The 72089-nt window shown below is 41.3% G+C and overlaps 1 protein-coding gene across 2 annotated transcripts; it reads left to right on the forward strand.

Annotated features, from left to right (window-relative positions):
* The first annotated feature begins 26284 nt into the window (after positions 1-26284).
* On the forward strand, positions 26285-55465 carry BTBD3 (BTB domain containing 3). Of its 2 annotated transcripts, XM_073003312.2 has the most exons (5): positions 26285-26470; positions 43564-43846; positions 44465-44555; positions 45207-45325; positions 51663-55465. In XM_073003312.2, the coding sequence occupies exons 2-5, from the start codon at positions 43704-43706 to the stop codon at positions 52693-52695; spliced, it is 1386 nt and encodes a 461-aa protein (XP_072859413.1). In that variant the 5' UTR covers positions 26285-26470; positions 43564-43703; the 3' UTR covers positions 52696-55465. The 2 variants fall into 2 exon arrangements, with proteins under 2 accessions (XP_072859413.1, XP_020669087.3); XM_020813428.3 differs by lacking the exon at positions 26285-26470 and having other exon boundaries at positions 41273-43846.
* Positions 55466-72089: the final 16624 nt, after the last annotated feature.

A 72089-nucleotide genomic window follows, 5' to 3' on the forward strand; every position in this document is an offset into this window, starting at 1 on the left:
CAACCTCACCAGACAATGACTTACTTCAGGATGTGCTACTGGTATCCTTCTTATTATGTGATCTTCCCTGACCATTTTCTCCACTGTTTCTCTGTGTTTGGCTGTCACTCAGGTGAAGCATCAGGACTCAGATTAGAGGAGGAATCAGGTGCCGTTTCATGAGGCCACTGTGGTGGCTCATGGTGCTGCTAGGGTGGATCTGCCCCTTCCGTGGTGTGTGAAGCAGGCTGTGAGGAGCCATCACCACCCCCAGATTGCTGGGCAGGTTGGGCACCCCGTCACTGAACCAAGAAAGCTAAGGTATCAGAGAGCCCCTACATGAACTGGATTTTAGATGGCAGTGGCGGTGGCCGCCAACATGTTGCAGCAGCACCCCCTGCCATCTGACCACCCATCCACTGATATGGGGTCAGCCTCCCTCCCCCTGACACCTGGGCATCTGTGGCCCATCACCAAGGGGCCAGGGATTCCAAATCCATCCTGGTCCTAGTCACAGTCCCTGCTTGCTGGGTAGGAAGGCCCACCAGCCACCCATTTGCCTAGGCAACAGGCCATGTCTACCCAGGAGTAAAGATTAGGTGAGGGTATACAAACTGCTTCCCTTTTCTGCTTGTAACAAAGGGTGTAGTCTATCTGGTGGGCTCTTGTGCTATTGATGTGCTCCTCTTCCCCCTCTTTTTTCTATCTTTCATTTTTGTTAAGTGTGTTGCTCTATGAAACCCATTGTGTTACCCAATGAGTGGGTAATCCATGAACAATACTTCCCAGGAGTGTGGGTGTTGGTTGGTGCACCCAATCTGTCTATACCTTCATACCCTAGATCAGGCTTGTCCAATCTGCGGCCCAAGGGCTGCATGCGGCCGAGGTCAGCTCGTAATGCGGCCCAGTGCAATTTTTTATTTTTAAAGAAATTCCAAAGTTTCAAGTTACACTGCCGGCGCTTGCGGCCGGAATGTGGCTGGGGCATGTCACAATAGTAGAGGGGGAGACAGGGAAGGAAGGAAGGAGTGGGAGGGGAGGGGACAGGGGGGCTGTGTGACTGCAATGTGCCATCCCCGTCAATAGGTGGACCCCTTCCTGGCCCCATAAAGCCGCCAGAGTCGAAGCTGGCAGCCTCTGTTGTCTGAGATCGCAGCTGCCAGTAAGCGCGCTTGGAGCGGGGCTGCTGAGGACGGCTAGGGCTGCCCCACCCATGCGGCCCAAACCAAATGTATGTGCGGCCCAAACCAAATTTTCTTCTAATGTGGCCCAGGGAAGGTGAAAGGTTGGACACCCTTGCCCTAGATCACTGGTTCTTAACCTTGGGTTACTCGGGAGTTTTGGACTGCAACTCCCAGAAGCCTTCACCACCAACTGTGCTGGCTGGGGTTTCTGGGAGTTGCAGTTCAAAAAATCCGAGTAACAAAGGTTAAGAACCACTGCCCTAGATGATCCCTTCCCCTTTTCTGGGTTTTTACTTAACACATACACAAATGCAGATATATATGCTGCCACTGCTGCCTGTGTCATGGTCTCACATCCACCTTTGCACTGATGACAGGAAACTGCCTGTTGCCACCAATCAGCTGATCCACTAGTCAGCTGAATGTCAGGATCATTGCCCAAGCTGCTACACTGCCATGAAGCTGTTCTACCACAGAGCTGATAATCGAGATAGTCCAGGTTTCCATGTAGCCCGGGAGGCCTCCACCACAGCCACCAAGCGGCTCACCACCAGGCCGATCAGCCCAACCTGGCTGGGCACCCCTCCCTGAAGCACTGCTGGCAGGCCATGATTAGCTTGGAAGTCCTCCGGTGCTAAGGCTCCTGTGAGGGAGAAGTTCCCCTTCTCGGGCCTACCTGCATCCCTGCTCACTGGGTTGCAAACCGAGTCCCTCAGCAGGCAGTGCAAGGAATCCTCACTTGCTTCCAAGGAAGTATCTTCAGATAAGGAATGTGTTGGCTGATTAATCCAGAACAAATGATATTTGTAGAAATTTATAGGAAGCACCTGAAGGAAGGATGGGCAAAGCATTTGGCCACTGTTCTGGGAAGGATGACAGAACTGAACTATCCATACCTCACAAATATATGAGAAAAAAAATCTGATGAGTTTTCATGTACATACCGCCCAAACTGTAGTGTCAAAAGCCAAAAAAAGAGGGGAGACATGCAAAATTTAAGAGCACAATAAATGTACATGAGCTGTTTCTGTCCTTTATTTTTAAAAAAAAAAAACATGTGGCCCAAATCAGCAACGTTTCCACTCTGACAGTCACAGACAGGGAAGTAGCTGTGTATGCTATAGAAGCCACCATTCCAGGCTGAACTCATTTCCTTTGCTGGAATCATAATTTATAAGGATGTAGAATTCTGGATCTCAGCACAGAGAGGAGGGAAAGCTGACTGGAAAGTTTATACCAACAATATTATTCAGCTCCGAGATAGCAAGGATGAAGATGAGTTTGTGAAATTACTAAGGAAACTAAAAGAGAGGTGGAGTGCAGCTTTCCTCTTCTACTTCGATGAAAGGCTGAGGAGAGTTATTGTTACTAGCTGTGAGAGATGACTCTTGGGGAAAGAGAAGCATCTATACAGAAACTAGTGGGATTATAACAAATGTGTCTGAAAGCATAAATGCCGTATTCAAGAGGCTGTGTAATGAGAAGGAACTGACCATAGATGAAATAAATGGTACTGCCATTTTATTTACTTCAGACATTTTACCTAAAAAAAAAATTCTGAGAGGCATGTGTGGAATAGGAAGCTACTATCTTCTAGAACTACATAATTGCAGAAAACGAAACTCTGATACTACAGACGTTGCTCCTTTATATGAGATTGTCCATTTCATAAAACACAGCAAGATGAGGTCAGAACTTGCAGCTGAACTTCAGAGAAGATATCATGAATCAAAGACCACAGAAAGCCAAGCAGATCTAATAGTGCAACAAAACGACATATTTTTACAAGCACAGTCAGGCTGTTTCCTAATCAGACGACTATGTGAGAAAGAATATGTTGTAAAATTATTCCCAGTAGAGACATGTTCTTGTAACACTTTGAGAACATGCTATCATATAATGGCAGCACAGATGTCTGTTGCAAAATGTGTGCTTCAGATGAAGATGATGTATTTTATTAAGAAACTAAGGATAAATGGATGAAAAGAGAGACGTGGAAGAAACTGAGATAAAAGGATGATCTAACCATCTTAGCTGTATCAGATTCCCTTCTGATTCAAGATGACTCAAATGGAAGATGCCACACAACAACAAAAACAACAGTGAAGGGAGACAAATCAAAATAAAGATGTTGGCAAAGTAGGTCATTTATATTCTCTTATCTCAGGTTTTGAATAATAATGTCCACATTGTACAAATATTCCTGAGAAACCCCATCAGAAAAAAACCTACAGGAACACATGTTCACATGCCTTAGCAACCTCTTACTGGCTAACCATGCATAAAAAAATCAACCACTGAAGGAATCCACATAAATACAGATGGCATTAAGTCTCTTTTGGACCAAAACTGGCTAGTTGACACTGTCACTGAGGGCTTCATAATCACTTGAAATAAACTGGGGGCTGTTACAAATATTAACAGTCCCTTTATCATGTAGTCCATGGAATTATATGGGCACATAACAAATATTCCCAACTTTGGAATGAATGGTGCAAACATTTGCTGAGATGCAGTCAGATTCACCAATGAACTGGTCAGAAGGGCTCGTTCATGCTCCACTTGAGCTGCCATTTCAGGAGGACTCTCACAGCTGTGAAGTTTTGTCTGTATCTTTGTACATGTGTTGTGAAGTGGCTCACTTGCCCCTTTCCTAACAAACATGGTCCCTGTACGCCAATGGATTATATCTGTACTTTTCTTGCAAAGAACGTATCTTCGATGGTCAACTTTAACTCAAAGACCACATGAGACAGCAAGGAAGCAAAGAGCTGGGGAGGAGAGATAAAAAAATTAAATACTGTACTCTTGTTTCTAGAAATTCACCACCAGGAGCACCATCTTTGATTGAGTTTCTGTCTTCACCAATCAAGAGTACACTTCATCTTCAACTTTATCCTTATAGGGTAACCTATGCAAGAAACCTACGAAGGACACACTACAACTGTGCCAGGTTAAATGTTGGGACTAGTACCATTTGTTCTTCCCTAAGATAAAGAAAACATATTCTGGTATACTGAAACACTAAATATGTTGTGGCAAATGAAGAATCCAGATCTGCCTCTGATTCTAATATTGAAGCCATATGAGATATTTACTAGGTGCCTGCATGAACTGGAGGTCATATGTCTACTATTCTTTATCACTGGAGCACTACAATGACATATCTGTTTGGTAGACCAATATGGACTGTGGGAAGATGTTGCAGTTCCAAACAGATGCAATCTAGGCCAGTGGGAGCTGCTGATTTGGCGCATACCTGAATGATCATTGGTGTGTGCAGAAGTGGCCAGAATAATGGATCAGAGGAACAATTTGCAGTGATCTCACCTTTCTGGACTTCTTTCCCATAATGGTTGATACGTGCATTTGGAGAGACATCTTAAAAGACCAAAAAGTCAATTTTCTGTATGACAACATGGCAGTTGCCTGGGTAATTAAGAGGCAAACTGCACAGTCCAAGAGGGTCATGAGGCTGGTAAGAACATTTCTACTTACTTGTCTCAAAGCTAACACCTCATTCTCAGCACAACATATACCAGGAGTCAATAATGAAATTGCTAATGTGTTGTATTGGTTCCAGGAAGACAGGTTCTACAGGTTGGTCACAGACCCATTCCCAATGGAGCTAAGGGATCTGCGTGAGGATTCATAATTCGGGGGAGGGTACTAAACTCAGTTGCACCTGCTACTCTTAGGGTATACAAGACAGCCAGGAGGAACCTCCTTGACTTTGATAGAGCCAGTGGGGCATTGGGATATTGGCCTGCATCAAAAATTGGGGTGTCAATGCTACAGAATAAGGGTAGAGCTCCAAGGACTATAGAAAAACAGATGGTGGCAATTTCATTTTGTAGCAAATAGCACAGAGGATTGGGATTGAACCAATGGGTGCAAATTAGAAAAAGGGAGATTAAGACTCAACAATAGGAAGAACTTCCAGATGGTGAGAGTAGTTAGATGATGGAATGATGGAGAGCCAGAGGGTGGTAAGCTGTCTTATATTGTAAGTTTTTAAACACATGTTGCATGGTCTTGCATCAAGAACACTCTAGCAGTGGATTTTTTTGAGTCAGCAAAAGATTGGACTAAATAACTGTTACTGTATCTTCCAACTATATAGAATCTCTGGCCTGCAATGTGTATCTGTGGAAGTTCTGTAACTTCTTATGCTGCTCCTATTCCGTCATGTTGACCGATGAGTATGTTTCCTGCAATGTCCTCAAAAGTTGCTATTTCGGGATGCTGTACAGAAGGCAGACTTCCAGCCCAGGGGAAAAAAAGCACATGTGGTTCCTGTGGGTGATTTGTCGCTCCTTACAATCTATTTAGTAGGTCTGCCCTATTTGGAAGTTATTTTCCAGAATGAGGGAGATACCGGAATGTGGCAACTTTGAATTTTGTGTGGCTTGTTGAATTACTCCCATTGAGACCTTCACAGCAGGCAGATGAAATTGGCTTCTACTCAGAAGTTACCACTCCAAGCTTTTTTTTTTTTTTTGGAATACAAATTTCTAGAACAGAATTAGTAGTGGAATATAGTCCTCCCCTTGAGAGCATGGGCAGCGTCTGTCCTCATAAGGAATCATCCTATATCTTCCTTCAAGAACCTTTGACAGGATAGCTGAGCAGTGAGCCAAAGTGAAAGTTCTCTTATAGTTGGGCTCTTCCAGCTCTGAAATATACCGAGCCATTCTCATGACATACCTGGCCTCAGTAGAGGACCTAAAAAGAGGAGGTTGTGCTATATGACATTGATGCTGTATATCCTGAACCCTTTCACCTGTGTAATATTCTGAACCAGTAGATCATCTGGTGAGAGACCCAAACTTCCTAGGTTGCTTTTAAGAGATCGTATCCATCTAGGTTGAAAAGAGTCTTGATTTATCAAAGGGAGAAGGCTGGTTTGGTTTGAGAAGCTCTGAAGCCATTGACATACAGAAGATACATTCATATTCTAGCTTTTATTAGTCTGTGGAGATGATTTGTGCCTAATTACAAGTCCACTTGAGTCATGAAATCAGTTTGTTCATCCTACTTTCCATTACAGGCTATATTACAGAACATTCTGTTCTGACTTTTACCCAGTCCCCAAAACGTGTACAGGGCAAGGAGAACAGAATCCCCTCCTTCCCCTACCCCCTGATCCCTATTCCCTAATCTCCTTCATTTCTGCGCTTTTCTCATACATGTTCCTTCCAGACTAGGCTTTTAAAGAGAGATTGTCCTCTCCTCTTCATGGATCTTTGTCGGGGACCCACACAATGTAGTCTTCCATTTATAATTTTTCTTGTATCTTTTAACCTCTCCTTTCCAGAGAAAATCCATTAAGTAGGGGAAAAACAAAATAGTTTCTCAACATTTGTAATTAGTAGCAACATAATTGCTCCATCTGGAAGTATACACCGCCTGTTTGCAATACCAGAAGTTGGTTTATTTATTTTATTTATTTGTTCCATTTTTACCCCACCCATCTAGATTCAGGAATCTACTCTGGGTGGCTTACAGAATATAAAGATAAAAACAGCATTCAAATAACTTTGTTGTTAAGAGCAATAAGGATCAATAGAGCTCTTGAAAAGGTGCCTGAAATGGAGTCTGGGAAGTAAATTCTTATGCTCATGCTTCCTTTAATACGTAAAACAAATTCCCTGATGCATAGGTAAAAAGACAGACACATAAATGAACAATGATGATTTTATGTCTAGGTTGGTCCTCAGTAAAAAAAACCTTTCACCCACTGGGTACCCATATTTAGGATTTTGAGGCTTGTTTGTAGTAAAAGATATCTGCCTGTAAAAACAAAACAACAAAACACAATGTGACTTGTGCCAGGAGACAATAGTAAGCTCTTACAGGAAAGGTGGTAGGCTCATCTTACTATACACAGGATATATTAAAAAATCCACTTGAAAATCCAACATAAAACATCATGAGCAACCATTTGGCCTGCCTATGTAGCAGTCCCATTGGCTGTCAGAACTGAGTCAAACTGATATTTGACAGTATTTCTAGTATTGCTAGGCCATATTGATTCATGAGCATGTTCACCACATGCGTATATAACTGAAATTTGGCATAGAAATTTGCTTGCTGAGACTCCAGCCAAATTCTTGTTAATGTCTTCCTTGCCCATATATGTTAAGTGTTCAGCAGTTTCCCCCCTTTTTGGCAGGCTCCTGGCATGTAACTGGTCACGCAACTGATTTTGCAGTCAGTGCAATGCCAGACGCACAAAGAGGAATTTTCTGGGTGTGTGTGTGTGGTGGGTGCGCCTACGCAATGGCTCTTACATAATTGTGTAAATGAAAAAGATTCTGGCCTTGTAGGCATATATGTATTTATTTTGGTTTTTATCACATTTATCCATTTGTACTCTCTGTCTACCAAGCAACTGGAGAAACATAAAATAAAATAATACAATTTTGTGAAACAAAACAAACAAACAGCCAGAGAACCGCTGAGCAGTCCTTACTCCCACCCATCCCCATTCAGAATGATTTAACTGTGGCATTTAAATTAAAATGCAATGCAACAGTAACATTAAAAGCTAAATGGAACTGAAAAGTCTTTCTTGTCCTCAGCATCCTTATGATCCCCCAAAATGTTTTTAAAGCATTTTTTTTGGGGGGGGGAATGGCTCAGGATGTCCTCTCCTGTCCTTCAGGAGTCATGGGGAGCAATTTATCCATGTTTTGAGGAGGCCTGGGACCCACATAGACTCTTAAAAATTATTTTTTAAAAGAAAAGTTGGCCACAAGAGGGTCCAAAGGAACTTTTTCAGTAAAAAGCAAAACAAATTTTGCAAGATTTTTTTTCAGGGGAGAGGTTTGTTGAGAGCCAAGGAAGGAGGAAACACCGTCCAAGGTTCAAGAGATGAGCATGTGCTGCCCCTGGATCTCTGGAGAGGGCCCACGCTTAATCTAAGAGAAAATAACAAAACAACCATTGTCTTCTCCACAATCAACATGCTGCTATTGAAAAGGCCCTGTCTTGAATAAATATCCATCTGGCCTTTTTTAGGTTTTCACTTCCAAAAAGGCTCTCTTGGTTGAAGAGAAAGTACAACAGGGTGGACACAGTGCCTGAATAAATCTCAGTAACTAAAGGAAGATCAGAACGGAATATATTTTCTGTGCCAGGAATCTGGGATATTAATTGCTTCAAACAACTCTCGATCTCCATTCCATGATTATTATTGTCTATTTTTGTTTCTTTTACCTCTGTAACATCACAACACGGTAACATATAATTTAATAGATTGTAGGCTTACTGGCAACTACCAGCCATGAGTGATGCAGCACATTCCATTTACCCATGCATGCCTCAGCGTAATAGCCGTGAGGACATACAGAAATAGAGGGCTGTGTCCTTTTCTTTCAGCTTCCAAGAGATATGTGGCTGACTGCAGTGAGAGGGGAAAGTAATCCAGACTTAATGGACCCATTTGTTTGATTCAGGAAGGCAACCCTTCCATTTTAAACTCTTCTTATTCCTAGAATCGGATAGCAACGTGTTTCTTGAAACAGGGGTAAAAATCCAGCTTGGACAGATAGTCCTCAATAACACATTGTGATCTGTAAAATGACTTTTGAAAATTAACATGCTGTTATTGTATTATAAGTTATGATAAATCTGCTATTATTAACACTCTGCCCTTTCTTATTGCCAGTTTAATTTCATTCAAAGTTTAATGCTCTGTTCTTCAATTGTGCCTTGGGGGTTTGAAGCATAATGGAATAATCATTTTCCTTTCTAATGTTCTATTTAAAATACCAAGCTATTTTGCCTCTAAAGTTCAAGGCTCTGGCCTAGTTCTCCTTTAGTTGGTAAACTTGTGTCTTGGCAATGTCACTAAAGAGTTCAGATGGGATCTCACCATGCTGGAATTATCACAGCCCCTAAGAGTGCTTTTGTAGGTGAGGGGTGTTGATAAATATGCAATTGTGTGAGCTATAAAACAGACAGTAGAGTGCACAAAAAATCTCAGATGCGGATGTTAATGAGAAATGGCTCTCTGTCTTTCAGATTACATCTTCCCCTTTGGATTGAGGCTATCATAATTCATGACCACAAGTATACTGGCAACCAAGAAACACATCTAAAACCATGGAATTAATGTGTACTTTTAATCATTCTATTTTTTAAAAAGCTAAGAAGCAGTGACTTTGTGTGAATAAGACCACCTACAAGGACATGTATATTCTTTTTAATTACCAGTCCTACTAGATGGGTTTTTTCCATGAGCAACTTGTTCAAGCTCTAGGAAAGATTCTTTTCTGAGACCTTGGGATGTTACAGGTATGATCCTGTAAACAAGGCCAGAAGAAAGTATACCCTCACCCTCTCTCTCTTCCTGTGGTATTTAAACACTCCTGTTAAGTATTCCCGTTAAACCATTTCATAATAATCATAATGTTTTATTCCATTTGGAATATCCTTTTCATTACACTCTCCAGGGTCTCAGAAAAGAATCTTTCCTAGAGCTTGAACAAGTTGCTCATGCCTACTAGGGCATTCTGGGACTTGCAGTTCAGATATGATTTTCCAAGCACTAGTCTTTTGCTTGCCTTTCAGCTACAGTACTTCATAAAACATACGGTCTGTATCATGCCACATGTTGATCAGCCTTACCCCATTAGCTGCATGCCAAACTTGAAACACCGCTTTCACATCTACATAGCAGACCACTGGCATTTCCTGATTCAGTGGTGCAAACAAACCTGACAGGGGTGTCTGAAAGGTGTCCACTATCAATTGCCGCATATTGCAGCATGCCTGCTGATGTATATTCTTACACTATTTTCTTAACTTCCACCTTTTCCTCATGACAATCTGTTCAGTTCTCTGCAAATTACAAATAACTTTGGGCTATAGAAAAGTATCCATACCCAGTGCGGGTTGATACGCTCCCCCCTCCTTCCGACATGCTAGTAAGTTGCATTTGTAATGCCTGCCAGCACGAAAAAGAGAACAATAGCAGCATAGAACAGATTTACAAGTCAGGTGTTTATCTCAGGCAGGCAATGTCTTGTATTCTTTAGAGTTTGACGTTATTACATTGCTCTTTTTATTTGATAATTGTTCCAGTAATGGCATTCAGTGTCAGTAATCTCTCATTCTGTCTCTCCCCACCCACATTAAAACATGGATTATGAGCTTCTCAAGATGCCAGCATGGATCTTTACTGAATCTTTAAGAAAGAAAAGAAGGAGGCAGGGCAAATGGGGAAAGAGCAAATTTGGTCAGTTCCATGAGGCGCTTAATGAAAATATGTAATTATAACACCCTAGAGCACTTCAGGAAAAGCTGCTGAGCATGTATACTTGCTCTAGAAATAAAAAGATCTTTAAAAGAAGAAGAAGAAAACACAAAGGAGATGCTTGCTCTTCTATTTGCTGGCTCAGAATTGACACATAGAAGTGCACATCTTTTATTTCTGGTTTATTACCCCTGCAAGGCTTTAAAAAAAATCTATGTGTTGCAACTGTGATGATGATGATCACACAGACCTCCTTTATTTTAGCAGACTTGCCCCTAGTATTTTCATGTGTACTGAATTAGTGTAACAGGAACTATCTTTCAAAAGATCAGGTGAGGATTAACATTGGAATGGTAATGTGTCTTTCAAGCACTTGTTTCTGGGTTAACACAAACCTTCCAACCATCTAAGGAAGAAAAAGAAGTATCAGCCCACTGCTTCCCCAGCATGTTGCATAACTCACGGGGCAGAAAGAAGAAGGAGAAGGTGCTGGCAAAACAGCTTTCTTTCTCTCAGGTGTTGCCTGCCCACCTCCACAGGGAGTGAGCAAGTGAGTAATGTTGCATCAGTCCTGATCTTTTTCAAAAAATGAGGCACCAGATTCATCATTCCCATTTTTTTTAAATTACAATAATGATAATATAAGCCCAATATTGAAACATACCAGTTCTAAAAGTTTAATGATTGAAGGAGTCATAGTCAACACAGCTATGGAGTCCTTTTAGGTGGAATCAGCTAAGAAGAGTTTTCTTCCTATTCTACTTTGCTGCAATACAGTTTTAATACTCAAGTAACAATTTGCGACCTATGAAACAAAGCTTGCCTGAGGAACCCAACTCTGAAAAAGGTATTTGACCAGCTGCTATTTGGAGTGAAATAAAAGATAGATGGAGCAGGGGTTGGACCAAACAGCAGCAGCTAAAGCAGTGTACTGCAGCCAAAACTGTGCTCACGACCTGGGGTTCAAATCCCAGGTAGCCGGCTCAAGGTTGACTCAGCCTTCTATCCTTCCGAGGTTGGTAAAATGAGTACCCAGCTTGCTGGGGGGCAATGTGTAGCCTGTATAATTAAATTGTAAACCGCCCAGAGAGTGCTTGTAGCGCTATGGGGCGGTATATAAGTCCAAAAAAACAACAGAAGAACTATATTAAACCATTTCGAATTCATGTATGAGAAGCCGATTGGGGAAGAAACACACAACAAAACAAAAGCATTTCCTTGAAACCACAATGTTCTCTTTTGCAGTCAACCATTTGCTGTCAAATTACATATTTTCACTGCACAGAAGAATGCTGTCAAGCGTTCCTTGTACTCAGAACTTAAGCAGTTGGGTCCTCATTGGCTCAGAGGAATCAGAATAGGCTGATAGTTGGGATGTGGGTAGAACTGGCCCTGGTGAGTCCTGCCAGATCTTCTTCTTGCATATTCAGTAATGAACTAGAGGAATGCATACACTGGTCACATGGGATTCTGAGCGGGCACCAAGGCACCAAAGTAATGCCAGCAGCTAGCTAGGCTGAAGGAGAAGAAAAGGATCAAGTGACCAAGCACTGTAGTGCCTCAATCTGTGCATCTGATGATTTGACTGCAGATAATGTGTAGTCAGTGGTGTGTGTATCTCTGATTGGAACTAAGGATTGGGAAGAGCTGAACTTCCCAGCCTGCATGTAACAAAAAGGCTGTCCCTAAAATAAAGTCGGATATCAGAATGAGTCTGTTACTCTACCAGCACTAACAAATTCCAGACATGATGTACTAAAGCATTCTTTATAGACATGGAGCATTCCGTAGATCTCTTCCTCTGATCATGTGTGCATTTCATCATATGGCTTTCCCTCCCTCCCAATATCCTCTAACCTAAAAGAAGACTTGCCAAAAAGTCCAGGATACCCAGGGAAGCATTTCTTTGCCGACACCTGATTATATTTGTAAATAAATGAAATATTACAGAAACACCTGAAATCTTCTGTGAACTGTAGCCTAGTACAGTAATGTCATATTCCCAGACAGAAGACAGGAGCCCTTGAGTAACATTACCCTTGTAGAGGAGACAGTCCATTTCCCAGCCCAGATAGATGTACCAACACCAGATTCTGCACCTCATCCCCAGGACTGAGAAAACCTTGCAGAGTGTATATAGACTGGGACTCTCCAGTTACAAAGACCATCATCTGGAAGGAAGCAATGACTGTACCAGTAGCCCTTACCAAGTGAAATGGTAGCTAGCACTTGCCAACTTCCTTGGAACTAGGTGGCAAACAGCAATAGAACGAAATGCTTCCAGCAAAATGAGGGCATTTCCGTCCAAAGCTAATTAGAATGTAGCCCACTTCATCTAATTACGGAGTGCAGCCTCAGCAGACAGACATTTATACACAGGCTATAGAGGAGAGGGTTATGAGATGTAACAGAAACGCAAAAGGTTCCAGCATGGTAATTATCTTAATACTGGCATTGAAATCAGAAGAGCCAGAGAGAATAGGAATCCAGAAATTACAAGCAGAGAACATTTCATGAATGGTTGTCATAAATCATACAAAATTTGGGTGATAAAACAGGCAACCCTGTATAAATTAACAGTTTATCCTATGTAATGAGTGGGATAATAAGACTTTCTGTTCAAGCCAAGGGAAATATAACTGAACCTTTTGATGTATTCTTGTTCACCTGTCTCTATGTGGAACGAAGTATTTCAAGTTTAAAGATGTGCACTCTGAGGTAAGAGACTAAGTGTCCTGGGAGACTGCAGAGTTCTCCCACAAGTTTTGGAATGTCATTACTGTATATCTATTCTCAGATTTGCTTTTGCTGCAACTAACATGGCTACTGGAAATAGCTACACCAAAATAAATATGCATGAGACTCAACACAGATGCAGTACAGCAGATTTGCAATGTGTAAAAGGGCCTTAAATCGTACTGCATTTAAGCTGAAAGTGGTAGAGGGACTATAAAACTATTCACTGTCCTCTACCCCTCCAACACATATGTACCAGCTTAGCCATGCATGGTAAGAGAAGATTCACTAAAACGCAAGTAACCAGAGAATAAATGCTCCAGGAATTTGCTCGCCTGATTTATAAAGCTGCCTTTCATTTCTTAATGTCTCTGAATTTTAAAGTTATATGTATATGGCTGGATTTCTGTTATTGTGTGTGTATGGTCTGCCTAACTTGCTAGGGCAGGCATACAACCAAGGCAGACCCTAAAGCCTCCTCAGTTAACTGCCATTAGCCATGATAGGTTACACAAATGTTAGGTGAACACCAACAGGATTCTGGCTTTTGTATATTTGTAATAACTTTTTTGAAAGAACAATGTAGTACAGAGTCAGATTTAAAACATAGTTACAGTATTAATTTCTGCAGTTATTTCAATAAAGATGTGTCTTGCATTTTTGTACATGTAGAACCTTGGGGTAATAGGGGTGGAATGTTATTGTGTCTGCTTCGAATAGCATCCACCAGCAGAATGGGTCCTTCCTCCCACCCCATACCCCTCCACCTACTTTGTAGGATTGGAGACCCATTTGAAGAAGATTGGGGGAGCGTAGGGGGAGAAAAGAAATTGTGGAAAGTCTGTCACACAAGCAAAAGTCCCTTGGGCCACGTAATATTGAGTGCATGGAAAACAGCACGGCATTCCTTATGTTATTTAAAGACATATTTTCCCCTTAAGAATGCCCTTTTCCACACACAAAATTTCTATTCATCTTTCACTTGCAAAATATATCCTAGAACATGGCGTAATGCAACAGCTGTATATGTGAATTTAAATCTTTAGCTGAACATGTATCCTACCACATAATTAGAAACTCATCTGACAAAATCATCATCTTCTATTAACAAGGAGGACTCCTACTATGATTTCCGCATTTAAAATGATGTTTTAACCTTCAATCAGAAAATAAGGCAAAATTACAGTGGTGATTTCAAGTTAAGCAAGCAGTTTAAATTCATTTCAAACAATGAATATTTTGTTAGCTCCCCAAGCCTCAATTAAACCATCATGTTCACACTCTAATTCAAAACATGTACTGCTCTGGAAACGATCCTTAATAGCTATAAATTGCGAGTGAGTGTGTGTATACTTCGGAGGGTTTTTGCTTAATGTGACTTGATTCTAAACAAAGCAGACAAGATAAAACAGAGAAAGGTACTGATTAGCCTCAGTGTCGCATGACTCCATATTGCTAAATCTACCCACTGATATACCATACGTAGTACGGGTAAGTGACTTGCCAACTGTAATCTAAATTAAGAGAGCCATTCATTCTAGAAACAAATGTTTCTCAAATGAACCCATGCACAAATCATTTTGTCATGTGTTTCAACATACATGGCCAGCAGCATGTTTTAATTTCCCTTGTGTTTAGACAGCATCAGCAGTCTTAAGCATCTGTAAACAGTCTGTGAATAAACAAAAAACCCAATCCTGGCTGTAAATGGATCTTACATAGATGGATATTCTTATGTCTCTAGTTCCCATTTGCCACTTAATATTTTTGATAATTTACTTGCAATGGAATCTTATGCATGATTACTAAGAAGTAAGTGCTTCTGTATTCAGTGGATCTGACTTTAAGTGTGCATAGGCCTGCTGCTTTAATTAGGTTTATGAACAAGTCTGATTAGTGTTCTCTACATGTACCCAGAACCTTAGGATAAAAAGAAAGCACCAGCTGTTACTCATATTATTTTTAGATATTTGTTTCATTGGGCGATAGTACGTATGTTGAAATTCAGGCCAACACAAGTTTAGGGAAAAAAATTCCACAGATGTCTGAATTAATCAGTAATTTAAAACTAAAATCTGCCAGTTCTACGAGCAAAAGGTAGCATTTTAAACCTGCATTATTTTTTCTTAAAATTTGGTGTGCTGTTATTTCCATACAAAGTAGTGGGCGACTCTATTGGTCTCAGTAATGATATTAAAAGTTGTCTATTACAGGAGATTAGCAGGATCCCTTTCCCCCATGATTTTTTAAAAGATCTTGTAAGGTTGCACTTCCTTGTATTCTTAATGTTGCTCCAACATTAGTTTAGCAGGAAAACTGCAAGAGGTAGCAAGATTCAGTTTCTGGCTGCTCAGCTGTTTGTGCAACAATTGGCATGGATAGTGCAAGCAATACAAAGCTAGTTAATTCACAATGCCTTGTGCAATGCTAGCACACCTGGAATAGAAGTGTAAGATCTGAAACATGCAGAAGTATGAAAACAGGTTTTGAATAAGTGCATGCTTTGTATGAACATAACCACCACCACTAACAATTCTGATATGAAAGGTCTAAATCAGTGGTTCTTAAACTTTTTGAAAGAAACGCCCCCTTGAGCCATTGAGGAAGTTATCATCGCCCCTCTGCCCATGGTGATGATATTTATTTATTTATTTATTTATTTATTTATTTATTTATTTATTTATTTATTTATTTATTTAAGACACTTAAATCCAATGACCCCTGAAAACAAAATTCAATTCCAAGAAAATGAAATGACCCCAAAAAGTAACATTTAATAATTTAGTTGCAAGCGAATTTTAAGACGCAAAAAGAAATACAGTATAAAAAGGGCATAAAAACAAACCGCAATGCAGGAACTAAAAATTTCAAGACAAAAACTCTGAAACTAAATTAAGATTGGAGGAAAATATATATTCATGCACACTGTAAAAAGGCTGCAGCCATCTTCACAGGTTTGGCTTGCTCCAGCGCCCCCGCACCGCCCCTTTTCGTTCTACTGCCTCCCTGAAAAATGAAATCGCCCCCTGGGGGGCATTATCGCCCACGTTAAGAACCACTGGTCTAAATCCACACATTAACTCCGCTACAGCTCAGATGTGGAGACACTTGGAATACTTTCTGTTTACACTTGACAGAAAATATACATTAGACTTACATAGGGCTAATCTGTGCATTATATTAGCTACAGAGAGGCCACTGAATGAACGCTCCAGAGACATTACTCCAATCTATCACTGTAATGTTAGAGTAGTTAACATGTGGGCCACCACTGTTCACGTAGATGTCAGATATTCTTTGGTGGCCTTTTACCTTGAGATTTCATACAGTGGTGATGATTCATATTGCAGATTCTCAAAGCTCTTTTTGAGAAACATAAGCTATAGTTTGAAACACAGACCAGAGAAAGGCGCACTATGAAGAGCACAGTGTATAAAAACCAAGAGAATGGGTAAGGCTGAAAAGAAACATCATCCAACGTAATAAGCTCTTACTAAGGCTGCAGCTGCAAATAGCTACAAATACATTTTATTTGAAGGGCAATTTTCTCATTCACTATGCATTGGAAAACCTTTAATATTTGGGGTGACTGTATGGAACCCCATTTATTTACGTTTTTGATACTGAGTATAATGAAATAATGTCATATGTATCTTCAACATACAGTGGTGCCCCGCAAGACGATGTTAATCCGTTCCATTGAAATTGCTGTCTTGTGAAAACATCATCTTGCAAAAAGTGTTTCCCCATTGGAATGCATTGAAATCCATTTCATTCCAATGGGGAAAAATCATTGGCGTTTTGCGAAAATCACCCAGAGAAGCCGATCAGCTGTTAAAATCGGTGCCTTGCGAAGCATCCGTCTCGAAAACATCCGTTTTGCGAGTCGCGGACCTAGCTGTGAAAATTGTCGTCTTACAAAGCATCAGTCCCGAAAAAAAAACATCTTGCAAAGCACGGACCGAAACATTGTCCAGCGAAAATTGCCCATAGGAAATACTATTTTGCGAAGCACTATAACAATTGCAAAAACTCATCGTCATGCGGATTCATCGTTTTGTGAGGTCATCGTCTAGCGGGGCACCACTGTACATGTACAGTATATCACAGAAGTGAGTACACCCCCCTCACATTTCATAAATATTTCAATATATCTTTTCATGTCACAACAGTGAAAAAAATGACACTTGGCTACAATGTAAAGCAGCGAGTATGCAGTTTGTATAACCGAGTAAATGTGCTGTCCCCTCAAAATAACACAACACACAGCCATTAATGCCTAAACTGCTGGCAACAAAAGTGAAGGTTTACTGAAAGATGAGGTTTACTGAAAGATCTTAACTGATAATCTGAGGGGGCAATCAGACGAGCATATAGTTCACTTCTGATGTGTTTTGTTTCACCCTATTTTCTATCAGCCACATGTTTTAAGAAAGAGCAACTGATCCCACCCTTTTTTGCAAGCTGTTCTGCTCTTTTCTGGCACAGTTCTAAGGTTGGCAGTTTATTCGGTGCAATTTTATTTGATCTGCTCCTGATTATCCAGTTCTGCTGTCTGTGTGGTTGCTTAATTTGCTCCCAAGCAAAATTGTGGCTGGTATTCTCTTGGTGACAACCCGATGATGGATGAAGTGGGTTGTGACAGTAGAAAGGACAGCAGATAAGCCCTCTCCCTTATTTTCTTCTAACATGTTTTAAAAATATTTTCTTAAGTTATGCAGCACTCTTTCAGATATAAAGGAGTATCCATGCAAATTTGATATATTGCTGTAGTGTTGTGCCACTTACCAAATTAAACAACAACAAAAAAGGAAGTTGCTGCAGTCCGTGGAATGACAATGATGACAAAAAGCAGGGACTGAGGGCATCAATAATTGAAAGGGGAAGAAACTGCAGTGGTCTGAAGTGCTTTCTGGAGGCTTCTAATCATCAACACCACCATCATCAAAATAATAAAAATAGCACATCATAAGAAGCAGGAACGCCTCAAGTGGTAGCAAAGGTCTGATTGTCATAGCACATTTTTTCATAGTCCTAGGGCTTGCAAGTCTGCTTGCTTTGTTTTGCCACTGATCACTGGAAGATAAACATGGGCTTCATTTGCAAATCTGATTGCTCAGGCACAGAACTTGAAGGGAACTGCATCACACTAATATGCTATTAGCTTCTAATGATTCAGCTGCTAATAATGCACTATGTAAGAACTTAACGTTTAAGGGAAACCCTTTGAACCAAGTTTGGAAATTTAACAAGAGCCAGAGTAGTTGTTTACTAAGTACAGGGAAGATATGATCTCGCCCTTCAATCCTCACCAGCAATTTAGGCACACCATTCTGAATTAGCTACAGTTTCTGAACTATCTCTAAAGGCAGCCCCATATAAAATAAATGGTAATAATCCAGCCTAGAATTTACAGGGCATAAACTGCAACTCGACAATCACTATCCAGATCAGGAGTTGCTATGCAGTCAGCAGATCTATCAGAAAATTGAGAGGATCCTTCATGTTACCCAAGAGATAAGAATTTACTACTTATCTTACTTTGGCCTCAATGAGATAAAGATGAATCTAGCAATAAGAGTATGCTCCCTTCCAGAGTTGGGATGACAAACTACTTGGGAACAATTCCATCTTCTTAGGACTGAGTTTTAATTTCTTGACCCTCATCTATTCCAACACTTTTTCTGACTTAATTAGAAAAAACAGCAGGTGTCATCAGCACCCAAAGTCATCAACACTTTATGATGCTCTAATTCAGAGGGTTTCTGTAAATATCAAATAAAATAGATCTCAAGGGACATCATAACATAAATGCTCCAGAACTAATGCGAAATCCTTCAATATCACATCTACAGTTGACCTTCCATACAGGAGATAACAGCGTCTCCAATCTCCAGCTTTGTTACTGCTAGTTAAACTATGCAGGATAAGGCCTCATGGATATGATGATGTGTATTTATAGTGTGAAATGAGTTGTGTCATATACTTTTTTCTATTATTTTGATGCTTGTATAACTAGATTTTAATATTTGAGATTGTAAGACATAAGACATAAGACATAAGAAATTTATTTGTCATTGCGCTCACAAGTGGGTGCAACGAAATGACGTGCTCTTCCCCAAGGTAAAACTGGACAACACTACAAAAAAAAGTTAAAATATACACAACTTTCACCATCCAAATAAAGATACCCCGTTTTCTCTCAGCAATTAAAATTCCACCAAAAACCTATGGCCCCGCATTTAAACTCAATACTGCACTTGGGTAAAAACTGTTCTTGAATCTGCTTGTCCTTGCTTTCAATACCCTGAATCTCCTTCCTGATGGTAATAGTTTAAAGAGCTGATATCCCGGATGAGAGGAGTCTTTCAGTATGTTAGATATCTTCCTCTTACATCTGTTCTTATACAATTCTTCCAAAGAGAGGAGTGAACAGCCAATGATGTTTTGGGCCGTCTTAATCACCCTTTGAATTGCCTTTTTCTCTGCCACTGTGCAGCTCGTGAACCATACACAGAGACAGTAGGATAATATGCTCTCAATCGAACTCCGATAGAAGGTGATTAACAAACTCTCAGTCAATTGTTGCTTTCTAAGAATCCTTAGAAAATACAACCGTTGTTGTGCCTTCCTGATTAACGCAGCGGTGTTTGCACTCCAAGTCAGGTCATTTGTTATGATAGTCCCAAGAAACTTACATTCAACCACCTGTTCCACACAAACTCCATCTATATACAGTGGCTGAATGTCTGCTCTTTTTTTCCTATAGTCCACTATGAATTCCTTGGTTTTTTGGATGTTAAATAAAAGATTGTTTTTTTTGCACCAGCGGGATAGCTGTAATACCTCGTCCCGATACGCAGACTCATCATCCCCAGAGATAAGTCCTACTAGTGTAGTATCGTCTGCAAATTTGATAATCCTATTACTGGGATGGTTATTGGTGCAATCCGATGAATAAATGGAGAACAGTAGTGGACTAAGGACACAGCCTTGTGGAGATTATGTGGATTTATTCAAATTTGGTCAGGATCCTATTTGTTAGTTATACTAGCAGAATGCAGTGGCATAAACTGCAGTGGCAAATTGCTACGATTCAATAAGTTACAGCTTGAACCCTTGACTGTGCACTAGTCACATGGGTTGGACTATGATAATGGATACAAGTAGTGACATTAACTTGTGGGAAGTCACTGCTGCAATTCACTCTACTGAACATAAGCTGGTACAGAATAAGTAACAAAAAAGGATTCTGGCCTATATATATATACTCTTGCATTTCAAAAACTGAACTAAATGTAGAAATTTTTAAAAAAATCACAAGTATTTGTATATTCATTTATTTACATTCCTATCCCAAAACCTTCCATGAAGCTGGGCTTGTTAGGCATCCTTCAGTCTCGAAAGACTATGGTAACTTGCTCTGTATGGAGGACTTGGAACAGTGTCTAGTGTGGCTGAGGAGGCCAATTCGAGAGTGACAATCTCTTCCACACTGAAGACAAATCCAATCTGTCCCCTGTCCAGCTCCCTGGTTTTGCTGCTTTTGTGACTTCCTCTTTGCCTCAGCCTGCTGGACAAGGGTCTCTTCAAATTGGGAGAGGCCGTGATGCAATGCCTGCCTCCAGGCTGAATGCTCAGATGTCAGTGTTTCCCATCTGTTGAGATCTATTCCTAAGGCCTTCAGATCCCGCTTGCAGAAATCCTTGTATCGCAGCTGTGGTCTCCCTCTGGGGCGATTTCCCTGCACGACATGCCCAAGCCAACGTAGATGTCGCTGTTTCAGTAATGTATACGTGCTGAAAATTCCAGCTCGTTCTAGGACTACTCTATTTGGAACTTTGTCCTGTCAGGTGATACCAAAAATCCGTCGGAGGCAACACATATGGAAGGTGTTCAGCTTCCTCTCTTGCCGTGCACAAAGGGTCCAGGACTCACTGCAGTACAGGAGTGTGTTCAGGACACAGGCTCTATAGACCTGGATCTTGGTATGTGTTGTCAGCTTCTTATTGAGCCATACTATCTTTGGGAGTCTAGAGAACAAGGTAGCTGCTTTGCCAATGCGTTTATCCAGCTCGACATCTGGAGAGAGGGTGTCAGAGATGGTTGAGCCAAGGTACACAAAGTCATGAACAACCTCCAATTCTTGTATGGAGATGGTAATAGAGGGAGGTGAGTCCACACCCTGGTCAATGACTTGTGTTTTCTTCAGGCTGATTGTTAGTCCAAAGTCTTAGCAGGCCTTGCTGAAACAATTCATGAGTTGTTGGAGGTCTTCAGCAGAGTGGGCGACAATGGCTGCATCATCTGGGAAGAAGAAGTCCCGCATGCATTTCAGCTGAACTTTGGTCTTTGTTCTCAGTCTAGAGAGATTAAACAGCTTTCCGTCTGATCTACGTAGTCCGGAGATAGACACCTTCTGTTGCAGTTCCAAAGAAATGCCTCAGCATGACAGCAAAAAAGATTCCAAACAGGGTTGGTGCGAGGACACAGCCCTGTTTCACTCCACTTCGGATGTCAAAGGGATCTGATGCTGAGCCGTCAAAAACTACAGTGCCTTTCATTCCCTCATGGAAGGATCTGATGATGTTAAGGAGACGAGGTGGACATCCAATCTTGGAAAGTATTTTAAAAAGGCCATCCCTGCTAACCAAGTCAAATGCTTTTGTAGGGTCTATGAAGGCCACTAAGAGCGGCTGTTATTGTTCCCTGCATTTCTCCTGCAACTGTCGGAGGGAGAATACCATGTCAGTGGTGGATCTATTAGCTCGAAATCCACACTGTGATTCTGGATAGACTCTGTCTGCAAGCACCTGGAGTCTCTTCAGCACAATACGGGCAAGCAGCTTTCCTAAAATGCTGAGAAGAGAGATGCCATGGTAGTTATTGAAGTTGCCCGTCTCCTTTGTTCTTGTATAATGTGACAGTGTTTGCATCCTTCATGTCCTGTGGTACTCTACCTTTCCTCCAGCAGAGACAAAAGACTTCATACAGTTCACTGGTGATGATCTCCTTACAGCATTTCAGTACTTCAACAGGGATGTTGTCCCTTCCAGGTGCCTTGCCAGAGGCGAGGGAATCCAAGACTGCTTTTATTTCTGCTAAAGTTGGTTCGCTGTCCAGCTCTTCCAAGACAGGCAGGCACTGAATGTTATTTAATGCTTCTTCAGTTACTACATTCTCTCTGGAATATACTGTAGCTCAGAGTAGTGCTGCATGCAGTGTTCCATCGGCTGTGTTTGGTCCTGGATGATCACACCCGTAGCAGACTTCAAGGGAGTAGATTTCTCATAACCACAATTTACAGAAGAGGGAAATACATGTTACAATGTACATTCATTAGACAGATACTAAAATTATCCTGTTTCAGTTTATTTTGGTTTTTTTTTTTAAAAAGCCAGGAAATTCAATTCTTCAAAAATCCCCTGGTTTATGAATGTGGGACATTGTGCTTCTGTATTCACAATTAAAAGCATAAGTAATTGACCCAACTTTGCTGCACAATATTATGCCCATGTTGCCAGCAGGAAAAAAGATGCCAAACTTTATTGAGGAATACTTAGAAAATTTGTTGAAAAACAGCCCTGGCAATTGCTTTGTGTTTGGGTGAGAAGTGGTTATTGGGTAGGAAAAGGAGTCCACTTCTGGAATTTTCACCTCCAGTGTCACTTTGTGAATGGTAGTGAGTACAAGAGGGCATCCTGTAGACCATCTTGACTGCTGCCATTGGTGTTGTCAACATTTAGGATGCCCTTTGCTATGTAAAGCTTGGCATCCTTTTCCCTGATGGCAACACAGGCACAATATTGTGCAGCAATATCAGGCCATTTCCTGGCTTTCTGAATCATGGCTACAGATGCACAATATTCCACATTCAAAAATCAGAGAGATTTTTTAAAAGAAGTGAATTAACCTGTATCACTTTGTGAAAGCTGTTAGATTGTTCCTCTTCCCACATCAGTACTTTATGCAATATACTATATGTAGTAAGATTTTATTCCAGTCCATACTAGGCCTGCACAATTGCTTATAGACAGTAAAGTACTTGCCGCCTTTGTGTGTGCTGATATCAAAACAAATTAATACAGGCCTAGATTGGCTACTGCAGAGTGCCAATGGAGCACATGCACAGCTTAGAAGGAATAATGATGCCCTTCTTCTCTTTGGATCGGTCTGTAACATTCGTCAGGATGCTGAGATGTGTTAAGGAAAAAAGAAGCAACCAGACTCAAACAGAGAGGAAAAGGGGAGATTTTGGAGCTAGGGAGTAAGTTGAGCCACATATAAAGCCAAAAACATATACTAGCGTATTCTTTGGCGGATTTCCTTTATTTCCTTTAGAAGTCCACAATGATTCTGAGAAAAGAAATGAAGGGGGGTAGATGCAAGATAGCTTACCAGAAGAATAACAGATGCCTGTCAAAAGCATGTTTGACAACAAGCTCATCTGATTACTACGCTTCTTCCAAAGGATTGTTAGCTCGAGATGAGAGTTGATCCGGAAACTTAAAACCTCTGCTCTAACATTAAGCTACCGATAATGAAGAGATGCTTGAACAGAGCTCATCCACTGATGTTATATATCTACTACACCAGAGGTTGTCAACCCCCGGTCCGTGGCCTGGTGCCACTCCGTGGCCTGAGCCGGATCAGGCTGCGAAGACAGACCTCCCACCCTCCCCTCCCAACAGCTGCTTTGTGCATGTGCGTACGTGCCAGCGCTAGCGTGAGTGCTCCCCCACCCCTTCACGCATGTGCCAGAGCGAAGGGGTGGGTGGGTGCGTGGTGGGCGTGAAAGTGCCCCAGCGCATGCATGAAGGGGTGGGGGAGTGCTCATGCTGGCTTTCTCCCACTGCTTCGCACAAGCACCCGAGTGGCTGCACGAAGGTGTGGGTGGGCGTGTGAGCGGGCATGCAGGGGCCCTGTGCATGCACAAATGGGTTGGGGAGTGTTCATGTTGGCGCTGGGTCCACGATCCCAAAAAAGTTGGGGACTGCTGCACTACACACTTTATAAAATGTTCACGAAAATGGGAGGGGGTAGAGTTCCAGTTCTCTAAATCTGGGAAGTCTATTTTGCACATTACACAAATTAGGTGGCTACAATTAGATTTATGCAAATTTGCATAATATGTCAATTAAGCAAATTGGTTGTTGCTTTTCTACCAATATATTCCAGCCTTGGCTTCATTTCCATAATCACCACTGATGTGAAAGAGCTAGCATATTGCAATGTTTGAAGTGTTGGATCCGGAAGACGCAAGTTTAAATCCTAGGTTATTCCCCAAACCTATTTGGTGTCTAGTTCCTCAGTTTCTCCCTGAAAGACTGAATCTCTGTGCAAATAATGCTAATGTTGTGCAGTCAATGGAATAAATATTTAAAAAATTGGGGAGGAACATATCCTAAAAAGAATATCTGCCTAGACACTCCCTTAGCACATTACCAGAATGTGTGCCTAAAAACTGCATAAAACCTCACCAGTTAATATAGCAATGGTGGGGTGGAGAGGGCTAAATTTGTTGTGAGAACATTGAAATCTACTTCACAAATAGGTATCTAGGGATAAAGAACCTATGTCATTTGCATGCAATGCTTGAAATCCTGCTGCTTAGTGTCACAACTAGGGCAGTCTCATTGACAGTGGGGATTTTGCTGAGTCACCTCCTCTGCAGGCTCCACTGATTCAAATTGGCCTACCCTAGTTGTGACTTACTACACTACACAGGATTTCGGCCAGTGTGTCCCAGTTTCAATCCCAACATTTTCATTTAGAGGTATCCTAGTGCTGTGAAAGACCTTGTCTAATATATTGAAGACTTTATCATATTACAAAACTAATAGTATGTTACTCAGATAACTTCTCTTGCTTCATTCCAGCTATGGTCACAGGATGGCACAGAAGTTTCTCTCTTTAAAAAAAGCCGGGGGCGGGGAGAGGAGGCCTCCTTTGAAATGTTCTCATTTTTTGAAAAAAGTATCTAGCCCTTTTAATTATAGAAAAACATAGAAGCAGTACCCTATATTCAACTGCTCATCTGACTGCTTTTTTCCCCATTGCTAGAGTAGTATCAGACATTTAAAAGGAAGTATGATCAACAATACAGTATTTCCTTTTAAATTTTATGATATTTAATATTTAAAAGGTACAGTCATCCCTTTCCTTTCAAATACGTCATTACTTAGGCAACAGAGCCACCACCAGACACAAACAAGAGAGAACAGCAGCAGGCCAGAGGACTCCTGTGGTTTGCAGACTAACAAAACGCATACATGGGCCTCTTAAATGACTCCAAGTTGTTTCATTCCTTTTGCCAGTCCAGCAGGATATCAGGGAAAGACCCTCAGTGACTCCTTACATGTATAGCCCACAGGTATAGATAGCACTTCACTGAGGGTCTGGGAGAAGGAATGAAATGACTTGGAGGAAAGAAAGCACAGCTTTCTTTCTTTGGAGAGCCACACAAGTACAGGTCAGGTATTGGCAGGAGCAATAACACAGCCTAATGGGTTTTGAAAATAATGCCTCTGCAACATTTTGTTGCAGAGACCTGCTTTTCTACATCCATTAGGCTGTGTTATTGCTCCTGCCAATACCTACCCTGTACCTACTTAACATGTCACAGCATATACCCTTTCTAACTTGTGGCCTTCTCGCCCCGACCACCGTGCTTGGATTTGAGACTCCCGGGTTGATGCCGCTGCTGGTGAGGCTGCGACTGGGCAAGAAGGAAAAAAAAGGATGCCGGTGGTCCTGAAAGACTCCACAGCGTTGTGTTCTCTCCAAGACTTTCACGGCCGGGATCCGATGGTTGTTGAGGGTTTTTTTCCTGCAGAACAGGGCCAAACAGCCCGGGAAAAAAACAATCCCAACCACCACTGCACATAATTGTTGTCATCATCGCCACCACCACCAGCATCCGCCATCGCGTCAAGCTTTCGCGGGCTAACGTCTCCTCTCGCCTCATTAGGCTCGCCTCAGGAGGGCATGTTTTTTTGGGGGGGGGTTTTCGGCTCCTCGTTCACTCAATACACCGCCAGCTCCCCCCCCAGGCCCACCCCAACCGCCATCTGAAACCCTTCTGCCCACAGTCCCCAGCTTCCCACACCTTCCTCCTCCTCCTCCCTCACTCCCTCCCGTCCTTCCCCTCCTTCTAGGCCCCGCGACGGGAGCGGGCACGTGCAGCGGGCGGGCGCGCTCCCGCGGCCGAGAGTCCCGCCATCCCTTCCCCCTCTTGCCCGGGGAGGGGACCCGCCGCCGCCGCCGCCGCCGCCCGTAGGCAAACAGCAGGACGGAGGGGGCAGCCATGGTAGGTGGCGGGGCCGAGATGGCGCGCCGCGGCTTTCCCGTCTCCCGCGTTTACTTCCGAGGAGCGCCAAGGCAAGGGCGTGCGGGGAATGAGCGCAGGAGGCGAGGCCCGGCTTGGCCTGGCCTAGCTTGGCCTCGCCTCGCCGGGGAAGGTCGGTCGGGAACCAGCCGGAGCAGGACGTGGCGGCGGCGGCAGGCAGCGGGTGCACCAGCAGCCGGGCGACCGGGGGTGGTGGTGGTGGGAAGGGAAGGGAAGGGCGTGATGGATCGGGCGAGGGCTCCTCCTGTGGAGGAGGAAGAAAGCGGCCAGGGCCCAGAGGGCCTGGCGCTGGGCTGCTGGGGGGGGGGAGCTCCTGCTTGGGATCGCCCCCATCCCCACCTCCACCATCTCCCTCCTCTTGACCCCTTTGGGGAGGCAGTGGTTTTGGCCTCGTTCTCCCAGAGGGAAATTATGGGATGCTTACGTGCCTTACCCTCTCTCTCTCCCCCCCCCTCACACACACGAAGGAGAGTGTTCACGGGGTGCTTTGAGTCCCTTTAATACACACAGAACGGAACAACTCTCCTGCACTTAGTAGGATGTTGAGGCTAGATGCCAACCCCTCTCCCTGACATGCTAACTTTTGTATAACCAAATATTTATTCGTTTGGAGAAGTGTTTTGTCATGTGAGCCCCTGGCTACTACCCCCCAGCTTAGACACAGGTCAGTTTGAGACATCATCATCATCATGGTGACATTCTCCTGCTCCCTTCACTAAATCTTACAGGGCCTTTTTACACATTGCTGTTCCCAGTCTTTGTGTTTCCACTGGTGCTTCTGCATTTAGTCTTCCAAACACAGACAAGTTGCAAAATGCCTGCTAGTGTCAGGTGGGAAGCATCTTCTGAAACCATCCTTGGAATGATCATATTAATGAAGGCAAGGTCTCTTTACACACCAAGGAAACCAGCATGTCAGGAAAAACAGCACTAGGCATGTTTGGTTCTGGTATGCTAGATACAGATACTGTATATTGGCATGAATGGAATACTCTGTCAAGTGAATTCTCTCAGAAGCTTGAACTACATTTTCTAGCACTGACATTGGGATTTGCTGTTAGGCAGCTACCGAAGCCCCAGTGCCGCTGAAGGATGTAATTGTGTGAACTTGACATTCACCAGTTGCTGAGGATGAGATGATGTTTTGGGCCCCATCTTTTTCTGTAGTGTAATTTAAAATAGTGGGAGCAGCAGCAACTCTTCTTCATTACCTTCTGCTGTCTATGGTCTGATGTGGGAGCCATATCTGCTGATTTACTCTCTCTTTCTCTCTAGGAGGATAGTAGGGACTGGGCCATAGGAGACAGACGTAGTTGGGAGCATAGTGGGCTGCTTCTCAATATGAGTTGAGTGAGTGATGGTGGCAAGAAAGAACAGCTGATGCCACTCTTGTTTGCCATCTCCCCCTGGGCAGTGCGGAGTATTGGGCTTTGGTCCTGGCTACTCTGATGGATGCCACTTTCTTGCTATGTGGCATTGCCCACGGAATTCTGTCTGGGGTTGGGGTTAGTAACGCAAGGTTTTGTTTTGAGGTTATATTGTTACCCTGTTTAAGTGAGAAAGCTACAAAGAGCAGCTACTGCCTCCCTTTGTTGCCTTTCTGCACCTGGATGGCTTCACAGACCTTGTTCCAGCTACTATAGGGACAACAGAGGCAGTAGCTGGGTCATCATAGATTGCTTCACGGCCACGGTGTCGGTCAGACGCATGAGCAGCTTAGTTACAAGAAGGAAGACCTGCATCCTCCTCTCATTTGCCCTCTTTCAGGGCAGAGTGATAAGGAGAATCGGGTTCACTGTCCCTAGATCTAATCACACAGCCACCCATAGCAGCCACCCATAGTGCAGAGATGCTCACAGCGGCTCCTTACAGTTGCCTCAGCTGCTGATTTCTGTGGAGGCACATTGAGGTGGAGTGGATGCTTCACCCCTGAATGTTCCCTCTTGCTGTGTTTGTAAGCCACCTGTGGGAGTATTGGAGATATATCTCCAAGGCTTCTCTTGCTTCATGCCCTCTCCCTCTCGACAGTGAAGAGGAGGACGAGGCAATGAGAAAGGTTGGACACATTTTGTCTTGGCTACACCTCTTGCTTGGAATAGGTCTTGCTCTACTTGTAAGGGATATTACATGTTTTACAGCAGCTGGGCTATCATTATTATTGCTTTGCCTTTAAAAGCATGCGCTGGAGTTCAGTGCCATTAACCTCTGGCAGTTGCCTTATTGGATTCCATGTAGTATTCATTCCTGGTACCGCACCTGGAAAATGAAAAAGACTCAATAAAAGTATACTTTGTCATTTAGCAGTGATATGAAGGCTTAAAATTTGAAATATCCCTGTCAAAATGCTTCTAAAATGCAAAATCCCCTTTAAAAATAACTTCTGCAAGTAAATACTGTAGAAAGTATTACTTGTAAAACCAAAAAAGTAACTATGTATGTTGGCCAAAATCCTATTGCACAGTTACACCCGTCAAATATGAAGAGTCTAACTTCATCAGCCTTTCGCTGGGAATTAATAAGTCTTCTCTTGAATTTTCAGCTTTCTGCCCCAGAATTGAAGCAGGTATTTGTTAATTAGCAGCAAGAAGCTGCTCTAAGTTATGCCATTTGCCTGCATCAGGCCAAAGTGCTCAATAGAATTTGTGGCATCATTTTACTTTTGCAATGTAATTTAGTTACAGTTTCATCACCCTCAAAGAAAACCAACTTCCAGTAACTAAGTTGCTTATAACTAATAGCTTCCAAGGCTATGCTTTTAATTACAGTATCTTGCCTCGTCTATATTTGCTGGGATATGGCATTATATTCAGGATCCTAGAACTAGTATTTTGGGGTTAAATTAATCTTAAAATAATTCTGGGGCTTCTGACAGGTAGTTGCATTCCTGTATCTGTGGATTCTGATCCACTGAAATCAGATATTAAAATGTGACAATACAGTACTTTGCTTTCCCTCCTTTCTCTTCCTTTGCCAATATACTCTTAATGGTGAAGGATAAGAGCAACACATATTTTTACTGGAAAACATAACAGAAGCAACTATTACTGTACCTTAAAAACTGACAGATTTTGCGGTTCACGGTGAAATAGATCTGTTAGTTTTTAAAGTGCCACAGTATCTTTTGTTTTTTGTTCTGTTTTTGTTCAACATGCTGAAACAGACTATCGCAGCTACCTCTTTGAACACATGTTCTTAAATACCAGAGTGGCATCGTGAGCAGCTACAAAATTTAGAGATGAAGTTTGTACAGCATTTTCTTTTATGTAATACTGTTTGCAATGAAATAACTTTGAAAAGGTGAAGTGTAACAAGAGTTCCAGAGGAATTATTATATTACAAGAGTGGTCGCATAGGTGGGATACAAATCAAATCCATCCATCCATCCATCCATCCATCCATCCATCCATCCATCCATCCATCCATCCATCCATCCATCCATCCATCCATCCATCCATCCATCCATCCATCCATCCATCCATCCATCCATCAAAAAACAGAGGGAAAGTTTTGTAGTATCTTAATGATTAACCATGATGCTTGTCAGTGTTTTTGCTATCTTTCCTGCAAGAGATTTACACAACCTAATAATAATTGTGTGCTGTCAAGTGAATTCTAACTTATGACAACCCTTTTCAGAGTTTTCTAGGTAAAGAGCACTCAAAAGGGGTATGTCATACCTTTTTTTCTGTGTACTCAAGGCCACACAAGGCTGCCTCTTCTGGGATGTACAGTGAAGAATTGAACTCCCAACTTCTGGCTCTATAGCCTGGTGCCTGACTCACACAATCTCTTCAGAAATAATTATGAACATATTTTTCTGAAATATGTTCTGAATTTAAATACTACATCAGGTGCAAAATTGCCAATCATTTTGCATAAATCTAAACATTTCCTACAAAAGGAGGGTGGGGTGATCCTTTTGACTACATACTAATGATTTAAAGTGGATCCCAAGGATTGCGTAGTGGATGGAGTGACGCAGTTTTCTAAACTTAATTTACTTTCAGTGCATCATTCAGTTCAAGGTGAGTGTACAGGAGGAGTGCAGTCTTAGTGTAATTAAGACAATTGTCACTGTCTTCACCAGAAGTGCAGTGATATAAGCTTACATAATAGGGTCAGTGGGTGTCGTCTCGGGGATTCCACAGGCCTTGTGCATTTGGGTGTGTTTGTTGTTATTTTTTTTTCTGCTTTTCAAACTGTGTCTCAGGAAAATGTTTGAAGGAGCAGAACAGCATGAACCAGTCAGCCCCCTGTGTAGAAGACATCTCCCTCCGTTTTAATGTGTAGAGGTCAGGAGTCCCTGACCTGATTGTCTGTTAGTTACTCATCCTAGGTTTGAGTCTTGACAGATGCAAAGCTCCTTGAGCAGGCATCAGACATCCCACCCCAGCCTCCCACAACATGCTTCCCCACGAGTTTGAGGAGACAGTCACATACATAGTTTTCTGTAGCTTTATCCAGGCATTCTGTATGCACATGTTTTCCATACGTGGTGAGGAGAATGCCCTAGTCCCATTCCCCTCCATCATTGCATTCAACATGTGACAGCAGCAATCTCAAGAGCAGGAGGCTATTACATACATGTAGGCTCTGCATATATGACACACGTCTATTTCTTGGTATTTATAGTCATTTGTAGATAGTGATAAAACAGTCTCGCCTTCTTTAGGCTGATGTTTTTGTCTGTAAAAACGGTGGAAGGGCAGCACACTGACATGCTTTCCTCAGAGCTTGTTTGCAGAATGCCCAAATAAGGTTTATTTCCAGTTTGGATTGTATTTGCTAATGGTTTGCTCTTATTTCAAAAGAACTGTTGATTATGGGGAGGGAGGGGGCATATATTTGAAAGCTGTGTTGAGAAAACCAAACAAATTATTCTTTACTAAGAGATAAATACACGAGTGCACACGTCTAAAGTGGAAGGGAATAGGCGAAGAATTACAAAATATTGGTTCATAAATGAATTAATAAGCGAATTGATCTTAAAATATTAAAAACATTCAACAATAGCACTATAGTTCTCAAATCTGCTATTTTAGATGATTTTTTAAATATATTTATGTCTTGGGAGCGTTCATTTGGAACAAAATAGTCACAAAATGCAGAATATGTATGCAAATTGGAATGTTACTAATTTCCTGAAATTATGAAGTTAATATGATGCAAAGACTTCCACTTGCATGTTAAAGAGGTCCAGTTGGCACACTTGCCTTGCATATGACATTTTAAAGGAATTCTGGGGTTTTAAATAAAATTTGAATGCAGCTTACAATAAACTATGCTAATACTTTAGAAAGGTAGATAGGATTTCACCCATGTCTGCTTATTCAATCAAACATTATTGTCTGTCTTACCTTACTTTTTGGGAATAATGGTGGCTTATCAGACTTAAACCATCAGCTGGCTGGATAGCTGAGTGGTTTAGGTATCTGGCTTTGGAGCCAAAGGCTGGGAGTTTGATTCCCCACTGGGCCTCCTGCAAGTACAGCCAGAAGAAGCGAATAATAGACCACTTCTGCGTATTCTCTGCCTAGAAAACCCTGGGAAGGGTCAAGTCAAAATTGACTTGGCAGCACACACATATACATCACTGGAATCTGGTTAAAATTGTAAATAAATGACTAGAGTTTTGCAGGTTGTCAGAAGACCAAGCAGTCGTAAAATCAAATCCACCAACAGGGTGAGCTCCCATCACTTGTCCCAGCTCCTGCCGGCCTAGCAGTTCGAAAGCATGTAAATGCGAATAGATAAATAGATACCACCACAGTGGGAAGGTAAAGGCGTTCCGTGTCTAGTCGTGCTGGTCACGTGACCATGGAAACTGTCTTCGGACAAAAATGCTTGTTCTATGGCTTGGAAAGGGAGATGAGCACTGTGCCCTAGAGTCGGACATGACTGGACTAAATGTCAAGGGCAACCTTTACCTTTACCTTTTAGACTGATCTGCCAGGTTACGTATCCAAGGGGACAATGCTTTTAAATGTCAGATACATTTTTATTTATTAACAAATTACTGGTAATTGCTTAAAGAAACAGCATTTTTAAGTATTTTCAAATATGGAATAATTCAAGATAAATTGGTGACACATTAAAAAGACTTAAATATGTTCAATATTTAATTACTGGAAGAAAATCCTTATTGGACTGTAGTGATATTGTTGGTGTAAAGTTATGCTGTGGAGCTAGATGATGTCATCATCCAGCACTGTTAATGTTTAGTTTAATTGTCACTTATAATGTTTAGTTTAATTGTCACTGGGATCAGGATTGCAGTGATTTTTACCTATTAAAGCCCCCTGAGGCCCCCAAAGGTATCTCTGGGGCGGGGTGGGGGGGAAGCCCTAGGGATCCTTGGAACCTGAAAGTTTCAATTCATTTCAATTCATTTAACTTAAATGTTATTGGTGCTGGATAATGACATCATCTGACTCCACTGTGCAACTTTACACCAACAGTAATTATTGCTCTTTGAAGGAAACTTTCATCATACAGTGGACCCTCGACTTACAGACGGCTCGACTTACAGACTTTTCGAGTTACAGACTTCCCTGGCTGCAAAATTTAGATTCGACTAGCAGCCAGAGAATCGACCTACAGACCAGAAAAAAACCAAAATGGAACAAAAATAGAATAAAAACCACTGGTTATGGGATTAATCGGTTTTCAATGCATTGTATGTCAATGGAGATTCGACCTACAGACTTTTTGACTTGCAGCCAACGTTCCAATACGGATTAATTCCTTAAGTAGAGGGTCCACTGTAGTGGGATGGGGTTTTTACCCTGGAAGATAAATTACATTATGGCTTTGTATCCAAATGAAGACAAAGTCATCCTTAAATTTGGTGAAGAAGCTAGTAAGACTGTGATAACTGTTTCCAGGCTATTGTTTCATAACACTTCACTTGTTTGTTTGCCTGTTATTCCATTAAAATGAACTTATATTAATCAGTGACTTTTAAAAAAACTCCCAAAGTGTATTAGACAAGATCAGCTAAAACAAAAAAAATTTACCTTTAAGCTGACAATCTAAAAGATGCAATACAAAAGGAAAAGAGGACAGGAAGAGAAGGGGTATACAAACAAAATTAGAGACTTACTCTTAAAAGCACTGCTGGTGGAGCAGATTTACTTTGCATTTTTCTCTCTGCTACAGTGTTGGAATGGTAGCTAGCTACTAAATGCTTTGTCAGCCTCACTAGTTACTTGGGGCAAATTTTAGTTTGCCTTCAGAGTGCAAGTCAGTCATGCCAATTAGTTGCTAAAGTTTCCCATTTTGGTGTAATTAAGGTCACACACCGCGTACCCACCCCTTGTTACCGGAACTACAGTGTTTCCCGAAAAAAACCAGGGTCTTATATTAATTTTTGCTCCAAATACAGTGGTACCTCGACTTACAAACTTAATCTGTATTGGAATGGTGTTTGTAAGTCAAACTGTTCGTAAGTCGAAGCACCATTTCCCATTGAAATGCATGGGAACGGAATTAATCCGTTCCAGCATTTCAAAAAAATACCAAAATTAAAAATAAACAGAGCAAGTCCCACATTGGGACTGCAAAAAAATCCAAAAAACAAAACAACACAGCACAGAAACATAAACCCCCCAGTCCAAATCCACCCTACAAAAACCACCCAGAACAGTTTTTTAAAAAGGAAAAAGCAGCACCTTATCCTCCCGCTCCTTCATGCATGGACATGAGCACACGGCTACGTAAGAGCGCGCACGCCCCTTCATGCATGCGCACGAGCGCGGGGCTGCCCCGCCTTTCCAAACGGTCCGCAGGGTTAAAAAGGTTGGAGACCACAGCACTATAGCACTCTGATTTGTGACATTTTATGGTTCTTTGTAGTCATAGCATAAATGGCTTTTGATAAAGTAGTTTCTTCCCAGAATTTTAGTGTTGACTCCTATTTGATGCATGAGCTGCACCCAATCATTAGAAGTGATTGGGTGCAGCCATCATAGGTTTGTTGATACTTTGCTATGTTTGAGAATTATTTCTAATGCTAATAACATTAGCTACTCAATATTTCTTAGATTTGCTTAGATTTCTAATATATTAGGTACAGTAGGACCCATATCTGCGGGATCAGTTTCCATGGTTTTACTTATTCACAGCTTGAAAATATTAAAAATATTAAAAGAAAAAATTTAGAAATTTTTTGTTTAAGAACATACACCGGCAGCTTGGTCTCTGGCGCCCTCTAGTGGCCAGTTCTGTATTGACACAGTGAGAATACTTTTTTCTGGATTTTTTTATTTTATCATGTTATGTACATAGCATTTACTATTATCCATGGTTTTCAGCACCTGTAGGAAGTCTTGGGACCAATCCCCCACGGATATGGGAATCCTACTGTAATTATATATGTTAGGTAGTTACTCTTTGTTTAGCGTTCTTCCACTTGGGTTGCCTGCAGTTTAGAGTTAAAATGATGGTTGTTAGTTATTCTTGCCTAATAGTGTAAGCAGTGTTGAAGTCAGGGAAATAGAGGAGTGCTGTGCTCCTGTAGAAGGAGCAGGGATTTACTTTGGGGGTGCCCCTTGATACTGCTTTGTCGCTAGGCATCAGTGCTTCAGAGTGCTTTTTCACAGTTACTGGTGCATCAGCGGTGGTCATGCCTGAGAACTATCCTGGCTGGCTTCTTTTTCACATAACTTAATATTAAATGCTGATTCCGATGTTAGAATCCAAAATAATGTAGGGCTTGGCTGTTCAAAGGATTGCCCTCCCTTATGTCATCATGCCCACAAGTCAGGATCTACTCAGTGTGCCCAGACATCTGTAACAAAGCCTTCTCAATGATGATACCCCAGCTGTAGTGTATTCTCTCTATCAGTAGTCAGGTTGATGTCACCATTGATTGACTTTGGTATCTGGCCTTTTAATAAGTGAGACTTTAAAAGGAGTATATGTAGAATCTTTTATGCTGTGTGACTATTGGATATTTTACCAGTAGTATAATGTTCTATTATATATTGACTATTGTATGTACAAAGATAGGATGTAAGTTTCAAAAATAAAATATGTGGAAATAATAATTGTAGAGTTACCGTATGTAGGGCTAAATCTTCAGAGGCTTATCCTTGTTTCTAAAATTAATCATGGTGTTTTCCCCCTTAATTGTATTGTCAAGAAGCAAATTATGCATAGCTAGTATTCTAAATGTGTCTTGGCAATTTTGTCAAATGCTCAGTGGGAAAGTAAGTGTTGCCATACTGGTAGAATCATATAGCAGAGCAGGGAAATTTGAAATGTTATTTTATACCATTTACACTTGTCTGGTGGAATAAAATGAATGTAAGCTAATTAGTCTGTAAGCAGTTTCCAGTTTTGAAGGTTTCGTCTTTGTGACACTTTAGTTTTCCAAGCATGACATGGATATTTCTGCAGGAGAAGGCACAGACAGTTCCTGGGGGAGGCATGAACATAAATGGAAGAAAGAGAACAGAGTGGAGATCAAGCCAATATAGAACAGTGAGAAACGAAGAGGAAGTGGAATAGAGAAACTATATTGCACCATAAATCAACAGCTTGTTTCGTGTTGCTTTGTGGTTGTGGGGAAAATTTGCTAAAGAGATGGCATGAGCTACCACTGATTGCTGTTGCTAATTCTGACCAATAGTGATTTGTATTTTGCAGCAACAGCAGCAACCACAAAAGATCTTGATTCTCTTTGTATTCTTTAAATCAGTACAGAAGATCTGATTTACCATGTATATTTGATTTGCAGGGGTTTTTTTTAGAGTATATCATATTAATTATACATTTTAAACCAAACCAAGCACCTTTTAAACCTACCCACCAACACCTTTTAAAACAAAAGAGAGGTCACTTAGCTTTAGAGTCCAACAGCCAGACAGACCTTTGCAAAACGTTTTCTGATTTTAAAACCAAAAGACTGAAATGCATTTTAGAGGCCAACAGCCCGACAGACCTTTGCAAACAGTTTTCTGATTTTAAAACCAACAGCCAGCAAAGAAACATAAGCCCCCCCACCTAACCGCCTAGCCCAACCCCAAACTGCAAAACCCCTGTACAGTAAATACAGTGTACTCACCCAGAACAGGCAGTCTCTCTGTTTTACAAAAAAGAAAGTAAAAAAAAATCAAAAATTTAAAGAAAGCCAAAAAGTAAAATATAATCCGTACAGTACAGTACCAGGCAGAACAGTACCAGGCAGTAGGCAGTCTGAAGTCTCTCTCCGTATCCACACACTCTAACTGCTGGGGTGAGCGAGGTAGCAGACAGGCAGCCTCTTCGCTGACCAACGGTTAACTGAAAGTTCAAATTTCCTGCCTTCCCCATGTTTTTTTCCGTTCGTAAGTCAAAGCTCCATTCGCAAGTCAAAGCAAAATTTTGCGAATGGAGCTGTTCGTAACTCAAAATGTTCGTAGGTTGGGACATTCGTAAGTCAAGGCGCCACTGTATGCTGGGTTCATTATGTGATTAATTGTATTTTTTCAGTTTTAATATTAAACAAATAGTAATGAAAAGTATACTTCTAAGGAGTGTTAAAATTGTATGAAAAAATGCAGTAGTAGAAGGTTGGTATCCCTGCTGAGTTAGAAAGGCACCCAATTGAACTCCTTGAGTTAAATTCAATGTTAATCCCAACTACAATACACTCAATTGAAATCTCATTACTCATCAGTTGTTAACTTGTGACTAGCAAGTTCAGTTCATTTCGGTGGTTCTAGTCTAGTTGGGGCTAACATTGGATTGACCTCTTTGTCAGCATTTCTTTTAAAATTTTGTATTTTGCTTCTCTGTGTGTAATTCAAGATGGTTAACAACTAAGGTAGTAAAGTACAGTGGAAAGAAGGGGACGAGGAAGTGTAACAAAAAAATAGCAAGCCAACACAAAACTATTAAGATTAGTAGCTCCCACCTCCCAACATGAACAAACCCCATAGAGACAGAAGGATAAACATCAGTTTTGGGAAAGCCAAGCAGTAGAGTCCATCTCTATGACCCCGAAGCTTTCCTAAACAGGAAGATATTAATGCTATGGCCGAAGACCAAGATGGAAAAGTAAATCAAGCCCCCCAGGCTTCCAAAGTCTGGATACAATGGGGGTGAAGGGAAGCTATCTCATTCCTTTCAAATATCTTTGCAAACAAACAAACAAGCAAACATCTGAATGTTATTTTAACATTGAGGTCGGTGCTTATGACAGAAGGCAATTATCTTTTCAGGTATCCTGGTATAATCAAGGTGCCAGTGCATTCTTTTCAGCGATGGGTGACATTCTCTGGATACCTGCCTCTGGTCAATAAGCTTATTGGCCACTTTGGCATAACAAGATGTACCTTCAGACACTTCTCAAAAAGAGCCCACATCACCTTCCACTAACAATGGGTGTCAGGGTGCCCAGCCTAAGCTGAACCAGGTTGGCCTGTCGCCTGAATGCTTAGATCTCAAATCTGAACTTCCAAAGGGAGTGCTGCCTTCGTGTTTATAAAGGGATTGCTACTATATCCCCAAAGGAAATGCTATCCATCTAGCACAGGCTGAACTCCAGTTTCCAGGTTGGCTCCTCTGCTGAACATCAACATCTTTTCCTGGACTGATTTTCAGTTTGAAAAGGAAAAAAAAAGGGTTACTCTTTGGGAAATTGTGCTGTTGCTGTTCATGGTTCCCTGTGATGTGCCTTACTTCACTAGTAGTTTATTAGTCGTTTCCGGTGTATAGATTTGGCATTTAAAAGGAGGGTATAAATTTAATACAGTGGTGCCTCGCACAACGATGTTAATTGGTTCCAAAAAATTCATCGTTGTGTGAATCATCGTTCTGCGAAACACCATTTCCCATAGGAATGCATTGAAAACCGGTTAATCCATTCCAATTGGAACGGATTGCCGTCCTTAAGCGAAAATCCCCATAGGAAACATCGTTGTGTGAAACAATGTTTCCTCCATTCAAATGCATTGCAGCCTTTCCAATGCATTTTAATGGTTTAGCGAAGTCAATTTTTGCAAATTTAAGTGTGTCATAAAAGGGTCAAAAATGGTTTTAAATGCTTGGAATAGCTTCTGCACCTTCTAAAACGGGTGCAAACTTAATTTGGCTTTGATCTCACTTTTCGTTAATTTTTGCTGAATTTTTCCCCCCACCAACTTTTGACAGCTGTCAAAATCTGACAGCTCCATTGTTTCCTATGGGGCACAAAAATATTCACCATAAATTAACGAAGACTCAGATCAAAGCCAAATCAGGTGTGCACCCGTATTAGAAGGTGCTTCAATGATCCCAAGCATTTAAAACTGTTAACAGCCACCTTTCCTGCTCTTTTTTGCAAACATCGTTCAGTGAAACAGGGGACCCAAAACGCAATCGTTGTGTGAAGCATGGTCCCAAAATCGTTGTGCGAAAATTCCCCATAGGAAACATTGTTGTGTGAGGCGGCAAATTTTTCAGAAAAAGCCATCGTTGTGTGAATTCATCGTTGTGTGAGGCATTCGTTGTGCGAGGCACCACTGTACATTGTTCCTAAATATTTCAAGATTAGAGAAGGCAATCCCTGGTTGCTTTCCCCTTATTTGTACTAATAAAATGCATTAAAAGTTCCCTACCATAAATGCAGGCCATGTTTGCTTGTTTGATTAGTTCTTGTTTGCACCATTTCTGTTCTACCTTTCTTCTGATACATGGCTCTCTAACTTTCATATATGCATTTGGCATAACAACCCTGTGAGGTAGGTCAGTGTAAGAGACCATGACTGGACCGTGGTCACTCAAGTAAGTTTTATGGCCTAGTTATTTGTAGCTGGCAGTTCTAAAAATGTCCATTCTCTGTAAGGTCTTTGTCTATCTAAACCACTTCTGCTAAAGGTACAAATGCCCTTGGCTAATAACAGATGCTGTTTTTTTCTCCAAAATTCTCCTGCCTTCTGGAGTTAGAATGAAGTTCATTTCAATCTCTTCCCCATCACCACTCATATGCCCTGAACAGATCACCACAAAATATAGTTCATTATTTTCCAGGGTGAATTCCATGCAGTGTTCTCTGCTGTAATAAGATTCTGTATTAGATACAGTAATTCCTTTAGGAGTTCTGGGATGCTGCCAGAAATTTTGAACTTTGTAGTGGCTTTCATATCTTATTTAAAATATACTCAGTCCTCTACTGTGACGCATTCTTGATAAAATTGCCATCAGAAAGAGCATTTAGTATATGTGCCTGTTATGATAACTTTGGTAGCGTTGAATTTTCATAGAATCACACAAAACTGTAGCACTGTAAGTATTGTTGAACTGAAAACGATGCCAGAAGCAATATGAAAATATTTGATAAAAGTGTGTATTTGGCTTCAAATCTGGCAAGCTCATGAGGTCATGTGCTGCTAATCTGTGTGACATTCAGTTTCTATTTTTGCCGTCCAAGAGCTAGGTGCATTGTATCAAGCCTGTGTGCTCAGTATCTGGAAGTAACTTTTTATAATGGCAGTCATAGCTGATGATGAGCAGATAGGTTATGGCTTCTTTCATAGTGGCATTTATAAACTCTGCCGTAGGCGTACTCTTCATAGGATTATGTAGGTGTAAGTGGAATTTACTTGCTATTGTGGAAGTTACATGTCTGACTTCCCTGTGAAAATGGCATCTTGCAGCTAGTTTTCCCCACTGTTCTCCTCCAGTGAAACTCACTGTGTGATGTGACCTCATCTCTCTGTGTGTCTCCCCACCCAACGGTGGTACCGATGATATGAAGACAGGAGGGGAAACTTGAAGTATGCAAGCATCATATCCTGCAGAAAGATATATTAAAATGCACAAGGAAAGAGGGAACAAACCAGTCACAGTGGAGAAGTTCTGGTTGCTTTCCTCGCAGTTAATCCTTTCCCCAGTTACTATGCTATACATAGACTTATGTATAAAGTGGATTTAATGGAGCTTGCACATACGCGTCTCGGTACAGTTTTGTAGCTACACTGCATGCATAGCTGTGCCAGAGCTGATGGGTCTTCATTCTGGTGCAAGAGCAGAACTTGCTCTGAGTACGGCTTCAATTGTGCTGTCTACACAAGGTCTTCTACACTATTCTTTAACAGATAACTGTCCTCTTGTATTACTGTGCTGGCATGTTGTGTATTTCCAAGTGAGATTGTCATGGTGCATAAACCCAACTAATTATAATAATGAGATTATGAAGTACTGTAGTGGGTTTCATTTAGATTAGGCTGGGCAGCTCATATCTGTAATCTTGCATGTGAGTTTGATATGCTTCTGGCTCTGCTTGACCAGTCACAGTGGTTTATTGAGTATGTAAATCCTTTAGTGTTAACCCGCCATAATTTGTTGAAGAAAGGAACATGGCCAAAATTGTGTGCCAGCTATGAAGACTCGATGGTTTGTTTTGAGGATTATGTCACTATCAAGTCACTTGAAAACCTTCTTTCTGCTATGGCCTCTTACACTAATTATTTTGTTATCAGAACCCTTCCTCTATTAACCTGTTTCTAAAATTGCTTAAAGAGTAGCTATGGTGATCTGCTGAATCAAGAACTACAAAGCAGAGTCTAATTACCACCATCATTATCTTAGAACTGCAGAGCTGGAAGGGACCCTATGGATCATCGAGTCCAACCCCTTATCAAAGAGGCACAGTGGGGGAATTGAACTCCCAACCTCTGGCTCTGCGTCCGGATGCCTAAACCGCTGTGCTATCCAGTTATGGTACCTTAAAGACTCAAAAGTATTCAGCTCTCGTACTCAGAGGCACAACTTGCCATAATTTTAAATGTTTGTCTACCTCTCTCAGCCATTTTCTTTGCACTTTTCTTTGGCTAGTGGGCTTTGGAAGTTCAGTTAACCATAGAATGATAGAATAATTGAGTTGGAAGGGACCTATAAGGCCATTGAGTCTAACCTCCTCCTCAATGCAGGAATCTAAATCAAAGCAGATCTGACAGATGGTTGTCCAATTTTCTCTTGAATGCCTCCAGCATTGGAGCGCTCACCAACTCCCAAGGTAATTAGCACCATTGTTGTGCTGTTCTAACAGTTCAGAAGTTTTTCCTGATGTTCAGCCTAAATCAGGTTTCCTATTGCTTGAGCCCATTATTACATGTCTTGCACTCCGGGATGACTGAGAACAGATCCTCCCTTCCTCTGTACGGCAGGTTTTTAAATATTTGAAAAGTGCTATCATACATCTCCTCTGTCTTCTTTTCTGAAGGCTAAACATGGCCACTTTTTCCAGGGGCTTGGTTTCCAATCCCCCGATGATCCTTGTTGCCCTCCTCTGAACTTGTTCCAGTTTGTTGGCATCCGTTAACGTGCAGTGTCCAGAATTGTACACAATACTCAAGATGAGGCTTAATGAGTGCAGAATAGAGGACAACTTGTACCTCACGGAATTTGGAGACTATACTTCTGTTAATTCATCCTAAAATAGCATTCGCCTTTTTTGCAGCCACATTGCACTGTTGGCTCATATCCAGCTGTTGATCTACAACAATTCCAAGATCCTTCTCACTTGTAGTATTACTGAGCCAAGTATCTCCATCTCATGACTGCATTTCATCACCAAATCACCACCACCAAGTAGATCCTGCAGATCTGAAATCTGTCCGCTCCTGTAGCTATTTGCATAAAGTACAAGAAGCACTATCCTGTACTAGCCTTTCGCTCAGTTAGCTGTTCTCCCTCTGTCTGGAAAAAAGGGCTACTTGAGCACTAATGCATGAAGCAGAATTACATCCCATCCATATAACATGGGATAAATTATTGATCAATATTTGATATTGACGACGACAGTAACACCAGATCCTTCTTTGTTACCTGTCCAGTTGGTGAGGTGCAGGAAGTGGCTTAGTGAACTGCAACAAAACTGTCACTGTTTTACTTCAGACTCTTCATAGTGAAATAACGGTTCTGTCTCTTTCAGCAGTGAAATTGCATATGATTTGATTTATTTGTATTTTATTTACACATGTAGATGTTTGGCTGTTATACTATACTATCTGGTACAATTCAAGTAATTACCCTCTGCTTAGTGATTTGGGGTGACTGTCAGAGGCTGTAATATAACAGGAAACAGTGAGTTAAAAGCTAACGTGGTGACCTCATCTCTATTCATTAAACTCTAGAGTATATGCTGCACTGGAGAGGGACTTGAAAATTGTATCAGTCCATTTAATACCACAAGTTAATCTGTGTTCATTTGGATACCTAAAGCTATCTGATAGCACTGTAATGGCTTCAGTTATAACTGGGAAAGAATTTGCAGAGGAATTTAGTCCTGTTCACATGGTTTTCTCCCTGCTTGCAGGCATTTCTCTTTTTGTTAAAACAGAATCCTGTGATTCAGTCCTCATTTTTTGGTGGTCTGTGAAATTCTTCCCTGTGTAAAAATTGGCATGGCATCTAGGTAATTCACAAACTAAGAAGTTGCATATAAGACTGAGATGTTTCTATCATTAGCTTTATGTAAGCAGTTTCCCTTCCCTGTTTAGATGAGAGTACAACGGCTGGCTCTTTAACGTTAGAGCTGTGCTCGTCTACAATAGGTGTCACTGTGCTGTCGGTCCAATCACTGTTTGTGACTTCAGCTATTGGCTCAGAACACTGCTTGTCTGACTCCCGTCTGCAGGGCTCGAACACCTCCTGCGCTCACCATCCATTCAACACACAACTTGAGCCAGCTGACAAACAGGCAGCACGTCTTGCTGTCCTACTTGCTTTGCCACAGCCTGGCAGTTTCAGGTGATTTCGGTCTGCAGCCATTTAGGGAAAGCTCTCACAAGCAAATGAAACAGGGAATCATGATGGGGAGACGTTTAACCGATCAAGTCCTGGATCAAACTTAAAAAGGAAATAATCTTATTCAGCCTACTGGAAAAGGTCACCTTGCCTTGCTTAAAAAAAAAGAAGAAGAAGCGCACTCTCAGCTTTGCTGCTGTATTGTTTAGAAACCTTCTGCTGTCTTCTTTCCCTCTCTCTCTTTAGTTAGTTAAGCTATCTGATTACTCTGACAAGGATACTCATGGTAGATGACAAGGGAAAGAACATGAAATGTCTCACCTTCTTCTTGATGCTTCCAGAGACAGTTAAGAACCGGTCCAAGAAAAGCTCTAAGAAGGTAAACAGTGGCAGTGGCAGTAGCAGCAGCAGCAGCAGCGGAGGCAAATTGCCTCCAGTTTGCTATGAAATCATTACCTTGAAGACTAAAAAGAAGAAGAAGATGGCTGCTGATATTTTCCCCCGAAAGAAGCCAGCTAACAGTAACGCAACTGCCGTCCAACAGTACCACCAGCAAAATATCAACAACAACAACATTATCCCAGCTCCCAACTGGCAGGGGCTGTACCCCACCATCCGAGAAAGGTAAGGAAGTTTCCTTTGTTATGTGTTTCCCAGTTCGTGAACTGTAGGTAGTGAAATGTTCCATCACTTTAGGATAGCATGTTTTCCCCCTCATTCATTGGTTTTGAAGAGAAGGGGAAATATTTCTCCTTTCCAACAGTGCTGTTGTTTTCTTCTTCTAATAATGATGATAATAATAATAAAATGCATGTTTGCATGCAAGCTGGGGTTTTTTTAACCTCTTAACTATTTGCAGTCACAAAAACACATGCTTGATATATTAGTCTGTGTATTTTCTCATAAAATTTGGTATTTTGACTTCTGGGAAAGTTTGTACCAAGTTTTTTTTTCTTTTAATGTGCTTTAAGCAGACACATAGACCTTGATAAATGATCAATGAGGCTGAAGTGATATAAACATTCTCACATGAGCGTAAGCCCGCCCCCCCAGCTCAGTAGGACTTACTTTTGAGTAAGCATGTATAGGATGGTACTGTAATTCATTTAAAATGCATTCTCTGTTTTTGTTTTCTGGGCTGCTCTTGGGAAAGTGTAGCATCTTAAGGAGCTGAATTGCAGGGATGCAGAGAAGGAATCTGGTGCCAAGCAACCTGAATTAACATATTGCCTCTGTTTGTAGAAATGCGGTGATGTTCAACAATGACTTGATGGCAGATGTTCATTTTGTGGTTGGGCCACCAGGTGGGACCCAGCGATTGCCAGGACACAAAGTAAGCAACAGCTGCCCTTCCGGATCTGATATGGGGGGAAAGCAAGGGAAACATCTATAGTTACTGGGATAGGAGGTTTGGATACTAGAACTGACACACTTATAGAAGCTTTTAAACATCTTTGCCCTATGAAGTACTTTTTCTCTAGTTAAAGATTTCATTACTGTAATGAATGATAATCCCCCTTCCCAAAGTATAGTTTGCTATATGGTATCATCATTTTCTTTTCCGAAATTGGTTAACCATCTTTCACATTTTAAATCCTTTCCAGCAAAGGTGTGAAATAGGCTGAGACAATTAACTTACTCATAGTCACCCCATTCGTGGGGGATTTGGACTCACAATCACATGTATTACCCTCGTAAGCTCCTGAGCTGATGGTTTCTCAGTGAAGATAGTGTAGTGTCGGAGTGGCAGAATCTTCGAGAGTTGAGTAGATTTTTTTCTAAGGGGAAGAGGAAAACTGCAGCTCTCCTAGTAATCTTTCCTAGGGATGCTGAGAGTGAAAGTGAAGATGCACCATATTCTGTTTTCTGATTTTTGCCCTTGTGGCCTTATTTTTAACTCTCATTGTGACTCTAGTATTTCTCTTTTTCTGTTGGCAATGGATTTCGTTCTAAAGCATGAAATAATACTTCCCCTTTTGAACAGTATGTTTTAGCCGTTGGAAGCTCGGTATTCCATGCAATGTTTTACGGAGAGCTTGCTGAGGACAAAGATGAAATCCGTATACCAGATGTGGAGCCTGCTGCTTTCCTCGCTATGCTAAAGTAAGCATCCATCTTCATTGTTAGGAGTGAGTTTGTTTGTACCTGCTCTAATCAGGTCAGAATTTTTAAAAAACTACATAGTTTTGAAATCTTATAAAGCAAAAAATAGAAGTGCAAACTTATAGAAACAGGGCACCTATGTTTAGGAGTTAATTATTAAAAACTTTAAATTTACATATTCTAAAACACACATACACACACACACACAAATCTCTTGCATATGAAGGAAATGTCTTCAGTGGTCAGTTTGGGAAAGTTCTTTAAAAAACAGAATGGTAATAAAAATGAGCTTGAAAACCATGGTGATGAGGAAAGATGCCAAACTGCTGCATTTTTATTTATTTGCACATTTCTACTCTTGTGCAGCTCAGCTACAGCTGATAATGTAAACTGGCCAGTCATAGTCACTGATAGCATCTTTGTCTATAGGTTATATGACGTTTAAAAGCCGACAATAATATATTTCTCTGAAGCCCCTGGCTTTGCACTTTCTGCTTGAGCTTAAGAGAGCACAAGCAGTATTATTTATATGTGATCCAGCACTCCATCTGGCTTCTTCTTTTGCATGATGAGTGGGATGTAAGGAAAAGCAAGTTGCCTTCCTACTGTGCTATCTATAAACTCAAGGTTTAAACCAGAAAGCTGTATTTGGAAGCACCTATAATTTCTTGTGCAATAAAATATTCCTAGGTTTCTTCTCTTAACTATTTCCCATGTTTGGTCATACCTGCCAAGAATGTTTTCAGCATGGCCTCAAATCCTTCCCCCACTGACTTTGGCTAACTATCTAGTCTCTTGACTGGGTTGTCTGTAATGGTAAAGAAATTGGTCCAAAACTTTTCTATATAGACTGATATGTGTTCCCCATAGCTGCAATTAGTCAGTTCACAAATGTATGTGGAACATCCCAGGAAGATTTTAATACAAGGGAGGCAATGGCGCCAAACATGCCAACGAGAAATACTTATTGGTTTTATAAGTTAGAAATTGCAAAGATAGTCACACGGGTAGTTTGTGGACTGTGGAGCAACTACAGCCCAGAATTTTGGGCATTCGCCTACTCCAGTCACAGCCTGCTTACATGTAATCATATTTACTTTTTTAGTATTATTTTAATGTTAGCTCTTGATGGAAACATGGTTTTGTCAAGCTAAATCTGTGTAAGAACCAGTGGTGCCTTAACTAGTTGATCTGACATCTTTTGGTGTGTGGTCTCAGAAAAATTGATTTGCTGCTTGATACAGCTCAGTAATACAAATTGGTTCTCTCTTGCTAAACACAGGTGCTAGGAGACGTACCCTATTAGGACTCAATCTGGTGCACATTTATGGGTACTTAACTCCTGTTTCTTTCAATAGACTCATGATTTCAATAGGCCTTCAGGTGTATTCAGCTGTGTACTTGATTGCATTTATGTGTACAGAATGAAAAACCTAGATTTCAGAAGAGGTGGATAGATTCATCCTAACGAATATTTGTTTAATACTCACAATTCACCTTAAGCTGGACAAAAGTACTAATTGTCATGAAGTGTAGATCTCCACTGACAAATGCATAATTGTTTAAATACCTTTGTTTACAAATAATATTAAACTAGGGTGTGACACTACAGTGTGGCTCTGAGCTGATTTTGTGACCTTCAGTCGTAGAATCATAGAATAATGGAATTGGAGGGTGCCTAAAACGCCATTGAGTCCAACCCCCTGCTCAGTGCAGGAATCCAAATCAAAGTGTATCTGACAGATGGTTGTCTATTTTTCTCTTGAGTGCCTCCTGCATTGGAGTGCTCACTGCCACTGTTAGAGCAGTACAACAATGGAACCAGTTATCCCCTTAAGATGAGGCCTAACCAGTGCTGAAGAGAGGGGAACCAGTACTTCACAGTATGTGGAGACTATACTTGTGTTAATGCAGCCTAGAATAGCATTTGCCTTTTTTTTGTCCCCACCTCCTGCAGGTGTAGAACTTTGCACTTATCCTTGTTAAATTTCATTCTTTTCATTTATTCCCAGTGCTTGAGCTTATCAAGATCTCTCTGAATTTTGTTTCTGTCTTCCTAGACATTAGCTTTTCTACCGAATTTTGTGTCATTCACAGATTTGATAAGCATTCACTGCTACTCTCTCATCCAAGTCACTAAGAAAAGTATTGAAGAGCACTGGGGCCAGAATGGAGCTGTGTGGTACCCCACTTGTTTTATCCTCTCAGTTTGAGAAGGAGACATTGATACACACTCTCAGAGTACAATTCTGTAACCAGCTGTGTATCCACCTGAGAGTTGTTCTAGCCAGTCCATACATTGTTAGCATATGAATCAGAATATCATGGGGCACTTTGTCAAAGGCTTTGCTGAAGTCAGGATAAATTTACATCTGCAGCATTCCCACCATCTACCCAGAGAGGTTACCTGATTTAAAAAAATGGGGTAAGATTAATCTAGCAGGATTTGTTCTCAACAAATCTGTGTTGACTTCTGGTTATCACTGCATTGTTTTAAGGTGCTTGCAGAGTGACTATTATCTGCTCCAGAGTTTTCTCTGTAATTGATGTCAGGCTGACTAGTCTATAGTTTCCAGGTTCCTCCTGTTTGCCCTTACTGAAGATATTGACAATATTAGTTCCCCACCAATCAGCTGGATTTCACCCATCCTCCATTATTTCAAGAAAATAATAGACAGTGTTTCTGAGAGTTCTTCAGCTGGTTCCATCAGTACTTTTGGATGCAACTCATCCAGCCCTGGAGATTGGGACTCGTTCAAAGTAATACAATATTTCTTGACTATTTCTTTATCAATCACAAGCTGCAATCCAGTCTCCTCCACTTGTACTTCACATTTGCTTGGAGAATTATAAACTGTCTTTTGGGAAAATAAGGAGCTAAAGTAGGAATTGAGCACTTCTGCCTTTTCTGTGTCATCTGTTATCATTTTCCCATCCCCACTGAGTACCTGAGCCAGTTTCTTTTCTCTGTCTTTTGCTACACACATACCTGAAAAATACTTTTTGTTGTTTTTAGCATCTCTTGCTAACCCCAGTTCCTTCTCAGTTTTTTCCTTCCTAACACCATCCCTGCAATTCTTTGCTACTTGTCTGTACTCTTCCTTTCTAGCTGGGCCTTCCTTCCATTTCCTATATGTGTCCTTTTTATTTTTCAGGTCCTGTCTGAACTTTTTGTGAAGCCATATTGGTCTTTTTTGCTGCATTTTTTCTTACTGTAATTGTTTGCAGTTGTATCTAGTTTCCTTTTTAAGAATCTCCGACCTATCTTGGACTCCTTTTCTGTTAAGATCTCCTGCCATGCATGGGACCTTACTTATGATTGTTATGTGTTATTAAAATTGGCTTTCCTAAAATCTAGTGTATACGTGTGGCTACATTCTACTTTTATTTCCTTTGAAATAAAAAAAATTCAAGTAGAACATAGTCACTTTCCCCCAGAGTTCCTCTTGCTGCAACTTCTTCCACTAAGTCATCTCTATTAGTTAGAATGAAGTCAAGGATAGCTATTCCCCTTTCTTTCTCCACTTTTGGTAAGAGAAAATTATCAGCCACATAAACCAGGAATTTAAACCAGGGCCATATTTGGAAGAATGTACCTCCCAACAAATATCAAGATACGGTAATTAAAATCTCCCATTACTACTACATTGTGTCTCTTTGAAATCCTTGCAGTTTCTTTTTCAGAGATTTAATCCACATCTTCTCCTTGATCAGGCGGTTGATAGTAGACTCTAACCAGCATCTGCTAGGCACATATTAACAAGTAAAAATGTGGTTTGAAAGCCGTTAATATCAGCAATGCACTTTTTAAATAGGTCATGTACTGTTTAACACCAAAAAAACTCTGGTTTTTGTTGTTGTTTCACAAAATTAGAAGTGGGCTTCTGGATGTTCCTGGTTTATTATTGTGTTTTGTTCTCTTGGGGGAAGTTGTTTGTTTGAAGGGTTAGCGTTGTTTTGTTTTGGTCTTTCTTGGCATTTTTGGCAGTTTGTGTCCCATTCCCTCCAGCTGACACTGAAAACCCTTCAGATGAGAAGTGCATGTTAAAGCGTTTGGCTTTCTATGGGGCTTATAATTTCCCTGAAATGACTTGTCATTGCCTTGCAAGGTACAGAAACACAGATCTTTTTCACAGGAACATCAACAAAATGAACATTAAACTTTTACAGATCAGTTGAAAATATTGTGGAACTCTCAGCCTTAGTACTAAGTACTTTTAAATCATTGCATGATTATAGCTTTTCCCCAATACTGAATCGTCACTAGTGCTTAAACAAGTTTGCTTTATTATGTGAATACTGCAAAAACCTTTTGGTCCTGTCCTCTGCCAGAAATATTATTTTGTTACTAATTGCCAGTTTCCATTGTGATCTTCAGACTGGATAGTCAGTGGTTTAAATCAATGGCTGTGGGGTCAGAGGTTGAAAGACTGATTCCCTACTGCGCTTCCTTGACAGGGGCTGGACTTGATGATCCGAAGGATCCCTTCCAGCTCTGCAGTTCTGAAACTATAAGACTGATATACAAGAGGCAGTTTTGAAGTTTAGCTGTCAGGGATGAATTGCATCCAGAGTGTACAGCACTGTGCATGTGAAAGAAAAGACACTTCTCTTTATTCAATGCCCTAATCAACACCTCCTCCCTTCCTTTTAGCTTCATTACCAACCAGCACATGGAAGCTGTGGAATGAGAGATCATACAGGTTGAATACGCCACAGTACCTGTGCTTTGGAGCCTATCCTTAGTTTACTTTGGAGGGCACCTGAGGTTCTTCAGGTCTTGCTCATTCCTGGGAGAGTCTCCCATGGACCCGTGTGCAGAGAATTGTGGAACGTGTTCTCTAGAGCATTTTGAATTCATTGGATTGGCAGGGGCAGGAGGGATAGCCAACTGAGGCAGAGCCACACTAGATACATCCCATGAGTGACCCTATGGCTTTGTGGAGGGCAAGAAAATGAGAGCGCTGCTGGATCAGACAGTGGATCTACAAAGTAAAGTGACAGACATGGCTTTAACAGCGTCAGGCTATACCCCCCTAACCCCCCCTCAGATCAACTGGTACTTAGAGATACACTGCTGCTGAAATTGGGGGTTTAGTTTAACTAGCATGGCTAGTAAGCATTTCTAGAAAGATCCTGGGAAGACGAAAAGTTTTCACTGCAGGACTTCTCACATAGGATTTTCATGAAATTAAGGGAAACTAATTAGCACCCCCAACAACTAACTAAAACGAAATGAGACACTGTCTATTTATTTCATGTACCTTGTACCTACAGAATTGCTGCCAAAGAAAATCTCCCTCCCTCTTTAGCAATAGCTATCTCCCAGCATCCAGCTAAACATGCCAGGATAAATGTTTGTCATTTATTCCCCAGAGGCCACCGAGCAAATGGTTCCTTACTTTGGTCTCCAGAGAAGCATCCAGATACTCAGCTATATGCCCTACAAAAAGTCCAGCATACTCCAAATGTGTTTCTGTGCAGAAATGTACTGTCTGCTACAGAGCCAGACACAAATGGAGTTGAAATGCAATTGGGTGAAATCCATGACTGCAGCTCCTTTTACATTTTCTTTTCTGCACAGAGTTGATGAGGGGATGTTTGAGAGCCCTATCTGCCAGGGAAGACTTGAACAAGGGAAGGGAGGATGAAGAGTGTGTTCTGGAAAAGTGCTGGTGATATAGTCTAGGGAAAGTCAGTGAAATTAGCCTAGGGAGCAGTTTCATTTTGTAATTGCTCACCCCTCTGTTACTGAGCAGCTAGCCAAGATGGGTAAAGAAACCAACCAGAACTAAATTGTGATTGTGAGTTCAGATGTCATGACAAAGCATGGTTAAATTAAGCTGAGATTTGTAAGCTAAGTTTATACTCTGGTTTCAATTTATGGTTTGTTGACCTACACCAAACCATGGTTAATTGCCTGGTCATGTTCAGGGGAAAAAAAACCTCCACAGTTCGACTAAACAAAATATAGTATGTCAGTTCTGACAAACTGGACCAGTGTGTTATACCATTGTAGAATGAAAAAGAAAGTATTAACGATAACCTCCAGATGGTGACTTGTGGCATTTGCTTATTAACTTGTACATTTTTGAGGATTTGTTCATGTTAATGGATCTGTTAGAAGATGGGCGTGATTAATCTGCTCATAATTCTTCCTCTGATTGACAGCCCAACAAATTCAGCATGTGATACTAGCAGCTAAGAAATGCATTAAGTGTTCCATCGTGTATGAGCCTTCTGCTTGTAGCAATGTTGAGAAAAATATGTGTGTCTTTTTCTTCTTCTTTTCATTATTTCCTAAATAATAGCATGACATGTGTATCGTTTATTACAGATACATCTACTGTGATGAAATTGACTTGGCTGCTGATACTGTTCTGGCGACTCTTTATGCTGCCAAGAAGTACATAGTTCCTCATCTTGCCCGAGCCTGTGTCAACTTCCTGGAGACGAGCCTGAGTGCGAAAAACGCTTGTGTGCTTCTCTCTCAGAGCTGCCTGTTTGAGGAGCCTGACCTGACGGAGCGCTGTTGGGAAGTGATTGATGCCCAGGCCGAGCTGGCTTTGAAATCCGAAGGTTTCTGTGACATTGATTTTCAGACGCTGGAAAGCATTCTCCAGAGGGAGACCCTTAATGCCAAAGAAATTGTGGTTTTTGAAGCTGCTCTGAGTTGGGCTGAAGTGGAGTGTCAGAGGCAAGAATTACCTGCCACGATCGAAAACAAGCGCAAAGTCCTGGGGAAGGCTCTCTATCTCATTCGCATCCCTACGATGGCACTTGATGACTTCGCCAACGGCGCTGCCCAGTCCGGGATCCTCACCCTCAACGAAACAAATGATATCTTCCTTTGGTACACGGCCGCTAAAAAACCAGAGCTTCAGTTTGTGAGCAGCACCCGGAAAGGCCTCGTCCCACAACGCTGCCATCGCTTTCAGTCCTGTGCCTACCGCAGCAACCAGTGGCGTTACAGGGGGCGCTGCGATAGCATCCAGTTTGCTGTTGATAAGAGAGTTTTTATTGCCGGTTTTGGGCTTTATGGCTCCAGCTGTGGATCAGCAGAATACAGCGCAAAAATTGAACTCAAGCGGCAAGGCGTTATCCTCGGGCAGAACTTGAGCAAGTATTTCTCAGATGGATCAAGCAACACTTTCCCAGTGTGGTTTGAATACCCAGTGCAGATTGAGCCAGATACCTTTTACACAGCTAGTGTAATTCTGGATGGTAATGAACTCAGCTATTTTGGACAGGAAGGGATGACAGAAGTTCAGTGCGGCAAAGTAACTGTCCAGTTTCAGTGCTCTTCAGACAGTACCAATGGCACTGGGGTTCAAGGGGGGCAGATTCCAGAACTTATCTTTTATGCCTGAAAGAAAGTGGGTTCCAGAACAAAAATGAGTCCAGTGCTTTGATGCATATGCCTGGTTCAGACCTATTTGATGCTTAGCCTGTTTTCTGCAGATGTGTTACCAGTACAGGTAATATGTCCCTAAAGGCATTGAACAGTTTAACCCGTGCTGTACTTTTAGCGCCTAAAGGTAATAGTCTTTTTTTACTGGAAACTCCCAAGGAGCTAACTAGCAAATTAAGGGCCAGAGTTTACCAGCCGTACCCCAGATGGGATGGTACAGCTAGTGAAAAAAGAATGAATCGATGCCCTGCCTCCATGCTATGTTATGAGGGGGCACTTTCGTTTTTATTGCTCTCTAATTTGCTACATTTTCCTGTATTTTTTAAATTTATGTTTTCTGCCTCCTTCGTATTGAAGGCTTTTCAAGGACAAAGACAGTGCCGGTCCTCTGCCACTTGGGTCCCTTTCCCCCTTTGGAATGCTGCTGACTTGGAGCATTTATATTTAGAGATGGGATGTTTGGATTTTCTGGACTACAAATACCATAATTCTCCATTCTGGGAGCTTTCCCTGTCTTTCAGGCACTATGCAAATGCTTGAATGTTGAGGTGTCTGGGAGAAGGCTTTGAGGCTTAGCTAGCCCAAGGTCCTTCCAAGTTCCCTTTTACTGCCCTACTGCTAGCTGGGAGATTTCTTTCTGATTAGGAAGCTCGGGCAGAGGTTAGCCTAGCTGAGCTTCAAAGCCAATTAATTCAGACATTTCTCCCAGGTGCCTCACATTCAGGTATTTATAAGATGCGTTTAAGGTAGATAGGACTCTCAAAATGGAGGATTATGGTGTTTGTAGTTCAGTAAATCCTACCCCTAATGATACTGTACAAGGTTGGGTGAGGGAATGTTTACCAGGAGGACCAGTTCTCATCACTGGCTCCTTCTGCACATGCTGTCCTGATGTTGGGAAGATCTGTTAATTGAAATGACCTATTTCTTATATAAATGAAGGAAGAGGTGAAAGGTCAAATATCTCAAGCTGGGGTTAGCACTTGGCTGCCCTGTAAATATGGCCCTTTAATAAGCTGTACTGGGGAATGACTATGAAAGGTATGCCAGTTCAAGAAGCAATGTGGTTTATGCACAGCTGATCCTTGCTTCAATGCTGTCCTCCAAAATTCCTTGCCAGGCGCACAGTATTATGTCTGAACATACTGGGCTAAGTCTTATGTTAGTGTCAACTAAAATAGGCTCATTTGAATTGAATGGGACTTACTAGTCATCAGTTGTGTAAGTTCTGGTGCATCTACTTTAGTTGGGATTGACAGTGGATACAACTCAGTGACAGCCATACATCTCTACTTGCCTAGCACTAATGCATTTAAATGAATGGTGTTTACCGCACATCAGTGCCTCCGTGAAAGAAGCTATTTCACTTTTTTAAAAGAGCATTTCCCCCACTTAATCAAGCTGTGCAGGCATTATTCTGGTTGCCTTTTATGGGTTTGGTCCCATTAAGTCAGACAATCTATAGCAGAAAGCTGATAGTTGATTTTCTGTGGTCTCTTTTCCTAACAGTAGTTTGGGCATTCTTTAGTAGGAGATTTATTTTTCCCATCTAAGTAAGATACAGACATGTTTGGAGGATTATATTGCTATAAAATGCGATAGAATGTACTTGTTCTGTTGTGACATTTTCTTTTCCCTTTAATTCAAGTTTCAATACCAGTGCTGCCAAAATTAAATTAAGCAATTGGTCAATTAAATGGGTAACACAAGTAAGTTCCAAAGCCCTCTCTATTTTTGGTAAATGCATTGGCTGAGTGTTATAATGCAGTTGTGCTTATAATGTCTATATTCACCCAAATTTGTTTAATAGATGATCCAAGTTTTTAAGCTTTAAAAACTTTCCCAATTATTGTGTATCTGTGGGAATCGGATAGTAAGATGGCTAGTATGAATGCTGCTTGTAGATTTCTCTTCAGCTATTGGAGATTGCTTTTTAGCACTGCTGTAAACTGAGAACTGCTTTGCTTTGGGTACCATTAAATACTGCACAGCCTAGAATGCCTATTAAGATGACTTTCTGGATTAGCTATATTTACCTATTTGTAAACTTCTGTTTATAGATAGCGGGTTTTTTAAATAGTGAAATCAGTATCTACCAGTACTGCCTGAAAAAATATGGACATTTGTGACTTATTTTGCCTGTGTAATTTGTGATCTTTGCTTAAGTCTGAAATTCAGGTTTTCACTATTCAGCATTTTTTTTCTTTTAAAATTGGTTTTCAGCTTTGTTACAGAACTATCTACATGTTTGACAGGAAATGATTGCAGGCTGCTTGGTACTGACAAAAATAAAATAGAACAAAGTTGAGGAATGGGGAAAGGAAATGAGTATAAATTAGTGTAATTGAATGAAGCAGATCAGTTTTGCAGTAACTAAATTTAAAGACACAAACACTAAATTTAAAGGCAGTCCATAACTCTTCCTGGTAGAAAGTTGCTTACAACAATATTGCAAAGCTATTTTGTTCCAAATTTCCACCTGCAAAGAGGATTAGTATCCCTCCCCTCCAAATTTTAATCGGAGAACCAAGTGATCATGAATCTTACATGTTGTTTAAGGTGCTCTGTTACCTCCCTAATATGAAATTTCACTATTGGTAAAACAATTAAAATTGTGTTCCCTGCCCCGTTAGCTCATTTACTCTCACTCTAAACACTTTAACTTGCCCCAGTCCTGATTACCGATAGTCGTTATATCCCACTAAGTAGCTGTAGAGTCCAAAAGACCCTTTGGAATTGTAACATAAACCGGATATGAGGGGAAAATACCTGAGAAAAAGTAGTCATTTACTGGTCAGACACACTGACAATTTGCACACAATCTTAAGAATTTTGGACAGGATAAAAATGTAATAGTGGTGGGAGTATCCCTCGGGAGAGAAAAAGTCACCTCCTACGGACTCCTTTCCTAAAGTAATTCATACATACACATATTTCAGGGGTTCCAAATAAAAGTGCAGTAGAATAGTACGGTTTGTGAAACGAAATAGCTGCATTTCATCTATTCCTGTCAAATGCTCTTAGGTCCAGATCGTAGATGTGGGCTAGAGCACTGGTTCTTAACCTTGGGTTACTCAGGAGTTTTGGACTGCAACTCCCAGAAGCCTTCACCACCAGCTGTCCTGACTGGGGTTTCTGGGAGTTGCAATTCAAAAGCATCCGAGTAACAAAGGTTAAGAACCACTGGGCTAGAGCAGTGGTTCTTAACCTTTGTTACTCGGATGTTTTTGAACTGCAACTCCCAGAAACCCCAGCCAGCACAGTTGGTGGTGAAGGCTTCTGGGAGTTGCAGTCCAAAACTCCTGAGTAACCCAAGGTTAAGAACCAGTGGGCTAGAGGACACCTGTGGTGCTCTGTGGCCTGTCAGCCTCTAGATGGCATGTGCAGACTGCAGCTTTTGCTTGTCCCCATTGAAGCCCATTGTTGTCCTGAGGTCAGGTTTTCTCCTTGTTGTAGGATATCTGAGTGGAGCACTTTATATTTCCCATAAATGTGAATGGTTTTCATTTATATCCATGGGGAAAAAAATAACTGGATGTAAACAGTAGCGTAATTGAGGAAGGCACAGGTCGGCTGCCTGGCATTAAATTGCACTGCCCTCCCCCCCGTGAGGGACATAGAGGTGGGCTGCATCCTTCCTCATCTGCTCCAGACGTCTTATTGATTGTAATGTCAGGCATTTTGCCAGTTTCAAAACTGAAAGCAGAAGGGCAAGGTCATACAACATATTTACACCAAACTGGATAAATATTGAGTATAACTTTGTGAGCAATTCTTAACACAGTAGTACAGTGGGAAATTACATTTCATTATTAGCTGTGCATTTTAGTACACCACCTCCTTTTCACAAGAGTGTAAAGCCAGTAAAAATGAAATGCGTTACTAGATGTCAAAATGGTAACACATGTTCATTTTGAAATTCATATGAGACATTTAGTGGGAAATGAGTTACATTCAGGAAGAGAGGTAAAAAGACAATGGCTTTAGCCACTAAGTTGAGCTGATCAAGAGGCCTCAAGTTACCAGTATAAAAAGATAATAATGAGATGAGTTCATGATTAGGGAACACAGGGTTTGTCTTACACTAGGTTACATATTACATTTGTGTTTTTTAAAACTGACTTGCATCCAAGGCACATAAACCTAAGATTCTCTCTGTAACATGAATTCTCTTTCTTTCTCTGTATACATACACTGTGTATATATGCAGACACACAGAGATGTATGTATGTATATACACACACACACACAGAATTCAGCTTTCAGAAAAATGCCCCACTTTGGTTTGACAGTCTAAACAACAAAGCATGTGATGCATCTGACGCTACAGAATATTTGTATTGTGTCTAGTGCACATAAACCTAAGTTTATCTGCACATTCCTGGCCATTCCAACTGAAAAATGAACCTTGCTATGATAGCTGGACATATTCCCAGATAAGCATCTGCAGTGTAAAACTGAAGCCTTAGTAGTAAAATTTTAAATGTATGATATATTACATGAAATATTTGACAATTTTCCATTTCAGTTTTAAAACTACAATGCAGTCAGAGTTGAAATGAATGCTGTTTTACAATGTTGATTTGAGCATGGGTAATCTTCCATTGTGGCACACATGCTGTAACTATTTTTTTTTAAAAAAAAACCCAATAAAAAAACAACAAATATTAGGAAAAAAAAAACACATCACACTCCAAAAAGGACTGAACAAACCAAAACCCCACCCTAAAATAGGTACTTACTTTATAAAAACGTACTGCAGTGAAACTGTTTTTACTGCCCATTGAAAAGCAGACAGTGTTGGGGCAAGGTTACTGGAAGGCTCCTGAAATTGTGAAAGGCACCTGTGAAATCTGACGAATATCCAGAGTACTAATATATGGATCAGGACATACAATCTGGATTTTATTTAACTTGCCACTGGAGCATCCAATGAATTGAAAGATGTTTGCACTTTGTGAGTGTGCTACAGAGGAGGAAGCTTTCCGAGTTCATTCTGCAAAGAACAATGAAATCCTGCCACCTAAAGTAGCTTTTAATATGCAGGAATCACAGTATAATTATAAAGGAGGTATGTATGACTTCCAGGAATGTACTTTTTCACTTAGTTCTCACCTGTTAATGAGCAACTGATTAAAAGTCTTGGAGGTATGCACCCTCCCTGGATATAATGATGCCCTGCTGAACCTTTCTGGCTCAAGATACATTTCCTGAACAAAAGGTGAGTGGTAGTGTAGTTTGCTTAGCATACAGAAAAGGGTCCCAACTTCAAACCTAACATTTCAAGACAGATCTGGGAAAGACTCCATTCTGAAACCCTGGAGCGCCTGTCAATGTAGACAGTGATGGCCCAATGATCTGATATGTTAGAAGACAGCTTCTTACCTTTGTGGCATTCTTAGCAGGCAGGCAGAGCTTTTTTTGTTGCTGATCACTACGGAAGCAGGATTTAGGCATGAAGACCAAATGTGCCCACTGAGATATGCAAGATTGTAATAATTAAGAGGGTTATTAATCACTGCATATAATGGCTGTGTCTATTTTGGTGTGTGAGGAAGTGGATAGAAAGAGAGAGACATGGGGACCTCTGTTTGGCTTCCATGAGCATGGGAAGGAGTTCTCCACTCCTGTAGTGGGGAATCCCTATGTAGGCATGGAATATTTTACTACAAACAAGATGGTCCTGCACACATGGGGACATTCTCTGCCTAAATGTGTGCCTATTAACTGCATAAATGAAGTGCCCCACAGTTGCTGCTAGGGATAGATATTAACACTATTTTAAACTCTTGCATTCAACTTTTACAGTCCTGTTGCATTCAACTTTTACAGTCCTCACCAATACCATTCTTGTTAAAACCATTGTTCGGATGGCAGTGAATCAGGCCTTTAATTCTCTCTCTGTATTCTTTTAACTACTCAAGCTGCTTTGATTTGGTTAAAAGTGAGGTGTTTTGCCTTAAATGGTTTGTGATTTGAAATACAAAGTTGCTGGCATGAAACTCTCCACTTGGGAAGCAACTCAGTAGCATTACTGAATTCTTCCCAGTAATCACTTTGCACCCAACAAAAAGGCAGTAGCCTAAATGTATGTACTGTTCTTGAATATGTTGGTTTATTCGTCTAAAGGACTAGACATTTATTTGGAACGCAACAAAATCTGAGAACGAAGGTGCTCTGGATACCATTTAATTCTTCTTTGTGGCCTCTGTGAATCACACCCTGGGTGATTCGTGCTGGCGCGAAGCCTTATCAGAAGATTCTAGAGCTTCTGCGGTAGCAATGAACTCTTAGAATATGCCCCCCACCCGTATAAGTACCTTGGTGCCAAGCGTCCCCTTTCAGTTTTCTTTCAACCGCCACATTGAGAGCCTCATAACTCTGCTTCTGTGAGTAAAAGAGAAAGAGAGCTTATTCTTGATTCTCTCCTGTTATCAATCTTTTTCTTTTAAACTATTAGATCAAACTCTTTATCATCAGAGATTTTTCCTTTCCCCTCACTTGGCCTCTGGCTGCAGCACACCCCCCCCCCAATAATCAGTTTTTCTCCTCAGTTATTTTCTCCTATTCATGCCCCCTTTGGGCCCATTTAAGCACTGTGTTGTCTGTGATAATAAGATCCCGCTTTCCGACGAACACACTATGTGTCTTTTCTGCTTGGGAGAACAACATCAAACTTCCTCCTGTACCCATTGCAAAAATTTTAAGCGCCGAGTTCTTCGATCTCGCCTCTCGAGGCTAAAACTCTGACTTTGGGAACAATCTTTACAATCAGTTCAAACGGCCCAACCTCCCTATAGGGCCACTTCCCAAACCAAAGCAATGGAAGAAGCCGTTACTGAATCATCGAAACAACATCCATCGGCTACACCAGCTCATTCCAATTATCCATCCGCATTGTCTAAGACTTCGAATACACAAAAATTGAAACCCTCCATACCGAAGTCCTCAACTTCAAAAACAACCTCTAAATGTCAGAGACCTATTGAAGCTGCTCCAGCTCTGGAGCCTAAACAAGCTAAACATTGTAAGCCTACAGACATCCCACCACAACCACAATTTTGGTTGGATCTCCCTCAGATGATGACAGACTTCTGTCTCATCAACCCTGTTCTCAGTTTCCAGAATGGGATGATAGAGTCGATCGACTAACGCCCTCTCCTCCCAGTCCACAACCTTCTATTCCTTCCAGCAATCCTTCGGTTATTCCATCGCCCAAGGATTCCCATCCTGAGTGGCTCAATGCCGTTCCATATTCGATGCCCTCGGATTGCCCACCGATCCCTAACCAGGACCATTAACATCAATAATCTCAACAGCTCACTTCATCATGTGTGGTTCAAACCCATGCTCAGCACGTGCATCGGGTTGCCATTTGCCTTGACCAGTGCTCTGCTTGACAAACTGCACCAACTAATCGACCAGGTGTTTTACCCAGTTAGATAATACTATCTAATAGTCAGCCTGTCTCTCGACAACCATCGGAGTTGAAGCAGCTACGTCACCGAGAGGTGACTGTACCTCAGCCTGCTCCCCATTTGGTGTCGAAAAAAACTCGGACGGTTGAGCAGATTTCATCCACATGTGAGGCTTTTGCAGCCCCAGCCTCCCAATACTTTCGTACTACAATAGATGATGGAAATACTCTTCACGCTCGGCATCACCAGTGTCAAATTATTCTACTGCTTATGCCATTGCATCAGCAACCTCTGTTTCGACATCACGGGGACAATCCTCAATATTCATCCTGGTCCATGGACACTTGCTCCATTCTGTTACATCAACACAGTTCCTGTCCTCCAGTAAATCCAAGTCATCGACCCCGGCACCGTTACAACACCGAGGTCCATGCCTACCAATTGAGGTCTGTCAATGCTCAACCACTTTTCGATGTTGACGATCATCGACATTGACAGATGTCCATGGACATGCCAACCAGTAATACTATGAGACTCGGCCTCTCAACATCGAAGTCGATCGACAGTCCGTCGACTTCAGACGCGACCTCAATAGCTCTGACCATGGATCTCAGCCGCAGACTCCATTGGTGTTACTTTACCTCTCCAGAGTTGGACATTGTCGATACCGACCTGCCATCACCGGCAGAGGATTTCCAGACCTATGCCCAACTTATGATTCACATCCCTTGATCTGCAAATCCACTGACCATTGACAGAACCAGCCGATCATCTATATGATCCGATCTCTAAAAATACAACCACTAAGGTGCACATATCGATGTTGCCATTTCTCCTTAGTACTGCACTGAGATCCTGAATAAAACCAGCTTCCTCCCATACCATATCTAAGTGGATTGATAACCTCTATAGAATCCATGACCCAGGAGCCATTTTCCTCCAAAAACGACCAGCTCCAACTTCTATATTTGTTGAAACCTTTCAATCGAGATCTCAAAGCTGACAATCTCTCATACCACCAAATAAAGATTGCCGACGAATAGACTCCATGGGGAGATGGCTTTACGCTTCGCCAGCCTTCACCATGTGAGTCACTAATTATCAAGGAGCCATGGCTTACCAACGCTTTCTCTGGGACAACATGTCCACCATTACCAACGCTTTCTCTGGGACAACATGTCCACCTTTATTGAATCCCTGCCAGAGGATAAAAAGGCTCAAAAAAGAAGATCTCTCCGTTCCTAAACAACAGATGCTTTTTTAATTTTCGCTTTACGACGTTTTCGTTCTACAGCGATTTCGCTGGAATGAATTAATGTCGTAATACAAGGCACCGCTGTATTAGAGAACATAAAAAAGAAATGTTCAGCAGCCAGACGTTGAGGAGTTTACCCTTCCTACCAGCACATCTCAAATCCAGGGGCCCTCTCCATATCATCCTCTCGGGAATAATATCATACCATCCTCCAAATTCTCCAGCAGCAAACTTCTTCAAACATCCAACAACAAAACATTTTCTGAAAGGTCTCTCTCATATCTACCCCGATACGTGACTTCCCTGTTCACAATGGTCACTAACTCTTGCTTTGAAACAAGTTACCAAAGCTCCTTTTGAGCCTTTAGCTACAGCTGACTTAAGACTCCTGACCTTTAAAACAGCTTTTCTCGTAGCCATCACCTCAGCTCGATGAGCTAGTGAATTGGCAGCTTTACACTATGACTACCCTCATCTACATTTTTTCCCAATAAGGTGAAGTTATTCATGCACATTTCCTTCCACCCCAAAATTGCCTCCCAATTTCATCTTTCCCAGCCGATTGTCCTTCCTTCATTTTTTTCTGTCACCACCTTCAAAGCAAGAAAAAAAATATTCTATACATTGGATGTCAGAAGAGCTCTTGCTTTTCATCTCCAACATAACCAACCTTTTACGCAGTCATCTCATCTCTTCATGAGCCACCAGCTACCTACAAAAGACCGTCAGTTGACTTCCCAGTCTATCTCCAGATGGGTCACCTCTACCATTCATTTGGCTTATCAACTTGCTCGACGACCAGCCCCTAGAGTGGTTCGCCCTCACTCCACCAGGGCAGTGGCAGCCTCTATAGCCTTTCTATGTGGCGTACCTCTTCCGGACCTCTGCATCTCTGCCACTTCGGCACAGCCATCCACGTTTATCTGTCATAATAGACTTGAGCTCCGGCAGAAGTCTGATGCACCATTTGGATGTGCTGTTCTAGCCTCTACCTTGGTATGACACCCTGCCTCCGGGTAAGACAGCTTATTAGTCACCCAGGGTGTGATTCACAGAGGCCACGAAGAACGACAGGTTACCCATATGTAATTGTAGTTCTTCGAGTGGACCTCTGTGATTCACACATCCCGCCCGTCCTCCCCTCTGTCACATCATTGTTTGCTTACTATTAAGCGGCGGTTGACACAACTGAAAAGGGACACTTGGCGACGAGGTACTTATATGGGTGGGGAGGGGCATATTCTAATGTGTTCATTTGCTACCGCAGAAGCTCTAGAATCTTCCGATGAGGCTCCGCACAGGTGAGAATCACCCAGGGTGTGAATCACAGATGTCCACTTGAAGAACTACAATTACAATGTATTCACGAAGGCTTTCACGGCCGGGATCTAATGTTTGTTGTAGGTTTTTCGGGCTCTGGCCGTGTTCTGATGGTTGTTTTTCCTAACGTTTCGCCAGTTCTCTGTGGCTGGCATCTTCAGAGGCCAGCACTCTGTGCCCTAGTGTAGTTGGCTTGGGAGTGGAGTATTTATGGCTGTGAGATGGGCGGCCACAGAGAAGATGCCGGCCACAGAGACTAGCGAAACGTTAGGAAGAACAACCTTCAGAACACGGCCAAAGAGCCCGAAAAACCCACAACAACCAACTACAATTACAGGTGGGTAACCTGTCGATTCTGCCTAACATTCCTATCGCATGGTGAACTGGAAGGGGAAGGAAAACTGTTACTGGATCTATGATGTAATATACTTTAAGCATATCTGACATTATATTTAAGTAAATGTTCTAATTTCTACAGAGTACTTACCGCACTGATGTTCTTTTTTTAATGTTAAAATTCCGTTATTTCAGACACAGCTCCCACTAACTATGTTTGGAGCAGTGCTTGACTATAGCAACTAATGGCATTATTTATGAAGGACAGATATATAAATATGAAGTACCTCAAGTTGAATGTTATTGTACTGTATCTTTAATGTAACAGTGCTGAATTTTAGTAGACACATGAATGTGTGTAATCACATTAAAAAGACAAATAAAAATTAAACTTGTTCTTATGTTTACTAGTGTGGTTGTGAAGTCTTGACAAATAAATGATATTCTTAAAAGTACAGGCTGGGATCCTGTTGGATTCCAGTGGTTCTGGATCCATCCTTCTGCAAGTGGTGAAATAGTCACATCGTACATGGTATGTCTGCTGTTCTATGCATTCCTATGGGAAATCTTGCCTCAACTTACGAACTTTTCGATGTATGAATGCTGTTCCAATACGGATTAATTTTGTAAGTCGAGGTACCACTGTAAGTTAAATAAGCAGGGAGACAATATACAGCCTTGTCGTACTCCTTTCCCAATTCTGAACCAATCAGTTGTTCCATATCCAGTTCTAACTCTGCTTCCTGTCCCACATATAGGTTTCTCGGGAGATAGAGGAGGTGATCAGGCACTCCCATTTCTTTAAGAACTTGCCACAGTTTGCTGTGGTCCACACAGTCAAAGGCTTTTGCGTAATCAATGAAGTAGATGTTTTTCTGGAACTCTCTAGCTTTATCCACCAATCCACACTCTAAGAAGCCACTAGTAAAGGAAGGACACTTCATTGTTATTTTCTTTAAAAGTTTGAATGGTAAGTTAGCAAGATATGAAAAAGGAATGGGTTTGAGCTGTAAGAGATTAAAATGTTGATAAAAGATGTCTTCCACACATTTATTGTGCAGGAGCCAACTCCACCTTGGCCCATGAGGAAAAAGCCCAGTGAGGGGGAGTGGATGTGGTGATTCCACACACAGCCCAATGGTAACAGTGTGCTGTTGCTGTGACTTTCCTCAATTTGGGATACCTTCAGAGCGGCATGAAGTGGTGGGATTGCTATTGGGGACAGAACTGGGAACACATTGTGTGGCAGCTGGGGTGTTGATCATTCCTACCAAACTGATAGCTGGCGGAGATGGAGACTGGCCTATCTCTTTTTGAGCAAGTATCAGGGGCACAGAGGTGTGAATGTGTTCCTGTTCCTACCCTTAGGGACACTCACAAGCTAAGGGAAACCAATCAACACTCAAATAAAAATGGAAGTCTCTTTAAAAGAATAGCCACTGTCTTCTCAAATCCACATTATTTTTCCCTGGCATTTTTAATACATGATGAGAGATATTTGACTAAGATTTTTTCTTAAGAAAGGCAATTTACTGATAATAGAAGCTTTTCCAACTGCATCCTTAAAATGCCTTTTGAGCAGAGCATTTGTTTTGTGTATCACAGAGGCAAAGGCAGTCCTGTTAGATTATGTACTGTATGGATATCAATGAAATGCCACAGGTGTCAAGTGTTTATTACAGGGTGCTATCAGGTAGGAAAGAATTTGCATTGAAGGACTCTCTATTATCTGTCATGATCACAATTGCAAAGACTAAAATTGTTTATGTGATAAGTGTTGTGTTTCCACAATGAAAGAGCACAGTCACAAAAGACCTCAATTCTAATATAACTGTTACACTTTGTGATTTTACAGAATGTGTGTAATTGGCTTTGAATTCAGCACTATCAGAATTGATACCGTAGAAGCCTCTGTGCTGCAAGGTCAGAAGACCAGCAGTCGTAAGATCGAATCCATGCGACGGAGTGAGCTCCTGTCGCTTGTCCCAGCTCCTGCCAACCTAGCAGTTCGAAAGCATGTAAAAATGTGAGTAGATAAATAGGTACCACCATGGTGGGAAGGTAATAGTGTTCCGTGTCTAGTCGTGCTGGCCACGTGACCACGGAAACTGTCTTCGGACAAACGCTGGCTCTATGGCTTGGAGATGGGAATGAGCACCGCCCCCTAGAGTCAGACACGACTGGACTAAATGTCAAGGGGAACCTTTACCTTATCAGAATTGATTGCGTGTGCATCAACAGACATGCTGCCTTTTCCCTTAAAGAGAGGATGCAAAGACTCTGCTGCTGACCATGTTCGCAAAAAATAAACTCAAAATGAATTTTTGGTCTACACATCAAGAGTTATTTTGCAGCCATAGCTATGGGGTATATGAATGTGAAGAAGCATACTCTTTAGACCCAGCCATCAGTGGTATTATATATTAATATGAGCTTTTTTGTACAATATTTGACTTTGTACAACAAAAGGGAGGAAATAAAACTCTGCACCCTCAATGTATGTAATAATACATGCCATCAGTTCTGACTTGTGGTAATCCTTTCCAGGATTTTCTAGGTATAAGGTACTAAGCAGTAGTTTACTATCCCTTTCTTCTGGGTGTGCTGTGTGCAGCTTTTCTAAAGCTGTCCAACTTGGCTCTTCCCTTGGGATGTACATCATGGAACTGAACTCCTAATCTCAGACTCTTCAGCCAGATACCTAATTCAGTGAATTATCTAGCCATCTACCCTCAATATAGTTTAAAGCAATAATTGATGCCACTTTCAATATGCACACAACAACAAAAACAACAACAACAATGCAGAGAAAATGCCAGAAATTGCATACTTTCTGTTCTAGGTCTTTAAAGTTCTATTGTTCTATTATTGTATATGTTTTAATTGATTGTAATATTCGTATGTTTTATGACAAATACTTTTATTGGAAGCCGCCCAGAGTGGTCGATCAGACCAGATGGGTGGGATACAAACAAACAAACAAAATAAATAAATAAATAAATAAATAAATAAATAAATAAATAAATAAAGTTGTATATAAAGATGAGAGCGAATAAAAATGCATTAACTAGGAAAAATTAATCAAGCATGAGTTATGAAATTATTAGCACTAATTCCTTAAATCTTAGCTGTAATCACATTGTTCCTGTGCAGCAGCAGCAGCAGCAGCAGCAGCAGCAGCAGCATCATCATCATCATCATCATCATTATTATTATTATTATTATTATTATTATTATTATTATTATTATTATTATTATTATTATTATTATTATTATTACAAACACCAGGCACAGTCAAAATTATAAAAATGACTGGTATAATATAACCGATACAAGTTTTAACCAAAAACCTAAGCATCTGTTAATTATTGATGCAGTATGCATGCTGTTCCTAATATTGCCTTTTTTTTTGTAGCTCACATTGTGTGATTTCTGAGATCTGCAACTGATTATAGTATTAAGTGAAATTTCTAGATATTGTTCCCAAAGCCCCAGTGACTACGGGGACCACTGAAGTGTGTTTCTTTCAGAAGTGAGATGTTTTGATTGCCAGGTCTCTGTACTTTGTTGGTTTTTCCAATTCTTTATTTTCAACTCTTGCATCTCCTGGAATTGCAATGTCAATGAGCCAGACATTTCTATGTTCTTTTGCTACTATGTCTAGTGTGTTATGTTCAAGATATCTATCCATTTAGATCTGGAAATCCCACAAGATCTTAGCTTCCTCATTTTCTGACACCTTCTCTACCTGATGTTCCCACAGGTTTTTGGAGACTGGCAAGTTATATTTTTTTGCGTAATGACCAGTGGACTAACTTTGCCACTCTTATCATGTCTAACTTTGTAATCTGTTTGTGCAATCTTTGGACATTTACAGATGAGGTATGACACCATTTCATCTTTTTCTTGGTTATTATTATTATTATTATTATTATTATTATTATTATTATTATTATTATTATTATTATTATTATTATTATTATTATTATTATTATTATTATTATTATTATTAAACACTGGCACAGTCAAAATTATAAAAACATTGACTGGTATTATATAACAGATACAAGGTGTAACCAAAAACCTAAATATCTGTTAAATATCGGCGCAGTATGTATGTTTTTCCCAATACTGTATTGCCATTTTTGTAGCTCTGATCGTGTGATTTCTGAGATCTCCAACTGCTTATAGTACTGTGTCATAGTTGTTGTTGTTGTAGAACTTATGCTTAATTAATTTTTTTCCAATTAATGCATTTTTAGTCACAATCATCTTTATATACCTCCGACTTTAAGGACCTGGAATATAAAGCATGTATTTTCTGGGGTTTATCTGCATGAAATTGCTATGGGGAACAACCTATCCTAAAATGTTCATTGTGCTTAAAGCTTCATGACTACACTTGCTCAGGCCATAACTTGAAAAAGTTGCTTCTTTGAGCTGCCAGAGTCTTCAACCAGCTACTGCCCATGTTGGTAGGATGTTCCTTAAGTTTTTGCCCTTTCAGGAACTTTTCCATTGCCTGTGTCTATATACGTCTGCAAACTGCTCTCCTATATTCAGAGAATAAGCCCTTCATGAGCACAAGTGACAGAGGGATCTTTAGCTCGGGTGTGGTAGAGAAAATACACCAGGATTTACGGGTAGATTTCCAAGTGAATTGCAATGGATCAGAAATGTTCCTGAAGTTCAGCAATGGAGACAGCAAATTGCAGTTTTTTCCTCTTCAATTAGACTGCTGATCTCAAGAAACCATGAAAGAAAATAAGACTAAATGTATGTGTGACAGTATTTTTTGCACACAAATCTATCTTTTACTCATTGATGAAATGGGTACATGAATTCTTGGGTTGGGGAAGGTGGTCCCAGTCAGACACCCTTTTTTGCCACTTCTGAGGCACTTTTTTGCACCGGTTATGATTGGTGATCCTTAAGGCTTCTAGTGGAAAAAACGCTAGATCCCATACACCTCAAGCCTAACCATCTCATGCTAGGGATCAATTACCATGACAACATGGAGAGCAGAAACAGGGGAGATGGCAACTTTGGAAGTAGAAAGAGGCTTAACATCTCTCCAAAAAATATTTGTGAAGACTTGCACATCTGTGCTGTCAGCTTACAAATGAATCCTATGCTTACCTCCCAAAGACCAATCACTGGACAAAAAGCAAGTGCATTTCTGCCCTGGTTCAGTATAGGATGCTGTCTGACCAACAAAGCTAACCCAATCCAAAAAAAGGGGGGGGGTAACATCTGAATTTCCAACTTTTGAGTGAAATATCAGAACTTACCAGAATCGGCAATTTTGAACTTGCCGCCCTTCGAGTCAGCCTGCCCTTCCTCCAATTTCACCCAGACAAGGTAACTCTTTTCCTGGACCTTTCCTTCCTCCCAAAGGTGGCCTCGACCTTTCACTTAAACCAGCCAATAGTCCTGCCAACCTTTTTCCGTCTCCTACATCTAATTTGGAGTGGGCTCTTCACTCCCTTGACGTAAAGAGAGCCCTTGCATATTATGTCTCTCACTCTGCCGCCTTCCGCTCATTGCAGCGCTTATTTGTTTCCTTTCACGGACATTCCAGAGGGACTCCGGTCTCTCCGCAGATGATTTCTCAATGGATAGTTTCCACGATCCGCCTGGCTTATAAACTAGCCAAGACACCTTTGCCTTGCACAGTGAGAGCCCACTCTACCAAGGCTATGGCATCTTCCACGGCCTTCCTGAGAGAAGTGGACTCGATGGACATCTGCAAAGCAGCCACATGGGCCACTCCACTCACCTTTGCGGCCCCCCACCGCTATGGACGTCCGAGCTAAGGCTGAGGCTGCTGTTGGCCATGCCGTCTTAGCTTCCATCTTTTCGTGACGGCCCACCACTTGGTAAGTCAGCTTGCTAACCACCCATTAGTGTGCATTCACAGAGACCACGAAGAAGAAAAAGTGGTTACTTATCTGTAACTTTGGTCATCTGTGAATTCACATGTCCTGCCCTTCCTCCCCGCTAGCCGTCAGGCGTGCCTCTTGGCATTCTATGCAGCAGCAGACAGTTCTAAGGAACTGAGGCACTCGGTGCTGGGGTGGAGTTATAGGCATCGTGGGTCAGGTCCCAGGACCATGTGCCTGAGCTCTCGGAGATTCCGAGATTGCTCTGCGCAGGTGCAGATTAACCCATTAGTGTGAATTCACAGATGACCACTTGAAGAACCAGAGTTACAGGTAAGTAACCACTTTTTCCATTGAGGATCACACATTGAATGCGTTTAATAAGCCAGCTGCAAATCCATCTGGTAGTTGTGCTGTCTGTCCTACTTTGTTCTATCTTGCACAGTAGTAGGTTGTGGTCTACCTTATCAAATGCCTTACTGAAGTCTAAGTATACTATATCCACTTTGTTTCCTTGGTCCACTAATTTAATCACTTTATCAAAGAAGGCAATAAGATTTGTTTGGCATGACCTGTTCTTAACAAACCCAGGCTAGCTTCCAATAATCACTTTGTTATTTTCTAGGCGCTCACAAATCTGCTGCTTGATTATTTTTTCCAGGATTTTCCCATGTATTGATGTCAAGCTGATTATTCTGTAGTTTCCTGGATCCACTCTCCCCCCCCTTTTTTTTTTTTTTTTTTTTTTGAAGATTAGAACCACGTCTGCTCTTTTCCAGTCCTCTGGCAGTTTGCCTGTGCTCTAGGACCTCTCAAAGATTTCTTTCAGTAGTTCCAAGATCACATCTGCCAGTTCTTTTGGTACCCTGGGATTTTAGTGACACTAGCTTGCTGCATGTGTATGCCATCTTAGGTACAAAGATAAGCATCACACGAACTTTGCAGATCACAACTGAAGTGTCTCTTCTCTCAATAATCCCTGTTAAGTTTTTGCTTTGATCCCTTTGTCTGTGAATGCCCTTTCTCTTTATTTTGGTGCCTTGAACATAGCTTGAGAAGTCCACTAATGTAACTATCCCCCAACCTCCCAAAATTTTGTTAGGGACCTCCCGCATGAAACTTCTTTTCTCTTGCCCTGGTCATGAGCTACCGGGGTCTGCCTCAGCTTTATTCCTCAGCTGTGCTCTGTTAAAAGCTAGCATTCAAGAATTCACAGAATTCTGGAATTCACAGCTGCTACTTATAGCTCTCAGTAGTAAACACAACACATTCCTTCCTGTTAATCTGGGCACAGGGTCTCCTATCCCTTAAACTGAGCACATGGTATTTCTGAATGGGGAAATTCTAGCGGTTACTCCAGGTCCCTTCCTGGTGTTAATTAAAAACACCCCTCTGCCTTTGTCTCCTTGGTCTCCCCCTTTCTTTAGTCCCTTCTTCTATTAGACCATTCCTTCCTATTTCTTCCCCATGAAATTCTTCTTAGCTCTCCCTGTTCATTTGCTCTGGTCACGAGCTCCCTGGGTCTGCTCTCTTCCTCGGCTGTGCTCTGTTAGGTGCCAGCAATCACAATTCTCCTGTTTATAACTACTGATTGCAATTGTAGTAAATATACCTTTTCTATTTCTGCTTAAAATGCTTCCAGAGTTATTTTTTCACATATAAAGTGCTAGTTATTGTGAACGGGTCCAGCTCTGAGACATGAACAATTCTCTCATGCTTTCTCTGTGCAGTTGTTATCTGTATGTGCTACTCTGCTATCCAAAAGAAGTTCCCACTTATCCACAATAATATTTCTCTCTTTCTTGGATTACCTGGAGTTCAAAGATTTAGAAGTGCAAGAATGGGCACCCAGCTGGCCTCTTTCAAACTTTTTCTGAGCATCTCCTAGCAACTATTTGAAAATTCTAATCAGTTCAAAATTTCAAACACAGTAGGAGGTTAAAAGGCTCAAAGAGTTGAGGTGGTCCACAAAATTTCAGAATAGGTTCAGGGAGAAAAATGTTTGTTGCTTGTTTGTTGCATTTTGGAGACAGCAGGAAAATTGGTATATAATGCTATTCATTATCTAAACCTAATCTTACTGGAATGAAAGTGATTTTGTCGATTCCTATAATTAAATCAATTTTCATTTTACCATTCTTCCACCAGGTTCTGGTGTATTTGTAGACTAGGACTCAGTAGCCAAAATCCTATTGCTCAGTGCAAGGCAAATCATAATTTTTTGGTCCCTTCCTGCACAGTAAACTGACCATTCCTGTTGCAATTCTCAGGGAAAGGTAATGAACACATGCTGGCTTGGTGACTGCACGTAAGTGAGAATTGTGGAGGGGACACTTTGTTTGCTAGAGGTAAACAGACTGAAAGTTACAATTTGATCTACTCTAGGCAACAGAATGTTGGCCACTGAATTAAGAATTAATTAAGTTATAGAATAGAGGCTATCAAAACAAATTCTTGCCATAAACAGAGCTGATGAAAAGTAGATGGAAGTGACATTTTAGAGTAGTAATGCAACATTCTAGGGATGGGGTACTTGAGTTATGGGACTCACTGTCAAGTTGAAAACAACACTGAACTGAAGAAGAAAAACAGCCATCCACAAATAAAGTATTTCTGGCATACATGAAAGGGGTCACAGACCTCATGGGGAAACTTTTGAAAAAACATAGCCTACAAACAGTATTCAGGCCCACCACAAACATACAACAAATTTTACGGTCAGCATAGGACAAAAGGGACCCCTTCACCACTGCAGGAGTATACCGGATACCTTGCAGTTGTGGCCATGTATATATCGGGACCATAGAATACAGCATCCACAACAGAACCAACGAACATGAGAGACGCTGCAGACTAAAGCAACTGGAAAAATCGACAGTAGCTGAACATGCCCTGAAAGAAGCTGGACATGAAATCCTATTTCAAAACACAGAAGTACTGGACAACACCATCAATCATTATGTTAGACTACACAGGGAAGCCATTGAAATCCACAAACACCAGCAGAGCTTCAACAAAAACGAAGAAAGTCTAAAACTCAACAAAGCCTGGCTCCCAGCACTGAAAAATACAGCCTGCAAAAGGTCAACAAACTCTACCCAGCCACAAGGATCGGTGTTTAATGCACACAAAAGACTAGCTA

This window comes from Pogona vitticeps, chromosome 1 (genome assembly GCF_051106095.1).
Source record: "Pogona vitticeps strain Pit_001003342236 chromosome 1, PviZW2.1, whole genome shotgun sequence".
In the NCBI taxonomy this organism is placed as follows: Eukaryota; Metazoa; Chordata; class Lepidosauria; order Squamata; family Agamidae; genus Pogona; species Pogona vitticeps.

Bases quoted from the DNA above. Each gene is read 5' to 3' on its own strand.
- BTBD3 (XM_020813428.3), top strand. From the start codon at position 43,506: ATGGTAGATGACAAGGGAAAGAACATGAAATGTCTCACCTTCTTCTTG. The intron at 44,556-45,206 runs GTAAGCAACAGC...CCTTTTGAACAG, and splicing joins AGCGATTGCCAGGACACAAA to TATGTTTTAGCCGTTGGAAG. The intron at 45,326-51,662 runs GTAAGCATCCAT...CGTTTATTACAG, and splicing joins GCTTTCCTCGCTATGCTAAA to ATACATCTACTGTGATGAAA.